Source organism: Bidens hawaiensis, unplaced genomic scaffold (assembly GCF_021521415.1).
Source record: "Bidens hawaiensis isolate Kalapana, Puna unplaced genomic scaffold, B.hawaiensis_p1.1 tig00003653_1, whole genome shotgun sequence".
Classification (NCBI taxonomy): domain Eukaryota; kingdom Viridiplantae; phylum Streptophyta; class Magnoliopsida; order Asterales; family Asteraceae; genus Bidens; species Bidens hawaiensis.
The window spans coordinates 655,644-727,732 of record NW_027491209.1 but is presented as its reverse complement, the minus strand read 5'-3'; the positions used below and the strand labels follow the sequence as shown (position 1 = coordinate 727,732).

General features: G+C 40.6%; 2 protein-coding genes and 1 pseudogene across 4 annotated transcripts; 2 read left to right on the top strand and 1 right to left on the bottom strand.

Moving 5' to 3' along the window:
* Positions 1-18,380: 18,380 nt before the first annotated feature.
* LOC143624065 (homeobox-leucine zipper protein HAT22-like) lies at positions 18,381-20,422 on the top strand. Of its 2 annotated transcripts, none has more exons than XM_077094814.1 (3): positions 18,381-18,891; positions 18,985-19,067; positions 19,899-20,422. In XM_077094814.1, the coding sequence occupies exons 1-3, from the start codon at positions 18,457-18,459 to the stop codon at positions 20,182-20,184; spliced, it is 804 nt and encodes a 267-aa protein (XP_076950929.1). In that variant the 5' UTR covers positions 18,381-18,456; the 3' UTR covers positions 20,185-20,422. The 2 variants fall into 2 exon arrangements, with proteins under 2 accessions (XP_076950929.1, XP_076950930.1); XM_077094815.1 differs by having other exon boundaries at positions 18,988-19,067; positions 19,899-20,420.
* A 4,403-nt stretch (positions 20,423-24,825) lies between these two features.
* On the top strand, positions 24,826-25,473 carry LOC143624001 (uncharacterized). The gene has a single exon (XM_077094765.1). The coding sequence runs from the start codon at positions 24,826-24,828 to the stop codon at positions 25,471-25,473; it is 648 nt and encodes a 215-aa protein (XP_076950880.1).
* A 26,262-nt stretch (positions 25,474-51,735) lies between these two features.
* On the bottom strand, positions 51,736-62,053 carry LOC143624023 (putative xyloglucan endotransglucosylase/hydrolase protein 6; annotated as a pseudogene). The gene is made up of 6 exons (XR_013152018.1): positions 61,817-62,053; positions 61,559-61,659; positions 61,264-61,460; positions 60,753-60,907; positions 54,023-54,026; positions 51,736-52,158 (listed from the first exon to the last, which is right to left on the bottom strand). The product of XR_013152018.1 is annotated as a putative xyloglucan endotransglucosylase/hydrolase protein 6 (transcript).
* Positions 62,054-72,089: the final 10,036 nt, after the last annotated feature.

Here is a 72,089-nt window from a genome sequence, read left to right as displayed (position 1 = left end):
CAAAGCTGGAATCTTCACTTTGACGAGAAAATCAAAGAGTTTGGTTTTATCAAAAACGAAGATGAACCTTGTGTTTACAGAAAGGCTAGTGGGAGCACTATATCATTCCTCATCTTGTATGTGGATGATATACTGATCATTGGAAACGACATTCTTATGCTTAACAAGTTAAGCTATGGTTGGAATCTTATTTTGCAATGAAAGATCTTGGAGAAGCCGCTTATATTCTGGGAATAAAGATCTATAGAGATAGATCTAAGCGGATTCTAGGGCTTAGTCAAAGTAATTACATAGACAAAGTGATGGCACGCTTCTCAATGGAAAACTCCAAGAAAGGAGTTGTTCCAATGACTAAGGGAACCGTGTTGAGCAAATCGCAATCTCCGGCAACGGACATTGAATCTAAACGTATGCAAGCAATTCCATATGCTTTTGCGGTTGGCTCTCTCATGTATGCCATGTTATGTACTAGACCTGACGTCTCGTATGCCTTGAGCATGACCAGTCGTTTTCAACAGAGTCCTGGCATTGCCCATTGGACTGCTGTGAAGAACATTCTAAGGTACTTGAATAGGACCAAAGACATGTTCTTGGTGTTTGGGGGAGTGGAAGAGGAGCTCACTGTAAAGTGTTACACTGATGCTAGCTTCCAGACTGACCGCGATGATTCTCGCTCACAGTCGGGTTTCGTTTTCACTCTCAATGGAGGAGCTATTTATTGGAAGAGCTCCAAGCAGAGTGTAGTAACGGATTCTACCACCGAATCTGAATATATAGCTGCATCAGATGCTGCTAAAGAGGCTGCTTGGATGAAGAAGTTCATCACCGATCTCGATGTGGTTTCGAGTATTCACAAACCAATCGAGATATTCTGTGATAACACAGGTGCTATTGCTCAAGCCAAAGAGCCAAGGTCTCATCACAGAACCAAGCACATTCTAAGAAAGTTCCATCTTATTCGGGAAATATTGGAACGAGGTGACATCGTGATAAGCAAAGTAGACACGGATCAAAATCTAGCTGACTCGTTCACTAAGCTGATGACTCAGGACAAGCATGATCAGCATAGAGATGCTATCGGGCTTAGACTTACTAGTGATTTATTTTGATTTAGTATTTGGATGTTTTGAACGTTTAATCAGTTGTACCTTTATGTTCACTTTTGATTTAATGGTTAAATGCAAACGTTGAATGACACAACTGTGTTCATTTTAATACGCTTAATCCATGAATATTGTATTCTAAATTATCCGTAGTCGGTCATACTCGTGGGAGCGATTCTGAATTAAGACTATTCTGACTTTGGACTCAAGTAGTTGACTTCCAAACTCACAGACCTCATTATGAATGACGTTGGATGTAACTCGCATCAAATCATCTTCATGGATCTTAATCATAAGATGTTTTGATAATAGTATGCTCATTTAGTATCCTTAGACCTGAGATACATATCAGAACTTTCGTTTACCGAGGAATACTCTTTGATCATGTCAACCGCTGTTGCGTAACTGCCAGCCATAAAGGCATTGGTTGGGAATGTTCTGGAGTTCAGTGGGAGTTGTATGTAGTCAAGATGGGATTCTGTACTCTTACATTTAAATGTAACAGTTAGACATATTGGCGCCCTCGTTGATTCAAACTGGTAAAGTGTGAGGCCTCACCCAAACCAACTGTGTGTTTGATTGGACCACTTTGACTCTATATCGAGAATTACAATAATTGAACGCCATATGAGAATGATATGATCCATGTCTCATAGTTCATTTAATGTCTTATACAGAAAGGATAGATGACAACGATTACTATAAAATTCATTGTCTTGCAATATGGTATTCCAAGATACTTTGGTTATGGATTTAAAATGTCATATTCGGTTGGGGACAGCTATGTGTAGCTAGAACGCCTCTGACTGTCAGCGTTGTGATACTTGACCCAAATACGTCCAAGTGGGAGACTGTTGGATTTAATGGACGTTTCGGGTCAAGTCAACGTGACCGACCCGAACGTGACCCGGATAGAGTTACATCGGGGGTAACTAGATAAAAGCTTACTTAAAGGTTAATTAGGCCCGACACATAAAAGAATTATATGGACTGGACTTGTTTGATTGGGCTCAAGCCCAAGATGGTTAATTGTTAAACCCTAAGTTAATTACCTATAAATACATACTATTTATCTATTTATGGAAACCAACTTAAAAACAAGATAAACCCTAGCTGCCATAAGAATCCGGCGCCGAATTCCGGCGAACCGGTTTTCCGGCGAAGTTATTCCGGCCGCCACACATCATATCCAGCCACCACTATTGCTCTCCGGTCACCGCAAGATCCACCGCAGCTCCATATTAGCTCCGGTGTAACCAAAATCTGAAACCTCTGTTCTCCGGCGACCTGCATCTTCTTCTCCGGTGAGCCCCGTTTTTCCGGCGAAGAAGATTTTGGAGCTTCTGCTGCTGTTCACTGTTGTGTAGCTGTCCTAGTATTGTCCTGACTCAGTTTAGCTGCTGTCCGCCACGAGACTTGCCGCCGCCATGTGTCTACCGTCGCCGGATTAAACCCGCCGCCGCCGTGAACCACTGTAGCGCCGAATCTGTTGTCGGATCTTGGATTGTGTCATTCTAGCATCTCTCGTCAACCCTCGGTGTCTTCCCGGTTCTTGTTAACCGAGGTATATCGAAAACACCCTATGGTTGATTATTATTATTCATGTTTATTCGTACTCGTATCGTTTGTAATCGGATCTGTGTCCGGGTTTCGGTTTTTGGTTCGTTATAATTAGTTTAATATCTGCTGTGTTTTATTGTTTCGTTTATAAACTTGATTATTAATATGGATTAATAATTATCGAAACGACATAAATAACTAAAACGGGTATAAAAGATTTGTCCGTTTTCGTTCCGAACCACCGTTGAAACCCAACACAAATTTCATATCGAATTCGTGAGGGTATAGCCTCGTTCAACGGATATAATTCGTCGTATTTATTTTATTTTACAAAATCTAAGATCTAATTTATTTCATTAGGGCATATTAACTGGAATATATGTCACTAATCATGTGTAAGTGTACATGACCGTTCATCTTAAGTTTATAGGTCCCGTGAAATAAATAAAAAAATAAAGAAGAAAAACATTTTAGTCAATTAACCTTGTATTTTTCAAAGATGACTAGTGATCACCAACCAGATGTTTGCCCCTTCAACGAAGTCTTAGACCTACTCCAAATTTAAAAAGAAGACATGGACCAAGTTTAATTGACTTTCAAAAAGATTTTATCAAACATATTATTTTGAATTCGAAAATGATAATGATTTGGCCATGACTTGTTTCCATGTGTTCAATTTATTGGATGTTTATTAAATATATTAGAAAACTTAGCATTTAGTTATAAAAAAAAACATATACATTACAGAAAAAGTTGGTTATAATATTATTGAACTTTCTTATTGAGATGATATTAGTCTATTTGCTTACTCGTATATAATTAGTGGTCGTGCCACGCATTACAGCGGATCGAAGTTAGAAAAAAATTTATATCAAAACGTAAATGTTGGCCGGTGTCAACTCATTTTGGAAATACTTTATTTTGAGTATAACCCAATTTTTAATAAAACATAAAATGTACGTCAAACACAATTATGTACTGAGAATCTTTAGATTAATTTAACGAACAAGTTATTAAAGAAAAATCAAATCCAGTGACAAATGATATACTATGTTATTTAGATGGCATCTGTTCATTATGTAAAATATCTCTCTCTCTCTCACACACACACATATATATATATATACACACACATACCAACTTTTGAAGCTGTGTATTACACAACATTTGTTAAATGATGATAATAAATAGGGTTCGCTGTTTGAAATAAATGAATAAAATTAAAGGTAAAAAGGAAATAATATATCTAGTACAAACAATAAGAATTATGGAATCTTAAATTTATAAATTTGAGAAATCTCTTTATATACAATATTTATTGTTTTATAACATGAATATTGCAACATGTAGTATCAGTGGGAAAAAACTGGACATCGAAAAAACAAACCAAATCCTAGAGAAAAATGGTTCTTGACTATTTTTTACTTGTTTAACTTTCATATTTCTATTTGTTTGTTCTTTAATCGATATTTTATTTATAATTTTCTGACTATTTTATAACCAATTGCCAAAATGGTTTGACATATGACACATGGATAAGTACGATGAATGAGATAAGAACTTAGAAGATTATGATGTAAAATTGACTATTTTATAACCCAATTGCTTAAATGGTTTTAACTCATAACCCATGAATAGCTATAATTGATATGAGAGACTATTAGATTAGGGGAGAAAATTATACTAGAATTGAATGTCGGTTAACATCTAAGCTTGTTATTGAAAATTACATGCATATTTATTTTCATACATCTATGTTTTTTTAAAATAAATTTAATCATATTGTTGAAAAACTCGTTTGGGCTTAATGATAGTGATGAGATGAGAATTCCAAAATTATACATGCTCTAAGTACAAGTAGTATCAATATGATTAACCTACTACCCTCATGGGAAGTTTTCACCAGGGCAAAAGCGAACAATATTAGCGGTGGTGGTCGTGTGTCTGTGTGTATATATATTGTTTTATTACTGTTATTAATAAAAAATTGTTTTCCACGTAAACGTTTACACAAGCAATCACATAATAAAATACTAACGGCGTTTGACCCCGTTAGTAAAAAGCTTGGTTGAGAAAAATAGGTTGAAAGTTAATATTATCGTGGCATATTTCTGAAGTTTGATTTGATGTCGACCAGTGAGTCAAAATTGAGATTATTAAAGCACAATATCCCTAACATTTTGCCCAAGCACCACATAACATACTAAAGTTTTAGTTATTTGTTAAGAGCATTCACATCCCATCCACCCATATTTATCCTTTAATTTAACTAAAAGTGATACTTTTTAAAATTTATCTTTTATTTTATAAAACTTCTCACATCTCATTCCCGTCTATATTTATCTTTATCTTAAACACAAATGATTATTTTATTATTTTTTTGTTTATATATACTCACTTAAATTTGATAATTTGATGGATGATGAAAATTTTATGTAGCAACTTTTTATTATTTAGAGTTAAAGAAGTGAAATAGTATAAGAGATTGTGTATTTTTGAAAAATAAGAAAGAGTTTGATGGATGAGTTGTTAATGCTCTAACAAAGTTTTAGAATATGTGAAGATATAAAAACTATTAATTGCTTAACCAAATACTAATATAACCAATTAGAAAAATAATCAACCATAAAGCATACTGAAGAAACACTAAGTGAACCCTGGACAGATTATAGATAATCTGGGGGTTAAGTAATGTTTCCCACGGATGAGATCTAGCTGAGAAGGTTGTTCTTCAGGAGACCTGCAAAACAGACACCGTAAGCTCGTCACTGAGAAGGGGGGGTTCCTCCTTGTGACCACCCTCCGGCGTGAGAATCAGACTAGATTGCTCTGAATATAAGAGTATATTAAGAGATTGCTAGATAAGATTGAGATATCAGATCATGTCCTTACCATTCCAAGGTGTTGGAGTATTTATAGCCGAAGGTAGGTTTCCAAGCAGGTACAGCCGGCTGAATAGTATTCCTGTTCTACCAACAGTGGACGTATGCACAGGCCATGCTGGTTGGTGGATAGGTTACGGCCAACAGTAACAAGGTCGGCTGTATACTGTTCCTTTACTGCCGGCTACGTACTGTTCCACCAACTGTAGGCTGCGCACGTCCCCTCGTAAGGGTTGGTGAGTAGGCAGCGGCTAATAGTGACAAACAGTACTAGAGGGTGCTCCTCCTCGTATTGTTGTCGGTGAGCTGTCACCCTGTGATTAGTTCATGGGTTGCTCTGGTCAAACTGTCTGTTCCGTCCATACCTTAGTAGGTATAGTACGAAAGACCTTCCAGAAGCATACGGACTGGCTCGTTTAGGCGGGAGTGTTCCCGCCTTGCTCATTCCTTCATGTGACAACTGAACGAATGCCTTGTGCGTGTAGCCTTGCTGTTAGTGCGGGTAGCCTTCCCTGATGGCTTGTATCCGCAGCTGCGGGAACAGGCAGGGTACTTCACCATTGGGAGGCTTTCCCTGCGGGTACAGCTGGCGTACTGCGCGTAAGGTTCTTTGAGCATGGTGGGTCCTGCTGGAGCTGTTGGTCATCGCACAGACGTCCCTGTTCAAGGTGAGTCTTGCGGGTCCAACTGGGCTCTGCTGGGACCTACCTCTTCAAGTCCCCCCAGTCCAATGTTCTTCTCATGAATTATTAATAAGTGAGGTGAGCTTTTGGACTTAGCAAGGGGTTTTGAAAAGGGTTTAGTTTTTCGGTTTTCCGTGGTGATTCATCCCGCGGTTTTCCTGATGTCACGCAGAAATTCCCGACTTTCCTGCTTGACCTTTGGGCGTGAAGCGGGTAAGTTTGTAACCTCCTCGCGCGTCAGGAGTGTTGAGTCCCAATTGTGTGGATTCTCCATGAGGTTTTGGTGGTTTTCGACATAGTGATCATTTATGCTAAAACCACAAATTCCATTTTGGAGTTTCAAACAATGTAGTTCTCGACGTTCCCGTCGTGCGGGAATGTTATTCACGTTTTCGCAAGCATGGCCCAGAAGATCCTTCTTGGTTTGAATTCCCTGCAGAGTGCTGAGTATGTGAAGGGTTTTGCCTTGACACTGTACCCGCACTCGCCTTACGGTTACTTTACTTCCAAGGTATTATTGGCGTCAATTCCCTGCGGGTGCTAAGTATGTGAAGGGTTTTGCCTTGACACTGTACCCGCACCCGTCGGATGGTTACTTGGTTGCCAAGTTATTCTTGGCTTCAATTCCCTGCGGGTGTTAGGTATGTGAAGGGTTTTGCCTTAACACTGTACCCGCACCCGTCTTACGGTTACTTGGTTGCCAAGGTAAGGGGTATTTTCCCGCTCACTTTTGAATCTTTTTGAATTTTGAATTTTTTGAAATTCGAAGAGTTGGTAGAAAGATAGGAACAGTCCAAACATCTGAAACGTCGTGCGACGGTTTCTTCTGACTGTGTCAGGACGTGCAGGAAGTTATGGCGACGTGACAGTACATGGTCATTCCAGACGCTTTTTCAGGCGCGTGGGCGCGATTTTTCGGGCGCGTGGCCGCGAAATTAATGGTGTGCGTCCTGTCAACAGCTGTTGCCAGCTTGCTTTTTGCCACGTGTTATAGTTTCATTGCACCTTCGTTTTCTCTCTCTTCCGCATTAATTTCATCGCATTAATTGCGATTAGTATATAAAGGGGGAGAGGGTTATTTGTAATCCACACTTTCACTCTTCTTCATCTGTTTTGCGATTTCCGGCGAATACTTATCCTTTTCAGGCAAACATTCTCCCGAAATCGTTTTCTTCTTTTACAAGATGTCTCGTGATATCGATTCCACAGTTGACGACAGGAGTACTGCTGGTGAGTGCCAGTGTGCTCTTCCTGGCGATCTGTACCGGTATGTTGTCAGGAAGTTCATGCTCGAGTCTCTCGAGCCTGAGTTTCCTGAACCCCATCAGACCGTGTACGATGCCCCCCGAGGCAAGATCGGGGTTTATGCAGCATTCTTTGTCTATGGGAATCTTAGGTTCCCATTGACAAAGTTTGTTTACCGTGTCCTTGAGAGGCATGGTGTTCACTTGACCGAGTTGCACCCCATGGCGATCGCCAAGATTCGCCATTTTGAGTGGGTGTGCCGGATACTGGGCATTGAGCCCTATGTTGACCGCCTGATGACCTTCTACACTTGGAGGTGCATCCAGGGGTGGTACACGTTGACAACCCGGATTAAGGGTTTGAAGATCTGTGCGACCGAGCGCAGTCTTCGCGCGTGGAAGAGGGAGTTTTTCTTCATATCCGCCCGCGCCATCCCCATTGCTATGAAATTCAAGAATGGGCAGGCACTTCCCAGCCTTCACGCTTCCAGCTACTAGGAGGCGGAATGGTTTGCCCAGATATCTCGGGTCCAATCTCCGGTTTACCAGTTTGCGGAGTCCGGGATGGTAATGCTGGGGATGAGTCGGGTGTGGAAGGAGGCTGATGCGCGCAAGATTCCGATCGTCCTCGAATACGGTTCGAACTCTGTTCCTTACGGTATGCCTTTTTCCCGCGATGCAGGCACTTCTGCAATAAAGTCGGCCAGAACCTGGCCCTTTATGGCTGGTCTTGGCTTATACTTTATCGCGTATTCTCCCAACTCAATTGCCCATTTGGCTAGGCGTCCCGATAACTCGGGTTTGCCTAGAACGTTTGCAAGTTTGAAGTTGGAGAGTATGGTGATTGGGTGACCCTGGAAATATCGTCTTAACCTGCGTGAGGCGTGTAAAAGTGCTAAGACTAATTTTTCGAGGGTAGAGTACCGGGTTTCTACATCTGTTAGGATACAGCTGACATAATAGATTGGCATCTGGATGCCTTTTCGCTCTACTAGCAGGACTGCCCCGGTTGCTCTATCAGTTGCGGAAAGGTATAGGATTAACTCCTCTCCCGCTTCTGGTGCTGTGAGTGTTGGGAGTTCGATCAAGCGTGACCGAATCTCCTGAAAAGCTGCTTCCGCTTCTGGTGTCCAGCGGAAGTGCGTTTTTTTCAAACAGTTTCTCAACGTTGACACGAAGGGGAACGACTTATCCGCGTGGTTTGCCAAAAAGCGATTAAGTGCCACTAGTCGTCCGTTCAGTGTCTGAGCCTGTTTGATGGTAGTAGGTGATTCCATTTTGATAATGGCTTCGACCTTTTCAGGGTTCGCTCTGAAGCCATCTTTAGTGACGATGACCCCCAAGAACTTCCCTTCTTCCGCTCCAAAGGCACACTTGCTCGGGTTGAGCTTCATGTTTATCTTCCTGAGCGTGTTGAAAGTTTCTTCGATGTCTTTCAACATCGCTTCTGGGTCAGGGCTTTTGATGACCAAGTCATCCATGTAGACTTCCAAGTTCCTCCCAATTTGGGAATGAAACTCTTTGTCCATCAGGCGTTGGTATGTGGACCCGGCATTCTTAAGTCCGAATGGCATCATTTGATAACAAAATGTGCCATCGGGCGTCCGAAAAGCGGTTAACATCCACTCCTTTTCCAAGTTCAAATAATGTGATGAGACAAAAACACATAAGAAAAGAAATGAAGTTAACATCCACTAAAAGAAGGTTGATGGAAACATATATACAATTAAATAATTATTAATAGTTATTTTAACAAATCCACAAAATTGACTTGGAGATGGTATTAACAAAAATCCATTAGATTTTTATGTCCAAATTATGTATCATCATAGTTAGCATCTTGTGATTTTCACCAACCAATACCCAATTCCTTTTCTTTTTAATCAAGTTTTGTTTCCTCGGTACACCATTAGGCCTAATAATCATCGATATCTGAGTTCAAACCCTGAAACGTAATTTCAACCGTTCATTGTTGCTTTAACATTTAAGATATTTGAACCCAGAATCATCACAAGAAAAACCTTTTAAGAAAAAAATCGTAACTACCTTACTAGAGTCTCGATGGCAACCAATCCCGAATTTTGATTATAATTCTATTCTTTTTTTCACAAAAGTAAAAGTTAATATTCGTTCAAACAATTAGTATCATTAATATAGTATTATTTGACATTTATGTTTTTTATTTTATTTTATTTATTGGTGACCTAACTATATGATAGATACCGGGCCGACAAAAGGATTGTGGTGATCAAATTTAACGATACTAATTAAATTCGTCCTAATTTTAAAGATCCCAAAAACTGGACTTAAAATTTATATTAATATATATTTTTTGGCTTTACACAATCACTTAAATTTGAATGATCAAATAATCAGCATTCGCAAATTAATAGATGGTTAAATACTTAAATGATGTTACTTTTTCTTTTTTTTTAATCATTTTTTATATAAACTATAATGCACAGCTTTGTCTTTCTAATTTCCCCATACTGAACAATAAATTTTGAAGGGTTTACCAACCATAAACATCATCACTCTATTTAGAAAGTTGGCAAAAGAAGCAAGCAAAGATCAGGGCCGGTCCAACGTTTTTGGAGGCCTAAAGCAAGTCGAAACATTGAGGCCCTTTAACAAATTTTATTATTATCAACACACTTTTTTATCGTGACAGTTACCGACCGTTTTAGACTTTAATTACTAAATTTTAAACCAACTTTGATATTGATTTTTACTCATGGCTTATACACCCCTTAAAGATATTATATAGACATGAAACAAATGAGGCAATAACAAATATCACGCGACATAGTGAAGCTGGAACGCTTTAAAGGCGGGGTTTATTCATTGACAAAGAAAATGCAATTTTTAATGACAATGGTAAATGTGTCTTGTCTTTCCACAAAGCAACACCCTAAGGAAACTGAAACAAATTAAAATAGTGAATAAATGCTCACCAAAATTAACTAACCACAAATGAACTATAAAATTGTAACATGAAAATATACTTGAATAAAAGCATAAAATTGTAACATGAAAATATACTATAAAAGCATGACAAGTAAGACATTCATTCTAAAAACTCAAAGTCAGAAAACATGGTACTCGAAATTTTCTCAAAACAAGAAAGTAGTAGTAGTAACTCAAATGATTAAAAATTTTTTGAAGGTTAAATACTAATAAACATATATGAGCGTAAACGTAGTTAATGAATATCCGTATTGTGAAACAAACAACTACATTAATAAAAATGAGAGAAAACATTTTAAGTAAAAAAAATAAATAGAAAAAGATATGTGGCTCACATTCAATCACTATTACTTCATTGTTATTCTTGACAATAATAATCAGAATTGAGATAAAAAGATTGATTGTATTTTCTGTGTATTTTACAAGGAATAAGACACCATTATTTATAGGTGTTTTACAATTACAAGGAAAGGAAACTGAATAATGGTTGTGCTAATCTACAGCCTGTAAACGAGCTGTAGTCTTGTAAATATGTCAAGTATTAACTAGGATATGATCTTGAAAAACTAATCCCATGATTTGCTCTATTCTGTTTTGACATTCCTTTCTAACACTCCCCCCTCAAGTTGAGTGGTGGGGTCACCAATACTCAACTTGGCTAGACATTCGTTGAACATCCTTCCGTTGACTGCCTTCGTTAGGATATCTGCTAATTGGTCTTTTGATTGCACGTATGGAAGTTCTATTATACCCGCCTCTAGTTTCTCTTTGATGATGTTTCTATCAACCTCAACATGTTTTGTTCTATCGTGTTGCACTGGATTCTCTGAGATTTGAATTGCTGCTTTGTTATCACACATGATCCTGCTATCTTTTGTCGGGGGGAAACCAATTTCTGCAAGGAGTTTTTGAATCCATAATACCTTTGTCACACCTCGAGCTATTCCTCGAAATTCCGCTTCTGCACTAGACAGAGCAACTACCTTTTGCTTCTTGCTCCTCTAAGTGACTAAATTTCCACCAACCATAGTAAAGTAGCCTGATGTTGACCTCCTGTCACCTTTATCTCCAGCCCAGTCAGCATCTGTATACTCTTGGATTTCAAGATGTCCATTTTTCTGAAGAGGACACCATGACCGAATGTGCCTTTGAGGTACCTGATAATTCTTATAGCAGCTTCCATATGAGTGACCTGGGGTTGATGCATAAACTGGCTAACTACCCCAACCGCGTATGCTATGTCTGGACGGGTATGGGATAGATATATAAGTTTCCCTACCATTCTTTGATAACTTTCCTTATCTGCTAGCTTGGATCCCTTTACCATATGAAGACCATGGTTAACGATCATGGGAGTATCAGCTGGTTTGCAGTCTACCATTCCAGTTTCTGCCAGTAGATCAAGAATATATTTCTTCTGACAGATGAAGATGCCTTGCTTAGACCTAAGAACTTCTATTTCAAGGAAGTACTTAAGTCTTCTCAGGTCCTTCATTTCAAATTCTGTAAATAAGTTCTTCTTCAATTTCAGCATCTCCTCCTCGTCGTCTCCTGTAATAATCATATCATCAACATAAATAATCAAGCAGGTCACACGATTGCCTCTTCGTTTTAGGAAGAAATTGTGATCTGATTTACTTTGTTTAAAACCGTATTGTGTCATAGCTAGAGTAAATCTGCCAAACCAAGCTCGAGGAGATTGTTTGAGTCCATAGAGGGACCTTTTTAATCGACAAACTTCTCCGATTTTAAAGTTTTCTTTGAATCCCGGCGGAGCTTCCATATAGACTTCTTCCTTTAGCTCACCATGTAGGAAGGCATTCTTTACATCATACTGGTGAAGAGTCCATCCTTTGTTTGCAGCTACCGATAAAAGAACCCTTATAGTGTTAATTTTGGCAACTGGTGAAAAGGTTTCTGAGTAGTCAACTCCATATGTCTGGTATACCCCTTGGCAACCAAACGGGCTTTATATCTTTCAACAGTCCCATCTGGTTTATGTTTGACAGTAAACACCCATCGACAACCCACAGGTTTCTTTCCTGTTGGAAGAGAGCATTTTTCCCACGTGTTACTTTTACTCAAGGCTTCCATTTCGTCTTGCATTTCTTCTTTCCATTTCTTTGACTCTAAAGCTTGTTCTACAGTGTTTGGAGTTTGCTCAGCATATATGGAAGTAGTGAAAGCTTTAGCTTCCTTGGAAAAATTTATGTTGGCTATGTTTGCTATGGGATACCTTGAACCTTTAGTTTGTTTTTCTGGAGAGTATCGCTTTGGAGGAACTCCTCTAGTTGTTCTTGGTGGAAGAACTTATCTATTAGGTGTCTCTTGGCTTCCTTGTTCATCTACTTGTACTTCCTGTCTTTCCTGTACAACCTCATGATCATTATGATTAGAGTTTTCTGGTTCTCCCGAGGGATCACCATTTTGATTAGTTTGAAGTGGTTCAAGAGGTTGAGATTGACTTACTTCAGACATAGACATCTGGTTAGGGAGACCTTGGTTAGTGACACTGGTTGTCTCGTCATTGGATTGTGAGGACGTAGGTGACTCATTTGGGGAACTGTGATTATCTTCTTGTGATGGTGGCATCCACTTTAACCAACTTAGTGATTCTATGTATTCTTTCTACTCCTGGCCACTTTGTTGGGTATTGTAGTAAAATTCGGTTTCAAGGAAGTCACAGTTCATTGTAGTAAACATGTGACGAGTTTTGGGATTGTAACATCGGTACCCCTTTTGATTGACCCCATACCCAACAAAAACACATTTTTCGGCACAAGGATTGAGTTTGCTTCGATTTGCTTTTGGTATGTGAACAAAAACAGAACATTCAAATATTTTTGGTGGTAGAGTAAGAGGAGGAGGGATTTTAGTAAATTTGGTTAGAGCTTGGTTTGGAGTTTTAAGTTTAAGAGCTTTAGTGGGTAGTCGGTTAAGAAGATAGATAGCTGTAGCAAGAGCTTCGGGCCAAAAAAATTTTGGAACCTTGGACTCGATGAGTAAGGCCCGAGTTATTTCCAAGAGAATACGATTTTTTTGCCCAACCACACCATATTGTTCCGGGGTATGTGAGCATGTCGTTTGATGATTTTTTCCTTTTGATTGACAAAACTGTTTCATAGAGTCATTAACAAATTCTCCTCCATTGTCTGATCTAAGGATTTGAATGGATTTTTGAAATTTATTTTGGATCATGGTATAAAAAATTGTAAATTTTTCAAAGACCTCGGATTTGTGTTTTAGGAAATACATCCAGGTCATCTGAGTACAGTCATTAACAAAGATAACAAAATAACGATAATTTTGCCCCCCGGTAATTTTTGCTGGCCCCAAACATCAGAATGAATCATTGAAAAAGGAAATTTAACTTTAGTGTCATTTGGTTTGAAAGTGTGCCTATGGCTTTTGGCCAAAACGCAAGTTTCACAATTTATCACATTATTTGAAGCGAATAACTTGGGAAATAAAATATGTAAGTAACCAGTAGATGGGTGTCCTAGTCTTCGATGCCATAGCCATGCTTCTCTATTAACACTCCCATGAGCCAACATCACATTTCCTCGTTGAATCACTTCGTCCACGTAATACAATCCTTGGCGTTCAGTGCCACGTCCAATGATCATCCCCGTCCTGATGTCCTGCAAGATACAAAATGTGGGATGCATTAGTACCGTACAATTCAATTCTTTGGTAACATGGTTGATTGATAAAAGTTTATGTGATAGTGACGGTATATAAAGGCAATTCGATAGCTTCATCGTTGGTGAGATTTCAATTGTCCCCCCCCCCCCCCCTCTACAGTAGCAAGCCCCCCATTAGCAGTTTGCACATGGGTTTTTTTAGGTTTGGATTTTGAAATTATATCTGAGAGTTCAAATGTCATTGTATTAGTGGCACCACAATCGAGTATCCATGACTTATCTCTTTTTTCACACTCGCTAACAATATTTACCTTCTCGATTGATTGACCGTTTATTTTTTTAATAATTTGAGTGACCCCACATTCTTGAGGGTCACCTTTTAAACAATCATTAGTTACATGATTGGTATTTAACAAGTCTAGGATTTCATGGGAGAAAAACTTAGGATTTAATATAGAAGAGGGGTTTGAATAACAATTAATTAGATCAGGGTTTGAATTGTAACTTTTTGAAACACAAGGGGAAGGGTTTGAGTTTAATAACCCAAACCCTTTACCTGGTTCGTGACCCTCATATGTTGCAGTAGCTATGCCTCCAAATCCTCCTTCACCACTACTAGCCTTCTGGTGGTCGTCGCCGCTGTCGTTGTTGGTGGCATTCCAAATCCTCCTTCAGGGTTTAAATCGTTGTTGTTGTTGTTGTCGTTGTTGCTTGTCTTTCCCCATCTTTACTTCCTCGTTTATGGCCATCATTCCACTATCCTGGAAATCCAAAAATCTTGAAGCACTGTTCTTTGATGTGTTTGGACATACCACAATGAGTACATTTGAGTCGTGATTTGTCCACCCGGGATGATGACACGGTTTGTTGCCCTCGGTCTGGCCGGCGATACCCTTTTGAAACGAACCCTAATCCGTCAGTATCATTTGGTCCAGTCACAGCCAAACCAGCAGCCACACCTTGATTGGATGAGTCACCGGAATTTGTTCCAAGAATAGTTTGGTGAGCAGTTTCTTTACGAACCGCAGCGTAGGCAGCCTCCGCAGATGGAAGAGGATCCCATCGCAATATTTCTCTTTTAATTGGGTCATACTTGCGGTCAAGAGCATTTAGGAATTGAAACAACTTTTGTTCAGATCTAATCTTGTTGTAAGTTGTAATATCAGTTTCACAAGTCATCGGATTTGGGTCTCTACGTTCAATTTCTCCCCAAATACCTTGTATGACAATCCAGAAATCTTCTAAGGGTACACCATTCTGCTTGAACTCGTTCGCTTTGACATGGAGATCGAATGTTTGGAGCTTGTCCTTACCACTGCTATATGTAATTACCAGAGCATCCCATAATGATTTTGCTGTAGGAAACTCGGTAAGATTACTAGCAATGGCAGGTTCAATGTTTTGTATGAGCCATGAAAAAGCAATAAGATCATCTTGTTCCCATTGCTCATATTTTTCATCAGTTCTTTCTGGCGGATTGGTGGTTAAGTGATTCAAAAAGGCTTTCGATTTCCCCCCTATGGCGACTCGTATCATCCGAGCCCATAGGGCGTAGTTTTGGCTATTGAGGTTAAGGCTGATTTTTAGGCTATCAGACAGATTCTGTTTGGGGTTTTGCGGTTGGGAATTAAGGCCATTTTTTAGGATATTGGCTATTTGGATGGTGAGGTTGTCTAGGGTTAAAGCCGAGCTACCGTCTGTATCAGACATGGCAGTTTACAGGCCGTGTTCGGTTGAGTAAGATGGCTGGTTATTGGGTAGATGATTAGCAGATGATGAGCAATATTAATCCTAGGATTATTAACACTGCTTTGATACCATCTTGACAATAATAATCAGAATTGAGATAAAAAGATTGATTGTATTCTGTGTATTTTACAAGGAATAAGACACCATTATTTATAGGTGTTTTACAATTACAAGGAAAGGAAATTGAATAATGGTTGTGCTAATCTACAGCCTGCAAACGAGCTGTAGTCTTGTAAATATGTCAAGTATTAACTGGGATATGATCTTGAAAAACTAATCCCATGATTTGCTCTATTCTATTTTGACATTCCTTTCTAACAGTTATCAATCTAAAGAGTTCAAAATTCTTTCCCTTTAACAAGTCATTCCAGAAACATAACACCTCTGTCCTCTGCTACTTTCATTCATCACCCTTTTTGTATTGTATTTAAGAAATACTTCACCGGTGAAATTGAAAGCATTGGAACTCTGTGGCATGCTTGTACTCTCTCTTCCTTCTCCTCTCGATCTCTTCCTCTCTTCTCCTCTCGATCTCTTCCTCTCAGTGGCAACCGGCAAACCTTAGATTCTAAAAGATGGGGGCCTTATCAAATTATGGGCCTCAAGCCCTAGCTTGGGTTGGTTGTATGTTAGGGCCGGCACTGGCAAAGATGGTAGGCATCCGACTACGGCAAACATAATAAATCATGGGTGGTTAAGGTTTGCCGCAATATAGAAAAGAAAATTTTAAAATAACTTTTCATCATTAGTTGATGCAAATCCACCTCAAATCCATACTTGTCAAATCCCATGATGCCATAAATTGACATAACTTGTATAATTAGGCTAATCGGGCTACGAGACGTAACTAATCACTTTGTTTAGACAACCATTGATGTAAAACACCAAGACTGCTAATTGTATATTAATTAGATGCTTAAAATTGGCATCATTTTCATAAACAAGAAAAAATGTTTTCGAAAATGCTAAAATGAATATGGCATTATTAAAGTAGCAAATGGCATGGAAATAATGAGTATCATTATTAAAGTTATTCAAGAATATGATTATTATTCATGTCATAACTTTGTATTTAACATTCAATTGATCATTTCACACTTGTTGGGGTATATTATTATTGACTTTGGTTTGTTATACTTTCTTTAAATAATAATTGGAATACGCACAAGTAACAACTTCCTTTATTGTTTTTATTGTTAATTTTATTCTTCTTTTATGACACTTAATATCTTTTTTGTTGCTTTTAATTTTCCTATACAAGGAAAGAAACGTTTTGAAGTGTAAAAACTTTTGATCGAGTGCATGACGTTTCATGAAATGAAAAGGGTTAGAGAATCAGAGTGAGAATATACTGCAAATAGTAGAAAGATATTTGGAAATGGGTGGCAATTGCAAAGTTGCACGAATCATTTTTTTTGGTATGCTTTCTTTTATCTAATGATTTTAAGTCCCCATGCATCATCACTCATCCATTATATATTTGAGTTGTTATCTCATACAAAACTTTTTTTTAAATTAAACACAGTAAGAGCCAATCTTTACATGTCATTAATTATGAAATTTATAGGAAAACACATTTTGGTATTTTTATTTATTGTTTGTTTTTGGTAATACGTAATTTCATGTAAAAATTTGTTTGTTCTAAATGAGATTTACATCTCATATCTAATTTTCTTGAAATTGATTTTTTTTTAAATCAAATCATGACTTTGTTAACTTATCACCATTTTAATCATTCTCCATCACAAATTTCAAAACCGACATCGCTTAGCCGGCCAATTGCATTTGGTCGAGTTTTTTTTTCTTCTTCTTCTTTCATGTTTGTTTGTTATGTTATTAATTAATCTTTTGCTTGGTTATTCATCTTATGTGTTATGAATGTTTGATACAAATTCATGGTTCAAGCCATAATTGAACGTTTGGGCCACTTACCCTAGGAACACGCATATTTGCGGTCACCATGAGTCAATGATGTATCTAGCTCTATTTAGTTTTCTTTATTGTCAAAATTCTATCCATACATATAAAATAAGTCAACAAAAATATTGTTAATTAATTTATGGTAGAAAGTAACGGAAGGTTGAAGTTTCCTAACTAGATTTTTCATTAAGAGATAGGAACAATTATTATTTATTAAAGCTCCATATGCTCAACTTATGAGTAGAGATAAAATAATTAAGACCCTTTTTATTTTTCAACTTTTATTATTATTATTATTATTATTATTATTATTATTATTATTATTATTTATATTCTTGTGATATAGGTAATTTCAAATTCATTAAATAAGATTTATGAGTACATATTTGACAAAAATAAAAGATTCATGAGAATTTGTTCGTTTGTTTTTATATTTGATTATACTTTTAAATGTCCACCAAATACTCAATGAACTTTTCAAACTATATTTTAAAGAAATAAATGAAAAGAATTATTGGTTTATAGTATTCTTTAACTTCATAATTTCATCCCCCCACTTACTATTTTTCTACCCATTTATTGATTTCATTATTAATCATCAAAACCCCACCTCACCCCAACCATTTCAATTCCTCTCTTCCATCATCCTTCACAAAATCTTTATTTTCTTAAAATCCAATTTCTCAATACAACCTTTGAAACAAATGGGAAATGATAGTTTTTATAACAAGGGTATTGTCCTAGAATTAGGTCTTAGTTCATCCATGGTGGACAACAACTCCACCAAAAAGCCTTGCAACACCCTCAATTTTGATCCATCTTTAACGTTGGCTCTTTCGGGCGATCGGGATCATGATCATCGATTAACCAAGAAGAAACATGCGTATGATCATGACGGTTTGTACCGACAAGATAGCGTTAGTGTCGGTTCATCGTTAATCTCGGTTGCTAGTGTGTGTGTTAAGAGGGAGAGAGAGGTGAAGAGTGAAGAATCAAAGAGGGTGGTTAACAAAACAAGTGAAGTTGAAGAAGAAGAAGAAGATGATAATATTGGTAATGATAGGAAGAAACTTAGACTTACTAAAGCTCAATCTGCTCTTCTTGAAGAAGCTTTCAAACATCATAGTACTTTGAACCCTGTATGCATCATCTTATATTCTTGTATTTTTTATGTATATATACTAGGTTTAATTGGTAACTAAAACTTACGATAGTTAGTGTTGAATATTTAGCAGAAACAAAAGCAAGAGCTTGCAAGGGAGCTAAAGTTGAGGCCTAGGCAAGTTGAAGTTTGGTTCCAGAACAGAAGAGCCAGGTAACATACATATATGTTGTGCATATCTATTAACTTATTTTCTTGAAAAATTTACTTGTGTTTTTTTTTATTTCATCTCTTCTTGTGATCTAAAAGAAATTAAGTGGAAAGCTTTGATATTTTAAAAATATACACAGTATTTTGCTGGATCTGTAATTGGATTTTTTTATTAATATATTTTATTGCTAATTAACGAAAATTAATATCATTAGTTAACTTTTCTTTCAGTAAGATCTTTTTGATAGATCATTTTTATACACTGATAAAAAAATATATATGTATTTTTTACGTTAAAGTTGTAATCATATTTTAGGAAAGAGTAAATTCACAATAATTATTAGACTAATTTATCATTTGCTAAATATGTAACGAAATGATTTATTTCAAGTTTAATAACATAAGCTGTAATTTATGATTTACTGATTGCGTGTAGCTCTTTTCTTCAATTGCCTTGAAGAAAATACTCGTTACGTCACGATATATTGCGTCATAAATAAATTTCCTTGAATTTATTTAATCTATCACAATTTATTGTTTATTCAATTATAACATGAGATTCCAATTATTTATATATAGTAGATAGTTAGATGATACAATGATTTCCTAGTTTCAATTAAAAATGAATTATATATCTAAAATTGACGTTACTTAATTAATAAAACAATAATAAAAGAGAGAAAAGTATGCAATGACACATGATGTAGCAACAACAAACAAAAAGTACGCGTGTGGGTTCTTCTGATATCTATAATAATCTGCTTAATTATTGTTGCAATTACTTTTAGTATTATTTCAACTATTAATAGTGTTTACAATTTTAAACAATTAAAGGACAAAGTTGAAGCAAACAGAAGTGGACTGTGAATACTTGAAGAAGTGTTGTGAGGCATTAAAGGAAGAGAACACAAGACTCCACAAAGAGCTTCAAGAACTCAAAGCACTCAAACTCTCATCTCCGCCGCTGTACATGCCGTTACCCGCGGCCATCCTCACCCGATGTCCTTCATGCGAACGCACCGGAGACACCACCTCCACCACCAACACTCGTCCTAATTTTACCATGGCTCAAAAACCACACTTCTTTAACCCCTTCACCAATCCATCTGCAGCCTGTTGATTACTAATTATTTTATTAGTTTTCAGTCTTGATTAATTATAAGCATGCATGTTAATTAATTAATTAATTACTACTCAAATTAATCATCCATGCACACCCCTTTGTCTTTTTTTTAGAGTTAAGGGTTTGTCATGATTAGTGAGCGATTAGTTTATATAAGTATTTATAAGTTAAATATTTGAAGAAAATTAATTAATTAATTATATGGATTTGTACTGATCCACTTTTTTTCTTTTGTTAAGTTTATATGAACGTCTGTTTGTAAAAAGAATTATATGTCAATGAAAAGAATATATATGTATTTGTAGAATGATCTTTAGTTTATGCAAGCTTTTATCATTTATATTTGTTAGACAATTGTCCATGCATGCATATAAATTATTATTTTAATTATTAAATACACTTATTTTAAAATGTATTTAAATGTCCATGGAACAAGTATATGCGTACTCATCACTTAATTGGATTTACTAAGTTAAATAAAAGTAATCCTTAATCGCTAGTCAGAAAATGAAATAAGAATAATGATTAATTGGGATTAATCAACATTTAGTCGAGATTTCCACGTTAAGGAAATTAAGAAGGAGGAATAATAGAATCTTGAACTCGGAAGAGTCAAAGATACGAGTGACAAGAAGCAACGCAGACAATGCACTCAAATAAGGGCGGTGGAAGGATAATGAAAACGATGGATGGTTTTTGGGGTCTTCTGTTTAGTTACGTGTTGGTTTGTGTCCAATTATTAATTCTTTTTTCTTTTCGTTTTCTAACAGATCCCATTGAAATTTATTTATAATAAAACAACTCTATTTGATGTTTTATAAATAGTTTCGTTCAATTTATTTCTAGAAAGTTGACGTATACGATCATATCTAAATAGTACAGCCCTCCTTTAATATATCATAAATCGACCTTGCATGAATAATTGGATAGAACCGGTCAAAAATAAAAAAGAATGTTCAACAAATGAATTATATATAATTAATTTTTAATTCAACAAAAGAATAATACTTGTATTAAAATTATATCAACATACATATAGTCAGTGTTGCAAAAATCTAAACTAGGCGTGGATTAATCCCCTATTAATCGTCAATACCCACTTCACTGATTAATTTTGAGCTAATCGGCCAATTAATCGATCATGTTCAAATCCGTCCAAAATCAACGGTTCTTGCGAGATTCCGGCAAAAATCAGCGGTTACCGGAAAAAATCATCGGATTCCGGTGATCAAGATTCCAACATAAATCAACGGTTTACAGTGAGATTCTAGCCACTTTCGGGCCAAAATGTGTTTGTGTATGTTTAAAACTAAAAGTTACATATAAAAATGTGTGTGTGTATAAAACTTAAAATTATACATTAAATTTCAATCCGATTAATCATGATTAATCGCTAGTCCAAACCTCACCGCCCAACTATCGACTAGCGATTTTTACAACATTGCATACAATGTACATTAAAATTGGTGGTTTGGTGTCACGAGAGGCGGTCCACTTTGTGGCACATGAGTGTTCCACCTTTCTTATCCTTTTGTCTTACAGAATTCGTGATAATTTGGAGTCGTAAAACACTGGTTATTATAACTTTATATGGCCTGTCGTGATTTTTTTTGGTTTGGTATATGTTAATTTGTTGTATTTGGGTTTGAATTCATATTGGCTCGTAACCGCAACATGTAATTTTTTTGATTTTAAGGCCATCACCTAACTAGATGTCGGCCAAATTCACATTGGTTCACGGAATCACGGTTGCAACACATATTTTCTTTTGTTCGTCGTTGGTTTGTTGCAGGATTTGTTTCTTTTTGTTTAGTTTCGGTGTCATAAACCGATATCGATCGACTGAATTCATGTCAATGCGCCACCGTAACGCGCGGATTTTGTTTTTGTTTTTAGTTTAAATTTGTTTGTCTGTTGTTTTTTTTGCATGACGAAGTTTTTTTTTACTGAGAATACCACTAGCATTGCACAACGCCTTAAGTGTGATACCTTATTTTAATGATGAGACATTATGATTACTAGATGTCTCGGCACGTTGCAACGAGGTTGTCAAGAAGCGTAACATTGAGGTAGTCTAATGTATGTTTATAGGCAACCTAAACAAATTCATGTAAATAATTCATGTAAACCCCTACAACACAATAGAATAAAGCTCATGCATACATAGTGTAGCCTATAGGGCGATGATAAAAAATTGATTCGAAATCCATAAACACTAATAGCAATAATAAACCAAAACATCGACGATACGTTGTTTCATACTTTTAGAACACAACCATAATGATACAACTAACCTAAGGAAACACACAAATTCAATTTGTAAAAAAACAAAACTAATAACTAATACACAGTTGCAACACACGTAAATATAAAAGTAAACATACCTAATAAAAACAAAAACAAAATAACAAATACACCCTACATGCAAAGAACATACATAAAAACAACAGCCTTCCCTACATCCTATATGCCCACATTAATCCTTATACACCTAAATACAGCCTTACATACGTGCTACATCTAAAAAAACTATATACGTACAAAACAATTTACAACTTACAATATAATCCACTCGAAAGGTACATGAAAACTTACAATAGATATAGCTCCACGATCCATTTAAAGACCTTAGAAAAGCATGCTAGAGACATCAAGACATATGACAGTAAGTCAAAGTTGGATAAAGAAAAGGTAAAAACATGTTAGTTATGGAATTTCTAGTTTACCAACAATACTTACGTACGATGTATGATGTATTCAAAGGATTCATATGAAATAGGAAGTTGACCTCCAAAATAATATTGTAAGTATATTACGTACGATAAACCCTAATAAAGAACATAATTAAGCGCATGAAATTCATGTGTGTTTCAAGTATAAAATGATATGGTTATAATCGGGCAATTCAATTCAACGGTTGAATTAACATATGATATGAGAGGAATTTTTTTACCTAGACGAAGGGGAGCTTCTCATGGATTTGGAATTGCAATGAGGAGCACATCCATGGCGGTGTGAGACTCAGATCGTTCGGCAAATTAACTGAATTCGACGAAGGGGAGATTCCACTTCACTGCCATTTGATGTATCACTAGAGATTTTCCTTTCATACTTTTGCGAGTAATGGGAGCGGTGGAAACATAAACGTGGCAAAGAAAATGCAAAACATGTTAGGGCGACAGAGAGTATTGTTGCTGCAAAATAAGGGACTAAAAGTGACTTATATAAAATTGTACTGTAGCATTAGTTTTGCAATTATATGTAGTGTGATTGTAGTAACAGGTAAGAGTGCTAGAACAGGAGTTAAAAAGCTCCAAATTCAAATTTGATTTTGTATTCGAATAGAGTTCTTATCCTAACCGAATTGTGAACCGGCTCGAATCTTAAATTTCAAAACGATCCGAATCTGATTATTTAAATTCAATTTTTTTTATAAAATAACATATTATATGTGTGTGTAACTGTGTATTATTATTGCATAATTGATTTATCCGAATAAACCTGAATTCTAATTGTTTTATAATATTTTGAATTCAAATTGGTTCGAGTTATAAATTTATTTCAAAACTTTCAAGTTTGACATACCAGAATAACCAAAAGTCGAAACAATTTAAATTCTAGCCACAACCAGATACTATAGTATTGCTTATATATATATGACATAAGTTATTTTAACAGAGTTTATCTCTTAACACATATTTGGTGTCTAAAATTTTTAATGATTCAAAAAGTAATCAATTTCAATAATAATATTAAGAGCATGTTTGTAACTGAATTTGAAAACAACTCATTGACTTATTGACTTTTTTTAAAATCAATAAGTTATAAGGAGTTTAGCCATTACAAAAATCCCATTTATTTAGCTTTTTGAAAGGTTAACCTAATCCTGGTTTTTTTTAAACAATAAGCCAATAAGTTGTTTTCAAACTCAATCCCAAACATGCTCTAATTATAACAACATATTTATTTTGTTAACATAATTTTGTTTATTAGCGATAAATTTGATTATTCAACCTATGCTAACTCTTAATTTACACAACAATGTATTTCTTGCATGTAAGCCAACCCCAAAACTCCATATAAAAACTTTGTGCCTCTATCATCTGGGCTTGTCCCAAAATTGCGTGTTAAGATAATTTAAATACAAAAACATTAATTAGATATAGTTTGGTACAATTAACCCAAAAAATAAAATAAATAAATAACAACCTTTATTCAAAACCGTTCCTAGTGATGTTATTGATGATTTGGCGAAATTAAACAAAAGGGATAATTTTGATAGAAGGGAGGTCAACTATGTGGACACGAGTAGGCATATGATCTACGACCCACCTCACTCACTTCTTCCATATCATTGCGCTTGCATTACTTCTATCAACTATCAATTATTAAAGATGGCACCAAGTGACGATAATAAAAATCGCTTCAATGTGTGTTTCGCATTTTACTATTAGAATGAAATATTCATAATATATTGTATTCATTTAGGAGATATGTTTTCTTGTAAATAAAATAGGAGTTTGTTTGATCCTATATATGTACGTCAATTATATTGTGAATGGGAGGGGAGAATATTATTTATCATGGTATGTAAACCCTAATTTATTATTTTTTTCATCACCGTTCACACAAAACTCCATGACAGGCCAAAGTTCTTCCTCTTCCTCCTCCTCCTCCGGTGAATCCAAGGTTCTTCATCTGGTTTACTCTGTAACAAACATTCAAACCAAGATCCATCCACTTGATGGTGAATCAGTTACATATTCGTCCTGGAAAAAGCTCTTCCGCCTCCACGCTAAAGGTTACAAGGTCTCTTATCATATTGATGGAACACCATCACCAGCCAAGACAGATCCGACTTACGAGTCGTGGTGTGAAATAGATGCCATAGTACTTCAATGGATTTATGGCACACTATCTCCTAAACTTATGGTCCGAATCTTGAAAAACGAATCCACTGCTCAAGAGGCATGGAATCGACTCGAAAATATTTTTTTGAGTAATAAAGCATTTCGGGCAGCGGCTCTCGAGACCAGGTTCACCAATCTCACACTTGCTAAATGTTCATCCTTAGATGATTATTGTCAGAAGTTAAAGGAAATTGCAGATCAGTTAGAAGACGTTGGACAACCCGTTCTTGAATCTCGGCTTCTCATTCAGTTAGTTAATGGTCTACCCAGCGAGTATAGCGTTACCGGCTCCCTAATTAATCAATCACCCACCACAAACTTGATTTTGAGTGACAACGCATTGAAGCCCAATCTGCTAGCACTCAAACTGCCTTAGTCCACTCATCAGGTCACTCGGCCAAATTAATCAATCACCCACCGAGTTGGGTGCTGCTCTTCAGGCCGTCCAATTAAATCAACCAGACCAATACTACTACATGGACTCTGGAGCTACTTCTCACCTGACCGCCAATCCAGGTAAAATTCAAGTCCCATCTAACATTAATTTTCATGGTAATATTTTAGTCGGAAATGGCCAATCGCTACCGATATCTGGATCGGGTAATTCCACCCACCAACTACCAAATAAAACCATTCACCTAAACAACATTCTGTTAGCCCCCAATGTCCTAAAAGATTTAATCTCGGTACGTAAGTTTTCTCATGACAATCTTGTTTCCATTGAATTTGACCCCTTTGGTTTTTATTTGAAGGATTACAAAACTGGAAGGATCCTTTCGCGACATGATAGTACGGGGGACCTCTACCCATTCACCGGACCCACAAACTTGTCTACCGCTTGTCTCATCTCCACCAACAATAATCATTGGCATAATCGTCTCGGTCACCCAGGACATCAGATTTTAAATTTACTTTCTAGTCGTTCTCTTATATCATGTAATAAAGATGTTTCAAGCTTTTGTCATTCGTGTCAGATTTCAAACAGTAAACGATTACCATTTGTTGATTCTATGTCCATTACTTTATCTCCTTTGATATTGTTCATTGTGATTTGTGGACCTCACCTATTCTTAGTAATTCTGGTTATAAATACTACATGGTACTTATTGACAACTTTACAAATTATGTGTGGGTTTACCCCTTAAAATTTAAATAAGAAACCTTCATCACGTTTACTAAATTTTATAAACTCATTGAAACTCAATTCAACAAACGCATTAAAACATTCCAATGCGACTTAGGGGTGAATTTGACAATCATGCATTCCAAAATTTTGCCACCCAAAATGGCTTAATTTTCCGCTTTGCTTGTCCACAAACTTCGTCTCAGAACGGTCGTTCCGAACGCATGATCCGTCGCCTAAACGACATCGTTCGACCTATACTTATGCATTCTCATTTACCACCACCTTATTGGGTTGAGGCTCTTCATACCGCCACCTACCTTCATAACATCCTTCCCACAAAACGTTTAAATTATCTCACTCCAACGTTTGCGCTTTTCGGTCGACACCCTACCTACGACCACCTACGCATTTTTGGGTGTGCATGTTACCCAAACATATCCGCCACTATGCCTCACAAACTTCATCCTCGATACACTCGATGCATTTTTCTCGGTTACCCATCAGATTTTCGGGGGTATCGATGTCTTGACCCACAAACAGGCCGTGTACACATCTCGCGTCATGTCGTTTTTGATGAAACATCTTTTCCATATGTTAACCCCATCCCAGAAACTCAATATACTTTCCTTGATGATGTCAACATACACAATACATGTCTTTTTCTCAAGATCCTCCACCCACGACTCTCTCACCACCACCCCAAATCACAACTGAGCCCACCACATCCCAAACCCAACCCACCACAGACCAAAACCAAACCAACACCACTGACCCTCAACCTATTAGCCCAATACCCATAGTAAATCCACTAGCCACCACTTCCACCTCTAATTTAAATGTTCCTTCGCCTGTTTCTCACACCCCACATCCGATGCAAACAAGAGCAAAGTCCGGAATATCCAAACCCAATATTAAATATAACCTTAACACCATCACACCCAACTCAGCCATCTCACCTGTTCCAACAACTTACAGCCAAGCCTTATCCGATCCGAATTGGCGATTGGCAATGAATGACGAAATTAAAGCCATGAAAGATAATGATACATGGGATTTGGTACCATATTCGGCACAACAACCAGTTATTCGTAGCTTATGGTTGTTTAGACATAAATTTAAATCAGATGGATCTCTTGATCGGTATAAAGCCCGACTAGTGGTTAATGGAAAGGCTCAAACACCGGGTGTGGATTGCGATGAGACTTTTAGCCCAGTTGTTAAACCGGCTACTATTCGGACAGTGTTGTCCCTCGGTTTGTCTCGTTCCTGGCCGATACATCAACTTGACGTTAAAAATGCTTTTCTACATGGACATCTTCGAGAGATCGTGTATATGCACCAACCCGCCGGATTTGTAGACCCAACCAAACCGAACCATGTCTGCAAATTAAAACGGTCATTATATGGTCTTAAGCAAGCTCTGCGGGCATGGTTTGAAAGGTTCTCATCGTTTATTATTTCAAAAGGATTTAAAGAAAGTGTGTGTGACAATTCGCTATTTGTCTATCGAGATGGTACTAATATGGCATATTTACTTCTTTATGTGGACGACATCGTATTGACGGCATCATCTTCAACCTTCTTACAACGCATAATCAGATCTCTATCATCTGAATTTGCCATGAAGGATTTAGGACCCCTGCATCATTTTCTAGGTATTACAGTCACTCGTGATAGCTCGGGCATGTTCTTGTCTCAATCCCAATATGCCTCAGACATTCTGGCTCGGGCAGAGATGTCCTCATGCAAACCATGCAATACACCAGTCGAGACGGGGGCTAAATTAATGGCTGATTCCGGGCCGCTAATATCCGATGCCACATCATATCGGAGTATAGCTGGTGCATTACAATACCTGAATTTACTCGTCCGGATATTTCATACGCGGTTCAACAGGTTTGTCTGTTCATGCATGCTCCTCACGAACCGCATCTTGCATTTTTGCGGCGCATCCTACGCTACATTAAGGGAACCCTCGATTATGGTCTCCGCCTTCATGCATCCTCCCCGTTTTCGTTAACGGCTTATTCCGATGCCGACTGGGGTGGGTGTCTAGATTCTCGTCGATCCACATCTGGTAACTTTGTTTATTTGGGAAACAATCTGATTTCTTGGTCGTCGAAACGCCAACCAACAATTGCACGATCTAGTGCTGAGGCTGAATACCGGGGGGTAGCAAATGCGGTGGCCGAAACCTCCTGGTTACGAAATCTGCTGTTGGAACTTCACATGCCTCTTTAACAGGCAACCATTGTGTATTGTGATAATATTTCGGCTGTATACTTATCGGGGAACCCAGTACAACACCAACGCACCAAGCACATCGAGATTGATATTCATTTTTTCCGGGATAAGGTTCGTCTTGGTCACGTTCGTGTGTTGCATGTGCCTGCTCCATATCAGTACGCTGATATTTTCACGAAGGGCTTGCCTCGTGAGCTGTTTCAGTCTTTTCGATCCAGTTTGAGCGTTCGGCCAAACCACGCTCCAACTGCGGGGGTGTATTAGAATGAAATATTCATAATATATTGTATTCATTCAGGAGATATGTTTCCTTGTAAATAGGAGTTTGTTTGATCCTATATATGTACGTCAATTATATTGTGAATGGGAGGGGAGAATATTATTTATCATTTACATCATTTCCTGTCTTATTAATTATGATATAACTTCGTTGAAGAAAACTTTTTGCTATTAAGACTTAGATCCGAGCTTAATTTATCATGTATCGTTACCATGCTGGATTTTCTCTGGACATAACTTATTCACCATAACTTTTTTTTTGTTTTTACTTTTTCAAAAAGCTAAAATAAAAATAATTGTTGTGATTACAAAACATTTTTTTATTTACTGAATTTATTAAAAATCCAATAAATCAATAAGTTATTTTAAAACTCAATCTCAAACATTACCTAAAAATATAACCAAACAATTATAAATATTAATTTATTAAATAATAAAATTACGCATGTGTGTAAGTTAAATGATTGTATTATTGATTATAGATACCAATATCAACCAAACAAAATTAGATAGTCAATTTAAGATAAGCTCTTATTATTAAAACGCACCAACCAACTACATAGGTTATTATTTTTATATAATATCTTATGGCCCGACATGTTTTCGATGGACCTAATTGAGTAATTGTTTACGTTGACAAGTTAATTTCTTCGAAGGTACCTTCCACCATCTTTCTTATCGTCAATGTTCTTTTTCTTTGTCAAAGGTTATCCATGTCATCCATCCATCATCTATGTATATGTACGTATTAATGTATGTATGCGTACGTGTGCTTGAAACTTATTGCATGTTAAGTTTCCAGGCATAAGTCAAAAGTCAATATTTGTGGAACGCACCTATCTCAATATTAATGTGATGCTAGAATTGCACTTAGCTGAAATAAATGTGTTCAATACTGTTTGTTGTACGTTGGATAACCAAATGTGTCTATTTTTCTTAGGGTCAAAATGAACATAATAAAGGCAAAGTCAACTGTCATGATTTTTATTGGTAACTTGAAGACCGGTTCAAATTTACGTTAAAATTAGTATTCACATTTCATTCTTTATCTTTATATATATAGTTTAACTAAAAACATTATTTTTCTTTAAATTTTGTTTATAGCTTAAAAACATCTCACATCTCATTCTCTATTTTCATATATATATTATTTACAAACATTTATTTGTTATTCTTTTTCTCTTTCTTACAAACTCGTCTAATTATATAGAATAATGGGATATGGAAGCTAAATAAGTGAAAACCCATATCTTTCTTCATATTTTAGAGATGAAAGGTAATGTGGACTAGTGTGGATGTGAATGCTAGACATCCTCCATGAAGAGGAGGGGGGAATGTTGAGAGATGGTGTTGCAGAGAGAATCAGTTACACGTGGAAATAGACAGTCTGTGAACTAGAAGATCATGTTTATAAAATGTTAAGGGGACAAAAATGATTTGCCATCAGCAGGGAAGAGAAAATTTTAGGTGGTCCGTATGGTACCTTATGGGTTACATTCAATGTGGTGAAGAGAGTGGGATTCGTGATCCTAGATCCATTACATATGATCTAATAGTTATACTCAAAGCCGTTCATTTTAATGTGTTTTCAAATACAGTACTAATGTTTATCATGTTACTAGTTTAAGGCCCGTGTACTACACGGATAGTTCTTGAAAATACAATATTTAATAAATAATCAGTATACGAGAAACAATAAACACGTTAAACACTATTAATACAGTCGTTGTACAATAGTTTTTAATTCAATTTTTTAGTAAAAGATAATTATAACTATCAAATGTTTGAAAAAAAATATGAAGTAAATATTAAATTAACAAATTTTAAAGCATAAATTTTAAAAATGGCAACTGTTATTTTATTATTATAAATTTGTTAAAAATGTGAGGTTTAATGTATGGATGACAAGTAGCAAAACATGTAGTTTTTATTAGCGAGCATAGATATAAATTTTATACCTAGCTTGTTTTAACATTGTTCACATTTTAAGTTTTTTATTTTAATCTTCTTCAATATTATTTCCTTATTTTATATTCTTTGTCATATATTGCAAATTTAAGTAACTATTATTAAGAAGTTTGGCGACGCAATCACGTGACTGGTCGCTAAATTTCTTATTTGCTTTTAATTTGTTTTATATTATCAAATTCGTGTTGGTGCGCTGCTGTAAAATACGGGTTTTTTTATCGTTGATATCGTCAAATGATTCCGGCCAAATTCGCGTCAGCTCGTAGTCGCAACCCAATGTTTTTCCCTGTAAGTTATTTTAGTCCATTGATTCTGGACGAATCCGCGTCAGGTTAAGGCCACAACGCACATACATTTTTTGTTTTCGCCATGGTCTTTTTATGCAAATAGGTTAATTTATTAATGCGGGACGCACCTATCTCAATATTAATGTGATGCTAGAATGGCACTTAACTGAAATAAATGTGTTAAATACTGTTTGTTGTACGTTGGATAACCAAATGTATATATTTTTCATAGGGTCGAAATGAACATAATTAAGTCAAAGTCAACAGTCATGATTTTTATTGGTAGTTTGAAGACCAGTTCAAATTTAAGTTAAAGTTAACTCACATTCCATTCTATATATCTATCTATATATTTTAAGTAAAACATTACTTTTATCTAAGTTTTGTTTATAATTTTAAAAACAAGTCACATCTCATTCTATGTTTCTGTCTATGTATTACTAACATTTATTTATTATTTTTTTCTCTTTCTTACACACTCACGTAATTATATTGAACAATGGGATGTGAAAGCCAAATAGATGAAAAACCATATTTTCCGATCGATAGAAAAGATTTGCCATTAGCATGGAGGAGAAAATTTTAGATGGTCCGTAAGGTACCTTATGGGCTACATTCAATGTGGTGAAGAGAGTTGGATTCATGATCCTAGATCCATTACATATGATCTAATAGTTATACTCAAAGCCATTCATTTTAATGCGTTTTCAAATACAATACTAATGTTTATCATGTTATTTTATACCTAGCTTGTTTTAACATTGTTAATCACATTTAAGTTTTTTATTTTAATCTTCTTCAATATTATTTTCTTATTTTATATTCTTTGTCATATATTGCAAATTTAAGTAACTATTTAATATAAAATGAAAACATTAACTTATATATAAAAATTATTAAAAGTATCGGAGTTGATATTTAAGAGAGTCTAATATTATGTATTCTATTTGATTTCTTAACAAAATTTATAAAAATAGTTCTTACTAATACCAGATGTTATAAACAAAATTTAAGAAAAATTTTGTCAATGATTGCGATCTTTTAACAAATAAAGGGTGCATATAAAGGGTGCAACATGCTGATTTCCCATAGGGATACTCATTCTAATACCACTCTCACCGAGGCATCCTTAGATGACGCCATTTGATCAAAGAAAACCCTAAAAGGAAAAGAAAAACTATTTTTTTTATTTAAACTTAGTATATTATTAGCCGGTGATCAAATAACAAATAGACAATTTGTACGTTAAACATCTTTAAATGATCCAACGTGAAATAAAAAGTTGAACTATTAAAAACATCCATGGATGATTTCTCAGAAAACGTAGTAACGTATTTACGTCTAATCATTTCACTTTTTTACTCTTCCAAGTAAAATAAAACATAGGAGATAAAAGACAATGTGTTTTCAAGTAAACCAGCCCAACCCAATTGTTTGTAAGTAAACAGGCCCAACCCAACTTCTTTGCAAGTAAACGACTTCTTGCTGAGAGTCTTTGATTTAAATTTTAAAGGAGACAATTTCCACATACTTATTCTTGATTAATTCCATTACGCAGAAGATTACCAATTCCATGTCATAAAAGTAAATAAATATTGTCAACTGATCGAAAGTCGTGTTACGAAGGCAAAAGTCTTAGACCGGCCCGAGATGATCATGTGGGTTGAAAAGAATGAGCCTTGTGGCTAATGCCCCTCAAAAGGGACTAAATTACCACCCATATTCTTACTACTGAGCACACCTAGTGGTCCATGTAGCATCCAGACAGATGGTTCTATCCACATCAAAGCATACAACAGTATCAATTTCTTCCCATAAAACAAGATCGAACAACTAAACATCTTCGATATGTATCACGAGCTTACAATGGAGACAAAGTTCAAACTTTCACCAAGTCAAATGTAAACCATTAACTTCCAACGATGAAGACAGAATTTGAAAATTCCAACAATGAGGACAACACTTCTTGACCCAAAAAAACATGATGATGTTCCTGGACATAAATATTATGATTTATGGTTTGTGTCATCCTTAAAAAAAATAATTACGCAGCAAGCTAAAAAGTGATCAAAATATAGCTAAAGATAAATGAGGTATATATAGTCGTATATATACTTAAAACTAAATTATTGCATAAAAATTGAGAAATTAGCAATAAAGAATATTAACTAATAGAGAAAATGAGGAGTCTAATGTTTCCGGTTAACAAAGTCACACTTAAAAACTAGGTTTGAGCTTGGTCTTATGAAGCAATATGTCAAGTCTCAACTCTAAAATGTAACACCTGGCTTGAAGTTTCCTTGTAACTATGGGCCTTTGATTTGGTTAGCGTATCAAAATACAAGAAGCTTAGCCGAACACTGCTTTCTAATTAACAATGACTTATGGGCTTATTCGTGGCATAAATACATATTTTGGGAAAAACATTTTGGATGTGGTTTTTTGAACACTTAGAAGACGTTTTTAATGTGAAAAAAAACTTACATAATTATACATTAGTAGTTGTTGGACCAAATTAGACATCTATAGTCACCAGATACATCAAATCAATTCATGCATTTACTTTATATCTATGTATTAGCATATGTTGTTTATAACCGACAAAATCCATAAAACACGTAAAACTATTTTGTGTTTTAACATTTTTTTCATGTGTCATCAACGTTCACAAAAAAGTCATGGAATACGTGAACTTATTATGTAAGGGATTTTATCATGTTAGACCTTTTATATTCGTGTGTTAGGTCGATATTACACATAAAAGATTAGAGTTGGTTAAGGTTAACTCAGGAATTCATAATACTATGCTACAGACACGAATTAACATTACGATTTCAAGAAGCAAGTCTATTACTCTACAATCCATTGTGATTTAGGGTTTCTTAACAATGTTCTCACTGGTCAACGACTTACATATAATAACCCCTACTGATTAGTTAAAGGAAAATCCTAACTAGTATCTAGATCCGTTTATTTAGATCCTTCCCATAGGCAGCCCATACATACATTTTTACCGATCAAATGGTAACCCAAGTAAAAGATTGACATATAACGTGAAGATAGAATGAACTGAATCTAACTAGCTTAACTTCAGTGAAAGAACGATTCAACTACACAAATAAATCAAAAGATTAATAAATAACATGCGATTATGCACAATTCAAGATCAAGATAAAGAACTGAATTTAATCACACAATTAGCATAGTAAAACATCAAACACGTACTATTCAACAAAATTCATCTTGTTTAACAAGCTATAAATCGGTTAGCTTACCTCTGAATATTCAAAGCAAGTTATAAACAATCTGGAAACATGTAAATCGGTTCAGATCTACTTGGAAAACACAAGACTCAAACGATTGGATTGTTGGTAAAGCTCTCAAGTCACCCGTATGATGGTTCTTCGATTCCCGAGCTTTCTCATCTTGTTTGACATTGTTCAAGTCGATTACAACCGTCAAAAGTCGTCCACAATTGCCTCTTTTTCTATACTCAGCTGTCTAGTTCTATTTATACACGTTTTTTAAGGTTTTCAATCGATGCACGGGCCTTGTAAGAATGACATGACCCGTGCATGTGTCAATTGTTAGGGAGCTAGGATTTTGTTAAATATTGTTAGTTGATGATGCACGAGCAATGCCCAGTGATTGTGACACGGGATGTACTTATGGGTTAAAGACTCAAAGGGGAGTGCCCCACTTACTCACCCCAACAAGTAACAACGTCAACATTGAAATACTGAATGTAACATATTCTAGTATGTTTCAAGAGATCAGATATCTGAAATATCTATTCCTTAATCTTATAGAAAGTTAATAAAGTTACAATGATTTTACAAAAAATAAAAGAGACCACTATGATACGTAATTACGTATAATTACTTGAATCATTAAACTTCTTTTGATGAGGGTTGAAGCTTCAAGTTTAAACTTGAAAGACAATAATTAATTGGGTAAAATGTTTTGGCACGATTGTAAAATTACAAATTTTGTCCTTTTAAATTACATAGATTATGGAATGGCTCATTTATCAAAAATAGTTTCATTCTTTTTCCTTTATTTGGATGTTTGTCATGGCTTTTGTCGTTTACACTAACGAATGTTAAGTTTCTCAGTTAAGTCATCTCATGTGCCCTGCACATGAGGGCATTTTAGTCCTTTAACAATTTAAAGGACTATTTGTATAATATGTAAAAAGATTTGTCTAACTAAAACACCTCACTATCTTATTTCATCTCCTTCACTAACAAACCTTAAAATCCACCCACCTCCGTTACCACACCACCACCTCCTTTAACAAATTTCCGGCCGAACAGTAACCGGAAGCCGCTCGTAGTTAGCCTTCAAGCACATTGAGGCGTTGGATTCCGGCGTCGGAGACGGCGTACAGCTCGCCGCGGACGCGGTGGCGAGCGGCGCTTGGGAGGTTGAGGAGGAATGGTACGCCGTACGGACGAGTGGCAGACGGAGGTCCGTGATGTAATTGCCTACGAATACGGCGTCGTTTTTGGAGATTAGGTCTTGCATTAGTTTGTGATTAGCGAAGCCGTGCTTCAGAGTGCCGTAGGAGAATATTAGCGTTTGGTTTGGTGCGTCCACGTGGCAGCCGGAGACTGTCATCACTTCCGGTGTGTTTATAAATCTCCGATTGGCTAATTACATAACAGAAACAACTTTCTGCTTATTTATTGGTTACTTATAACATTATTTTCTTTGTTCTACTCTGTTTTCTATTTCAATTCTGAAAGTTGGATAAGGGAAAGGGGGAAGTGAGGTTTTCTAATTATGTTTGTTATTGTAGGGGCAAACTTGGAAAAAGAACCTCAGATAACCGAATTGAGGAACCGACGAAGGAGGGGTGGTGGTGTGGTAACGGAGTTGGGTGGATTTTAGGGTTTGTTAGTGAAGGAGATGAAATAAGACAGTGAGGTGTTTTAGTTAAATAAATCTTTTTACATGTTACGCAAATAGTCCTTTAAATTGTTAAAGGACTTAAATGCCCTCATGTGCAGGGCACATGAGATGACTTATCTGAGAAACTTAACATTCGTTAGTGTAAACGACAAAAGCCATGACAAACATCCAAATAAAGGAAAAAAAATGAAACTATTTTTGATAAATGAGCCATTCCATAATCTATGTAATTTAAAAGGATAAAATTTGTAATTTTTTCGTTTATAAAATAACAAATTTTTTGGCACAATTATAAAATTATCAGGTTCGAGTTGACGTGCTTAATTAAACATGTTGTGCTCAGTTGACATGGTTAGTTAAACAAGACTGTTTGCCAACATATTTTATTACACAGGTCAACCTGATAACTGCTAATGATCCGTTAATCCATTTCCTTACAACCTATGAACCTGATTAATATATTTACAACTTTATAATTACACGTCAATTTGTTTGACACGTTTAGATGAATTGGTTAAATGACTCATGTTAAGGTTACATCATTTTAAGTATGTGCTGGTCAAGGTTGACATTTTTGGCAAAAATAAAAATATTGGTTGTATTCGGGTTGAACAATTCTACCCGCCAGCCAATTGACACCCTACGTAAATATAGATGTGTTGATAACCATTAAAGTGTGGTTGGAACATAATACAATAATTGAAATAACGGGTCCTGCGAGAATGGCATGACCAGTGCATGTGTCAGTTGGGCCTGAGCCAGGATTTTGTTAAATATTGTTAGTTAATGATGCACAAGCAATGCCCAGTGATTGCGGCACGGACCGTACTTATGGGTCAAAGACTCAAAGGGGAGTGTCCCACTTACTCACCCCAACAAGTAACAACGTCAACACTAAAAATACTAAATGTAACATATTCTAGTGTGTTTCCAGAGAACATATATCTGAAATATCTATTCCTAAATCTTATAGAAAGGTAATAAAGTTAAAATGATTTCACAAAAATAAAAGAGACCACTATGATACGTAATTACATATAGTTACTCGATTCACTTAACTTCTTTTGATGAAGGTTGAAACTTCAAGTTTGAACTTGAAAAACGGTAATTAATAGGGTAACCATTTTTGGCATGATTATGAAATAATCAGCTTTTGGTTGTCATGTCTCACATATATGTTTACGAAACAAGTTTTGTTCAAGCTGACGTGCTTAATTAAACATGTTGTGCTCAGTTGACATGGTTAGTTAAACAAGACAGTTTGCCAACATATTTTACTAAACATGTCAACTTGATAACTGCTTATGATCCGTTAATCCATTTTCTTACAACCCATGAACCTGATTAATATGTTTACATCTTTATAATTACACATCAATCTATTTGACACATTTACATGAGTTGGTTAAATGACTCGTGTTAAGGTTACACCATTTTAAGTATGGGTTGGTCAAGGTTGACATTTTTGACAAAAATAAAAATACTGGTTGTATTCGGGTTGAACAATTCTACCCGCCAGCCTATTGACACTCTACGTGAACATAGATCAGTTGATAACCATTAACATGTGATAGGAACATAATACAATAATCGGAATAACGGGTCCTGCAATAGATGTAAAGATGTTTAAGTGAGTGGCAAGTATATAAAAGAGAAAGTGGTCACAAGTCTACGTACATGCACTTCAAAGTACTTATGAATTTATGTCGGACAGGTTAATAATGATAAATTTGCTACCAAATTGCGGTTATTAATTTGAGTCGGTTATTTCGGTTATGTTTTATTAAGTAGTTTGGTTTTGGTTTCGGTTAAGATTTTATTCTCATAAAGAAAAAATGTAAGGAACTTTTGAAAAACTTTGCATGTTTTAAGTATAGATTAATACGGAGTAATTAGTATATCAATATATGATTATAGTAATTAAAATACAAATATAATTATATTATATAAAACAATTTAAAAAATTGAAGACATTTAAATGTACCTTGTTTCAACTAAGAGTTCAACCGATGTGTTTCATTTATTGTTGGTTTTAAAAGTTACCCTTTTAAATGGGTATATATAAATTCTCAGTTTTAAACAAATGAACTGAAGTATGGGTCCATTACGCCGTAATGGAGACGGGTCAAAAATGAAAAAAATGTCCTCACATGACTATCACGTAGGCAGGAAGTTTTCCTCTCTGTCTATCCGTAATGGTTTTAGTCACCACTTAAATTCAATTCTACCGTAAAAAATCTACAAGTAAAACATTAAATTCAAAAATAATTAAGAAGAATTTAATAAAACTAATTATTGTGGTACTTAGTTTCAAGGGCTAAGGCTGGGGGGGGGGGGGTTTGGACGGGGGGCGCGGTCCATGTGGCAGCTTAGGTGGCTCGCGCACACCACTACACCACCCAAGTGAACAGGGGCGCGGACGGCCCCTGTGGTCCGGACCACGGGGCTTGGTCAAGCTTTTGAGCAAGGGTTGAATCAATAAATTGGGGGTGGGCAATCAAGCCCCACTACACCCTATGGGGCTTGGTTGAGAGACTTGATCCAGTGCCATGTCATCGCCTACATGTCGGGTTTTGATTGGATCACTTGGGGCTCAACCAAGCCCCATTACCCTTAGCCTAAATGGGTCGGTTTTGAAGAGGTATGTACCCGCCTCAACACCGAACGGGGCAGGTCAACCCACAAGATATATACAAGACATTAGAAGTCAAAGATATTATCAAGGTACAAAGCCAAAACTTATGCTCAAGCATCACATGCTTGCACATATCACATATGCTCAAGCATCACATATGCTCACGCATCACATGTGCTCATGCATCACATATGCTCGCGCGTATCACATGCTCACGCATCATATATGCTTATGCATATCACATCGTGCGTGGCGCATCCGCGCGCGGCGCATATCACATGCTCGCGCATCATACATGCCCACCCATGCGCGTGGGGCATCCGCGCGTGACGCGTATTACATGCTTGTGCGTATCACATCTGCGCATGAAATATCTGCGCGTGAGAATAAAGAGAAGACCTCGCGCATCCTCAGGATGGGCGCATATCACACGTGCACATAATCAACCTCGTCCTTATCCAAATCAGGATTGGGGCAACCTTGATTGTGCACGTCAGACAACCTTCCAGAAGGCATCTTTTTAAGGAATAAGGATATGCTGATGTTGACAGCTGCTAAATGAAAGGTGGACAGCTCAGCATGACTCATGGGTTACCACGTGATCATAACCAATGAAAAAGCACCAGGTGTCTCCAGGGACACGTGGCGCAAATCGATTGGAGGAGGCCAACAAAACCCTAATTTGGTCTCAGCTCAATCAGTGGAAACCCTAGCACTATAAATACATCATAACGTACACAGTTACAAACACATTGATTCACATTGAAGCATATTCAATCACACAATCATACAGAGTAACATACAGTATTCAGCATTTTAAGCAATACTTCCCAAAATTCCCTTACTCTCACATTATCATCTTCTCCTACATATACTTATTCTCACGCCGGAGGGTTACCCCAAAGAGGACCCCTCTGTCCCTTTCTGAGGGGTAAGTAACGGCGCTGTTCATTTTGTAGGTGGAAGAACACAGATCCAGAAGAACCATCGGTGAAATAGTATAATCACACCCGAGGAAAGTAGATCTGCTACCAGTGAGTAGATCCACGTTTCTTCATTGGCGCCATCCACTGTTACATCGGCAATCAGATCTCATCAGATCTACATAAAAAAAATCAATCACCATGGTTTCTGGCGTTCGTAACGTTGATCAAGCTCTGGAGGATATTGAACGTGAGGGTGTTAACGACGGACAGCAGGTTCTGAGGGTTCCGCGTGATTCTACGCGTACCACCAGCAACCGTCCCTTCGTCACAACCCCTCACGGCCAGACTGAAACTCCTTCAGACGATCTCACGTTACAAAATATGGCCGGCGCGAAACTGAAAGGACCAATGGGTCCAGAAGAAGAAACAAATGATCCGAATGAATGGCTCATAAACGAGCAGCGGCGTCTGATGGAAAAGTACAATGAAATGGTCAAACAGAAGAAGCTAGCCGACCAAACACAAAGGCAAGCGTTTGATAAGCAGACTACAAAAAGGCCGCGCGCGCCGGAAGAAGGACATTCTGTTCACACTGCACACACTGAGTTCAGTGATGAAGAAGTGCATAGCATGAGGAAGACGCGGGATACTCATGCAGGAGGCTCACAGCTCCGCGCGCCTGTGAACATGGCGCCTGGAGCCAGAGCCGATCTGGATCTGCACATGCCGTACAGCCCACCAGTCAGAGGGCAAGTGGACGTAACCACACCCTACAGACCAGCCATCTTGGTGAAACACTCAAAGTTCACTGCGCGCATCGCGCAGGCTCCCATCCAGCACAAGACCAAGATGCCAAGTGGTTTGGGTAAATATGACGGCACGACAGATCCAGACGATTTCTTGCAAGGTTTTTACAACATGGGAAACCTAGAGAGCTGGACGATGCCAACATGGTGTCATATGTTTGCTCGCTGCCTAACGGGCGCGGCGCGGGTATGGTTCGAGAGCTTGCCGACTGGGCAAATTGATGGGTTCGAGGAACTATTAGAAAAGTTCCAAGCCCACTTCGTACAGCAGCGCAGGCACACGCGCGATCCTGATGACATCATGCACTGCGTACGCAGGAATGATGAAACGATTGAAGATTACATCACTCGGTTCAATCAGGAGTCTCTGGCAATCGGAGGTATAACCGAGCAACTCCTGCGCGTGGCCTTTATACAAGGCGCGCGCAGTGATCAATTACGACGAGCTCTCGTAAGCAAAGATGGCATGCCCACCACGTGGGCCAAGTTAATGGAGGCATCGCGAGTTTTCGCGAGAAATGAAAAACAGATTGCCCAAGATAGGGCAAGAGAAAGAGCGCATCAGGCTGAATCACCGCGCAGCAAAGAGAAGAGGGCCAAACAGAACTCTGTATGGTCCAGGTTGCAGCCAACAAGTTTTTCTTCCGCAGAAAAGCAAGCGCAACCAAGCTCACCCCAGCCCCAAAAAGATGTTCGTAATCGCGGGGAGGGTGACAAGAGGGAGGGCGGCAGAGATCCCAGCAGACCTCTGCCAAGAATATGGACTCCCCTCACTAAAACACCTTCACAGGTGTTAAGTACTGAGAATGTTCAATTCAAGCCCCCCAAGCAACTACACTACAAGGGACCGCAAAACAGTGGCAAATATTGTGAATTTCACAGGTCCCCGGGCCACAACACCGACGCATGCCATCATTTAAAGGATGCGATCGAGAAGGATGTAAAATCAGGCAGGCTGGCTCACTTGGTGAAAAACCAAAGAATAGAAGATGAGCAACCGGAAGGAGCCTCTGCCAGCAAGAAATACAAAAGAATCTGTGTGGCTGAGGGGGGACGACAAGGGCAGACGTCAAAAAAGAGAAGCGCGCAAATCCACGGAGATTGGCGCGAGCAACAAGTCATCTTCCCAAGAATCAGGGGAGGCCCTTCAATAAGCAGTCCTCTCGTCATCACCACACACATTGCTCATTACGAAGTGTCAAAGGTCCTGGTGGACACTGGAAGCGAATCTGACATTATGTATGAGCAATGTTTCAGAAAGTTAGACCCGGCAGACCAAGCGCGGCTCGAAATTGTTAACGCACCAATCTGTGGTGTTTCAAATGAAATCATCCATCCCCTAGGCCAGATTTAGTTTGAACTAACTATGGGGGATGATGAGCACAAGCGAGCCGAAGTTGTCAACTTCTTGGTCTTGCCCACCACGTCATGCCACAATATGATCCTGGGTAGGGGAACGATTGCCCAATTTAATGCTGTACCGTCGCCAGCGCACGGCGCATTGGGGTTCCCTACACCAACAGGCGTAACATTTGTTTACCGCGATCATTTGTGCGCAGTGACAAGTACGCCGCGGGAAGGGAGAATGAAACTTCCAATGGCGGACAATGCGCCAGAGAAGTGGATTTTAAACCCAAAATTCCCAGAGCAAACGGTCACAATTGGCGCTACCATTTCAGACGAAACGAGATTGAGAATGAAAAGGTTGCTCACAAAATACACGTCGGTTTTCGCGTGGCAACACTCCGATATGACGGGGGTCCCGCGAGACTTGGCGCAACATTCTCTTAACACGTTCAAGTCGGTGGAGCCAATTGCTCAGAAAAAGAGAATCATGGGGGATGAAAAGGCGAAGGCCATGAATGAGCAAGTGGAGGACCTGTTGCGCGCAAACATCATCCGCCCGATCCGATACCAGACGTGGGTAGCCAATCCTGTGATGGTAAAGAAAAGCAACGGGTCATGGAGGATGTGTATTGACTTCAAGGACCTCAACTAAGCATGTCCGAAAGACTGTTACCCCCTCCCAAACATCGACGCAAAGGTGGACTCCGTGGCGCCATTCAAGCTCAAATGTTTCCTGGATGCCTACAAAGGCTATCACCAGATTCAAATGGCACCACAGGACGAAGACAAGATTGCCTTCAGAACCGACAAGGGTGTTTTTTGTTACACAAAAATGCCCTTTGGTTTAAAGAATGCGGGCGCCACCTATCAGAGACTTATGGATTCGGTTTTCAGTGAACAAATCGGAAGAAATCTAGAAGTCTACGTTGATGATTTGGTGATCAAGAGCAGGGAGGAGAGACAAATGCTCAAAGACATCGAGGAAACTCTTCAGCGCCTAACGGAAGTTAACATGAAGCTCAACCCGAGCAAATGTACTTTCGGCGCGGAAGAGGGGAAATTTCTTGGTGTAATGGTCACTAAGGATGGTTTCAAGGTGAACCCTGAAAAGGTGGAAGCCATCCTTGACATGCCTTCACCATCCACCATGAAAGAGGTTCAGAAGCTGAATGGTAGATTGGTGTCAATCAACAGGTTCCTAGCGAACCACGCCAGCAAATCTACTCCATTCGTTAACACTTTGAGGAACTGCTTGAAGAAGAGCCAATTCAAGTGGACGCCTGAGGCTGAGCAAGCTTTCAGTGAGATAAAAGAATGTCTCATAAAGCTGCCCGCGCTAACAGCTCCACTTCCTGGCGAAACCCTTACATTGTACCTGTCAGCTGGAGACCGCGCCATCGGCGCAGTATTATTGGTGGATCGCAAGGGGATCCAAACGCCAATATACTATGTGAGTCGGGTGCTGACAGACCCTGAGACGCGCTATTCCATCATGGAAAAGTTAGTTTTGTCACTAACACACGCGTCGCGCAAGCTCCATAGATACTTCAATGGTCATCCTATTGAAGTTCTGACTGGTTACAACATCCAGCAAGTCTTGCGACGCCCCGCGCTCTCCGGAAGGCTGACAAAGTGGGCGCTGGAATTAGGTGAACACACGATCACCTATAAGCCCCGTCCAGCAATAAAGGGTCAAGTTTTAGCGGATTTCATCACGGAAATCCCAGAGGGAAAGATTGAAGAAGCTCAGCGCGAGGTAGACCCTCCGCGAGCAAATGATGAAGAAGATGTTTGGAGGCTATTCACTGATGGAGCCTCCAACAGCGAAGGGTCCGGCGCAGGCCTCAAACTGGTGGACCCTGATAATCATGAATATACTTATGCTATTAGATTGGACTTCAAGAGTACCAACAATGAGGCTGAGTATGAAGCCCTGCTGGCTGGTCTGCGCATTGCGCGCAAGTTTGGAGTTAAAAGGCTAGAGGTCCATGTTGATTCTTACTTGGTAGCTGCTCAAGTCAACGGCCTTTATGACGCCAAGGAGAACACAATGCCTCTATATCTAGAGCAGGCAAAAAAGCTCGTTGAACAGTTTGACTTCTTCAGAATCATACACATCTCGCGCAGCGAAAATAAGTCTGCTGACGCGTTGAGTAAGATGGCTTCAACTAATTTTGATCACTTTGGCAAAGATGTCAGGGTGGAAGTGATGAGCAACCCGTTAGTGCAAACGCAATCTGTCCTTGTAATTCATACAACCCCTTCATCCTGGATAACTCCAATAATGGAATTCCTGAAGGAGGGGAAGTTACCGGACGATCGCGCACGGGCGAGAAAGATAAGACACAAGGCGCAGAACTATGAACTACTTGATGGTACATTATATCGACGCTCTTACCTTGGACCGCTCATGAAATGCCTGGATGCTGAAGAAGCAAGCTATGTGATTAGGGAGATTCACGAAGGAATCTGCGGAATACACGCTGGCCCGCGCATGGTGGTTGCCAAGGCAATGAGCTCAGGCTACTATTGGCCAGGCATGTACTTGGATGCGCTAAAAGAAATCCAAAAATGCAAGGCATGTCAGAGCTACGCGCCAAACACCATGCGGCCAAATAACAACTTGATTCTGGTGACCTCTGCATGGCCTTTCCACAAATGGGCCATTGATATTGTGGGGCCCCTGCCGCAAGCGCAAGGGCGAGTGAAATTTTTGGTAGTGGCGATAGACTATTTCACAAAATGGGTTGAGGCCAAGCCACTAGCAAAAATCACAGCTGAGGCGATGAAGCAATTTATCTGGAGCCACATCATTTGCCGTTTTGGCCTTCCTATGGAAATTGTGAGCGACAATGGCAAACAATTCACTGACAGGAAGATATCCAGCTGGCTCAAAGAATTGCACATCAACCAAATCTTCACTTCGGTCTACCACCCTCAAGGGAATGGCCAAGTGGAGCGCGCGAATCAAAGTTTGTTAAATGGGCTGAAGAAAAGGTTGGAGGGAGAATCCCATTCTTGGGTCGAAGAGTTACCTAATGTCCTGTGGGCGCACAGGACATTAAGCAAAACTAGCAATGGCGAATCCCCGTTCAGCCTAACCTATGGGACAGAGGCTATGATCCCAGCAGAAATTGGATGCCCATCCCATAGGGTACTCATGATGAGCAAGACTGATAACGAGCGCGAAAGAAGATTGGACCTCAACTTGCTTGAAGGACGCAGAGAAGCGGCTATCATCAATGAAGCCAAATACAAGAAAAAGCTAGAAAAATATTATAATCAGCGCGTTAAAGAATGCCACTTCAAGAAAAATGATTTTGTCCTTCGAAACAATGAAGCTAGCCGCGCGATACCCCCAGGAAAAATGTCCCCCAATTGGGAGGGACCTTATCAAATTTCAGAAGATTTGGGGAAAGGCGCGTACACTTTAAAAGATTTGAATGGAAAAAAGATACCGCGCGCGTGGAACGCGGCACAGCTTAGAAAATGCTTCATCTAAAAGTTCAAATATGTAATCAAGGCTTTTAAGCCATCATGAATGATGATTCGCGCTATCTTTCAATATTTGTTCTATTACCTTTGCATACATGTTTCACACTTCCTTTATTAATTTGGAGCAATATGACAACACTATATTGACTTCAAAACAAAATAAAACGAAGTAAAACATACATGCGCGAGCCTTAGCTCAAACGCGTTAACGAGTCTTAACTCTAAAACGTCAGGGCCTTAGCCCAAACCTACGAGCCTTAGCTCAAACACGTTAATGAGTCTTAACTCTAAAAACGTCAGGGCCTTAGCCCAAAACAAAGAGCCTTAGCTCAAAACACTCACAAACATCCATCTTACATCCCGCGCAGCCTGATCATAAAAATCCTTAAACACAACTAAGGCAAAGTACATGCCATATCATAGTTGTTAAGGTCTCAGGTCGAGGTCGCGCGCGGAATCATAGTGGATATCTGAGTAACACATGCTGACATGTAATGGCTAAAACTCATACTTCCATGTAAAAACCGCGAGACAACGACGCGCAAAAAAGGAATTGAGAAAAGATATCGCGCATGTCAGCATAAACAAGATACTGCGAAACCACTTACAAAATAGGACTATGGTTAAGTGAATAATTTCCTTACAACCTTGTTCTTATTTTAACGTGCAAGCATATCTTATATCTATACAAGCAAACATGAAGAGATGAATGGAAATGCGCAAGATGTGAAAAAGAGAAAACAAGTTTCATTCCATACAATTGAAATTTACAAGTATGATGAGTTACAAATTACAAGTATAAAAAAAATATATATAAAATTTGATGAAGGGCTTCTCAAGTCTCCACGTCGACGTCAGCCGCTTCATCACCCTCATCATCTCCCTCAGCATCTGGCGCGGCCCGCTCCTCATCTCCGAACTGACCATAGTCAAGTTCTTCCTCCTCAATGGAGTCTTCTATCACGACGGTGTCAGGAGCAGATTCTTTCGCCGCGCCAGAGCCGCTGGCAGGGGCAACATCCCCCGCGCCACCATCATCGCCACCAGCCCTCTCGCATTCATCGAGCAACTTCTTTAGCGCGCCGAGGTCGGGCTGGTCAGCAAGCGCGGCTATCTGCAAATCATTAGAAAAGTATTGAGTACAAAACACTTGGAAAATTAATCAAGAAAAACTCATTAAGGTCGAGGTACCTGCATAAGGATGGGGATGGGAGTATTCATATACTTCTCCCCCACCGCGGCCATGTCCGCGCAGGCCGCGTCGCTCTTGTAAGGGTACTCGGATGGGTTCTTCTTCAACATGCCATATTCATACCCATCCGTAAACCCTTCAGCTCGACCCACCAAGCGCGCGGCAGCATTGCAGTCCATCACAAGGGCCTGAAACTCGGCGGAATATTTCATCGCCAAAGCGCAACGAGTCATGCCCTGTGACACCAGCCATTGGCGATCCTGCGCGAGGCCAGCAACAGACGTCTCGAGGGCAGGAACCTGGGAGTTTAATAACTCAACAGTTTTCTTGGTCTTTTTTAGCTCCTCTTTATCAGACGCTGCTGCCGCCAAAATTTTTTCTTTCTCCGCCTGCGCAGCATCAAGTGCTTCCTGGCTGGACGCTGCCGTCGCCAAGGCCTCATCTCTATCGGCCTGCGCGGCCGCCAACTCCTTCTTCAGGCGCGCAACCTCGCTCTCTAGTGATGATTTCTCAGTGATACTCTGGACGATAGCTTGGTCACGCGCCTCCGCCTGCTGTTCCAAGACACGCACTCTCCGCGCGTACTTGGCAACTTTGGCCTCCGCCACCTGCTGCTTCTCCCGCGCAGCTTGGAGCTCATGCCCGCGCTTAATAAAGGCGGTGTTGGCACTTGCTCGGTTTTCGCTGAGCTCCGCCTGGAGTTTCTCAGCTCGTGCGCGAGCATCAGAAAGGTTCCAGGCGGCCACCTTAGCCTCTCGCTGGGCTTCCACAAGAGCATCGCGTACTTTAATATAATCACGACGAAGCTCCTGGGAGGCAGCAAAGAAAGCCGACCCAGCGAAAATATGGTCATTCAGCAAGTCCGCGCGGGTGCGCTCCTCCTGATACCTCCTTTCAGTAGGAGGCACGGCATGAGCCCAGAAGTCCTCGCATACGCCCATGGATTGGAAGGAACTGTCTTCATTAATATTCCATCTCGGGCGGTAAACGTGGTCACCTCCCTGCAAAACACAAGAAATGTTCTAAGTCATAAAACATACTTATATGGAGGTACGCGCAGCGGAGCAACAAATTAAAACATACCTGCGGGGATGAAGCAGAAAAGTCAGCGCCAGCCCCACCTGAAGTCTGCACTGCGAAGTCTTGTGGCATCGCAGGGCTGGCGCGGTCTCCCAAGGAGTCCTCAGCTTGAGCCCCCTCATCCTCCTCATCTTCTTCAATAGGCCTCTTCTCCTGCGACCTGGAGGGCTCCAAACCAGTTTCGCGGGGAGGGCTGCGTGTAGGAGGAGGCGAGGGAGGTCTCGGCGTCGCCATTTCGGCGCGCAATACGGCTTCCTGCTCCTTTGTAATCCCAATAAGGGGAGACTCAGCACTAGCAGGAGCAGGAGCAGAACCAGCGGCGCCGGCAACGGCGCCAGGAGTGTCACCAGCAACTTGTACGCCAGCTACAACTCCTATGAACAAATCAACAAGGAAAATTGGTTTATGACTGGATCCAAAAAAAAAAATTCAGAAGACAAATGTGCAAAACATACCTTGGCGCAATTCTGTTCGCGCGGCGAACATCGCCATAAAGTTCATTCTACCCTTTTCAGAGGGTAGAACAGGGGACTTCGAAGCAGCCCCCGGCGCAGCCTCAGCACCTTGTGGCGCCTGCGGCTGATCTGCAACCGTCGCCGGTCCTGCAAACATTCAAAGGAGCAAAGGTTTAATAATAATTCAATCAGATGAAGATAAGCAAAGTATACCTGTCGCAGGCGCGGCACTGCTTCTCTCTTCAGCCGCGCGAACGGAGGAGGTGACGCCACCATACCTCAAGTGGACAGGAGGTCTGCCCACTTTCACAGGCAGGGAAGCTAAAGAAACCTTGGTGGTAAACACCTGGGTTTCCTTAGGTCCCTTCGTTTGAGCATGGGGATGAGCGACAGGGGTGTCATCTTTCTTCTGTTTCTTACTGCCCCCTGCGCCAGATTTCCCCTTAGCTTTGCGCTTTAGTAGGGGCGCCTCCTCTTCCTCCTCCTCCTCTTCCGCGAGCTCCAGCTCGTAGTTTTCGAGCGCATCTGCAAATACAAGCAACAGAACTGTTAATAAACTTTGGTATTCTAAAGGAATAAGCATAAGTGCGAAGGCTTACCAGGCGCGTCACTATCAAAGTCAAATTCCAGATCCACTGGGATGAACATGTCATCGAAGCGATCTGGGAAACCAACCTCCCCAGCGCCAAGCGCGACGGAGCCACCCTCCACTTGATCATCATAAGCGGCGTGGATATAATCCTTGGTGACTGCGCAAAAACAAGTCAAGTGATATCAGCAAAAGAATTATGTTCGCGCAGAAAAAGAAATAAAGCAATGAAATAAACTTACACAACCCGTCGACTTGGATAACGGGCTCAAGCGCGCTGTCGGCCCACAGCCTACTCATGCCGACCCCCACCAGCGCCTCCTCGCGAATTTTCTTGGCGGGAGATGGTTCGGCGGACAGTTTCTTAACCCAGGCGCCGGTTGGGTTCTTAATAACATCCGCATCCGCGGGCGCAGAATCGATCGCGCGCATCGTCATGCGGATGGGGATTACACCAGCCCTGATGTAGAAGAACCTCTCAGACCAGTCATGAAGGCTCTTGAATGATACGGTGCTGCACTTAACCTTCTGACTGCGAGGAATAAAGGAGATCCAAGAATCTTGGATCTTGGGCTTGTAAAAAAATTGAAAGCGCCGAGGGGTGGGCTCCTCGCGCTGTGATTTGCACATGAACTCGAAATGAGTCATGCGCACAAGTCCAAACGGATGGACTTGGGATATATGAATCCCGAAAAAACGTAACACCGCGCCTACAAACCTTGTCATCGGAAGACGAAGGTTGCAGTGGGTGAAAAAATGGGTGTACAGTGAAATATAGCCGGCAGGCGGGTCCGCCGCCGTTTGCCCGGCCCCAGGCAACATGCAGCCAAACAGGGCGGGAAAACCCTGTGACGAGATGAGGCTGTCGAGATCGGCCTGCCTCAATTTGCAGGGGATTTCATTCCACCTTTTCGGGGCCTTGGTCTTCCCTACTTCCTCCGATGTGGTCTCAACAACCCTCTTCCCCTTGCCCTTCTGCTTCAATGTCGACATCACCACAGATTTCACACGGCGTCTTCGGGAGGCAATAGAGGTGATGGAGGGGTTAGAGGAGTCTGAACTATCAGACATACAACTGCAGCAGCAGATAATCGAGGATTCGAAACGATGAATACACTCAAATCAGAATATTAAAGGCAGAAATTCGAAAATTTGCAACAATGAAGATGAAGACAGAAAATTTCTTAAGGGCCTGCTTTTATAGGCCCAGGAGAGAGAAATTTGGCAACTGATCGGATTTCACGCGCCCCCACTCGCAGCTGTAAGCCAACGTGGTCGCGGCACGTGTCCTTGACACTGTTTGAGGTGACATGAAAACGTAACGGACCTGCCACGGAGCAGAGACGCGCCCCCACTCGCAGGTGCAAACCAATGCAAGCGCGACACTTGTTCAAGACAGCTGTGCGAGGGGACATGAAAGGCAACTGTAGCACCTCGAGCACACGAAACGTCTGACACGTTTACGGCGCACGTCACCACCAACTAACCACGTGTTTGGACCCTTCGTTTCAACCAAATGGATAGAACTTCGCGCAACGATGGAAACAACCAAGAAAACGACAAAACCCCATTAAAAGACCAAATCAGTAAATCTAATATCTATCTTACCGCGCTCGCGCGAGATAAGACACACATTAGACTGGGGGGGCTTGAAGAGGTATGTACCCGCCTCAACACCGAACGGGGCAGGTCAACCCACAAGATATATACAAGACATTAGAAGTCAAAGATATTATCAAGGTACAAAGCCAAAACTTATGCTCAAGCATCACATGCTTGCACATATCACATATGCTCAAGCATCACATATGCTCACGCATCACATGTGCTCATGCATCACATATGCTCGCGCGTATCACATGCTCACGCATCATATATGCTTATGCATATCACATCGTGCGTGGCGCATCCGCGCGCGGCGCATATCACATGCTCGCGCATCATACATGCCCACCCATGCGCTTGGGGCATCCGCGCGTGACGCGTATTACATGCTTGTGCGTATCACATCTGCGCATGAAATATCTGCGCGTGAGAATAAAGAGAAGACCTCGCGCATCCTCAGGATGGGCGCATATCACACGTGCACATAATCAACCTCGTCCTTATCCAAATCAGGATTGGGGCAACCTTGATTGTGCACGTCAGACAACCTTCCAGAAGGCATCTTTTTAAGGAATAAGGATATGCTGATGTTGACAGCTGCTAAATGAAAGGTGGACAGCTCAGCATGACTCATGGGTTACCACGTGATCATAACCAATGAAAAAGCACCAGGTGTCTCCAGAGACGCGTAGCGCAAATCGATTGGAGGAGGCCAACAAAACCCTAATTTGGTCTCAGCTCAATCAGTGGAAACCCTAGCACTATAAATACATCATAACGTACACAGTTACAGACACATTGATTCACATTGAAGCATATTCAATCACACAATCATACAGAGTAACATACAGTATTCAGCATTTTAAGCAATACTTCCCAAAATTCCCTTACTCTCACATTATCATCTTCTCCTACATATACTTATTCTCACGCCGGAGGGTTACCCCAAAGAGGACCCCTCTGTCCCTTTCTGAGGGGTAAGTAACGGCGCTGTTCATTTTGTAGGTGGAAGAACACAGATCCAGAAGAACCATCGGTGAAATAGTATAATCACACCCGAGGAAAGTAGATCTGCTACCAGTGAGTAGATCCACGTTTCTTCAGGTTTCAATACGGGGACGCTAAATATAAGTGGAAAATATTTGGGTTGAATAGCTTGTTTGGGTTTTTTTTGTTCGTTTTCAAAGAACAAGTTGTTTGGGTTATTTAAATTCATGATTGTAACGATGTAAAGAAATTTGGATGAAGATTCTGAGAAAGATGGAAAATTATGGTAGAATGTTTGCATAAAAGTTTGATTTAGTTATGGAGTTAATTTTGTAATTAAATTTGCTTCTTTTTTTTTAAGTTTACAACGGCTATCACCCACCTCAATGGTAATATATTAAAATTTTTACTCATCAAGCATCGATTTTCATCCAACTAGAGAGCCCAAAACGCTAGAATGTGAAATATTCAATCCAGCTGTTTATTTATGTCTCACTCGTAGAAATAAGTTATTCAAAACGTTAAAAAAATAAAAAATAAAAAAAGAACCGTAAGAATCACATTTTAAAGTAAATTTTTTTTTTGTTAATTTACACAGTTAAATAGTCACTTCATATGTTACATTAAAACAATATATACAAATATTTATTTAAAATTATCATGTTTTGAAATCTTATTAATTATCCTTTTTAACAATATTCATAGTACCAACTACCAATAAAATCGAAAGAAAACACAATCCCATATATATAACACTAAAAAAAACATATATAACATTTAACTCCCCCGACCCCTACACATACAGACACAAATCCTTTACATTGGTATAACATCTTGACACATAAATTACTGAACAAAGTGTGTATGGTGAAAAATAGAAATTGTCTAGATACCACCCAAACATTCCGGTGGGGTAACCGGGTACCTTTGTTTATCGGTGCAGTAATCATAGACCATATGATTCATTCGGACCCATCGGTACCTGCGAGCTGCAGCCGAATCAAGTTGTTGGTACCCGGTTCCCTCCCACCAAATGGTTGGGTTGGATGCACAAGCACTTGGCCCTGGTGAAGGACACCCTTCAATATCAAAGTCTTTATAATATACATAAAACGGTGCTTTACTCCTGAAGAAACACTAAGTGACCCCGGCAGATTACGGATAATCTTAGGGTCAAGTAGATGTTTCCCACGAGGGTTAGGTCCGGCAAAGATGGTTATTCTTCTGATGACCTACAAAACAGACACCGTGAGCTCGTCACTGAGAAGGGGGGGTACCTCCTTGTGACCACCCTCCGGCGTGAGAATCAGACTAGATTGCTCTGAATATAAATGTATATTAAGAGAAATAGCTAGAGCAGATAAGATATGTGATGGTATTAGATAGTATATGATAAGATGATGATACTGTTCCAAGGTGTTGGAGTATTTATAGCCGAAGGTAGGTTTCCAAGCAGGTACAGCCAGCTGTATAATATTCCTTTTCTACCAACTGTGGGCTACGCACGTGCCATGCTGGTGGTTGGTGGGTAGGCAGCGGCTGATAGTGACATGGGCGGCTGTGTACTATTCCTTTTCCACCAACTGCAGGCTATGTACGTGCCACGATGAGGGTTGGTGAGTAGGCAGCGGCTGATAGTGACATTAAGTACTAGAGCGTGCTGCTCGTCGTACTGTTGTCAGTGAGCTGTCACCCTGTGATTGGTTCATGGGCTGCTTTGGTCAGATCTTGTGTATTTTATCCATACCTTGGCAGGTATAGTACAAAAGATCCTCCAGAAGCGTACGGACTGGCTCATTTGGGCGGGAGTATTCCCGCCTTGCTCATTCCTTCTTCAGGTGACATTACTGAATTATTGAGAGTTAGTGCCTTGTGCGTGTAGCCTTGCTATTAGTGCGGGTAGCCTTCCCTGATGGCTTGTATCCGCAGCTGCGGGAACAGACGGGGTACTTCACCATTGGGAGGCTTTTCCTGCGGGAACAGCTTGCGTACTGCGCGTAAGGTCTTCATCTTTCTGAGCATGGTGGGTCCTGCGGAACCAGTTGGTCTTTGCGCAGACGTCCCTCTTCAAGGTGAGTCTTGCGGGTCCAACTGGGCTCTGCTGGGACCTACCTCTTCAAGTCCCCCAGTCCAATGTTCTTCTCATGAATTGTTAATAAGTGAGGTGAACTTTTGGACTTAAGCAAAGGGTTTTGAAAAGGGTTTTTTAGTTTTAAGGTTTTCCGTGGGGATTCTTCCCGCGGTTTTCCTAATGTCACGTGCAGAAATTCCCGACTTTTCTGCTTGATCTTTGGGTATGATGCGGGTAGGTGTGTAATCTCCTCGCAAGTCAAGAGCGTTGAGTTTCACTTGTGTAGATTCTCCACGAGGTTTTGGTAGTTTTAGACATAGTGATCAATTATGTTAAACAACCAATTCCATCTTGTAGCTTCAAACAATCTAGTTCTCAACGTTCCCGCTATGCGGGGATGTTATTTCCCTTTCCACAAGCATGGCTCAGAAGATCCTTCTTGGTTTTAATTCCCTGCAAGTGCTAAGTATGTGAAGGGTTTCGCCTTGACACTGTATCCGCACTCGTCTTATAGTTACTTGATTTCCAAGGTATTCTTGGCTTCAATTCCCTGCAGGTGCTAAGTATGTGAAGGGTTTCGCCTTGACACTGTACCCGCACTTGTCTTACGGTTTCTTGGTTACCAAGGTAAGGGGGTATATTCCCTCTTATTTTTGAATCTTTGTATCTTTTTGAATCTTTTTAACTTGCTTTATAAACGTTATATGACTTGCTCATGCATATTATAGTTTAATTTGGCACTTGTTTTGCCTCATAAACAATATATGATTCGCTCGTGCATACTTTAGTTTAACTTAGCAATTTTCCAAGTGTTTTGGATAAGTTAACCTTTCGACGCGTGGTTGTCAATAGGTTAGTGTTTAGTTTCCTCTATCATGATTGTGCGGGTAGGACCGTCACTTTCATTTAGTGGGACGACCAATCTTCACCTATAACTGACCTGCGTGAAGGTTTTCCTCATCTTTTCCTTAGAAATTTTTGCCGTTTTGTGTTTACGCGGGTTTTGCCGCCTTCCACACGCAACGACTTACTTCCCCACTTATTTATGCGGTGAATACCGGCATATCAGTGTTTTGAATAAGTTAACCTTTCGACGCGCGTTTGTCAATAGGTTAATGTTCAGTTTCTTCTATCATGGTTGTGCGGGTAGGACCGTCACTTTCATTTAGTGGGATGACCAAACTTCACCTATAACTGACCTGCGTGAAGGTTTTCCTCATCTTTTCCTTAGAAATTTTTACCGTTTTTTGTGTTTATGCGGGTTTTGCCGCCTTCCACACGCAACGACTTACTTCCCCACTTATTTATGCGGTGAATACCGGCATATCAGTGTTTTGAATAAGTATAAAGGTAAGGCTATCAACACAATTTGATAAAGGAGAATCATTTCCATTAGAAGTGGCTCTAGGCCTTTTCTTTATAAGTTTGGAATTGATCTACATGTAACATTTGCGTAATTGAGCTCCATTCCATGTTCTTGGGATGGGGGTGCCATCGAGCCTTTCGAGCCGGTATGCGCCCTTTCCCAAAACTTCTTTGATAATGTATGGCCCTTCCCAGACCGGGACCAGCTTCCCTGGGCGTTCTTGGTTCGAAGCCTCGTTGTTACGCAGTATGTAGTCTCCTACATTGAAGTTGCAGAGTTTTACCCGCGTGTTGTAGTACTTTTGCATTTGTCGCTTGTAGTTCTCTTCACGCGCTGCGGCTAAGTCTCTGCGTTCCTCGGTTAGCATAAGGTCTAACCGTCTTTCCGCATCATTGTCTTCTGGCTGAATCAAGACCCTTGGTGAGGGTAAACCAATTTCGACCGGGACCATGGCTTCAGTGCCATAAGTGAGGCTGAACGGGGTTTCTCCCGTATTGGCCTTTTTCAGCGTTCTGTTTGCCCAAAGGACGTGTGGAACTTCGTCCACCCAGCCGGATCTATGTTCCAAGAGTCTTTTCTTTATGCCGTCGACGATGCTCTTATTTGCTCTTTCCACCTCACCATTACCCTGCGGGTGCGCCACTGAGGTGAAGGTGTGGGTGATTTGAAGTTCTTCCAGCCACTTTTGTAGCTTCTTGTCAGCAAAGTTGGTGCCGTTATCGCTCACCAAATTCTGGGGATGTCCAAAACGACAAATAATAAATTCCCAAATAAATTTTTTGATATGTTTTGCGGTTGTTTGGGCTAAGGGTTTTGCTTCTATCCACTTGGTGAAGTAGTCGATGGCGACCACTAGAAACTGAACGTTCCCTGCTGCTGTGGGAAATGGGCCTGTCACATCGATGGCCCACATCAGAAATGGCCATGAAGAGGTGACTGGAACAAGTTCATTCTTCGGGCGATGCGTGTTGGGTGCGTAGAGTTGGCAAGACCTACACTTTCTGATGTATGCCAGCGCATCTGTATGCATCCCCGGCCAAAAGTATCCCGCGTTATTTAGCTTAGCTACAACAGCGCGTGGACCTGCGTGTACTCCACAGATGCCCTCGTGCACTTCCCTTAGGAGGTAGCCAGCATCTTGGTTGTCCACGCATCTTAGGAGTGGGCCAAGAAAATTACGCCTGTAAAGGATGTCATCGATGAGTTGATAGTTCAGTGCTTTACAGCGTATTTTTCTTGCCTGTGTTTTTTACTCTGGTAGTATACCCTCCGCAAGTTAATTTATTATTGGTGTCATCCACGTTTCTGTGCCGGTTTGGATGATACAGATTTCCTTGTGCGGGACTGATGGTGCTCCAAGGAGTTCAATGCGGATGTCCTTTCCCAAGTGGGTGAAGGCTAATGATGCAAGCTTGCTTAACGCATCCGCAGATTTGTTTTCGCTACGCTTGACGTGTATGACCTTACAATCGTTAAAGTCACGCATAAGGGTTTTTGCTTGTGCGAGGTACAGGGCCATTGTGTCGTTCACGGCCGTGTACGTCCCGTTTATTTGGTTGGCTACTAACATGGAATCCACGTGGGCTTCCAAGTTTTTCACTCCCATCTTACGCGCAATTCTCAGCCCGGCCAAGAATGCTTCATACTCCGCTTCGTTATTTGTACTTGGAAAATCCAGTCGAATAGCGTAAGTGTATTCTTGGCCTGCTGGGTTGGTTAGTTTCAACCCTGCGCCTGAGCCCTCGTTGCTGGCTGCTCCATCAGTGTAGAGTCGCCAGACATCATCGATGTCCTGTGCTGGAGAGGGTTGAGCCTCCTCCTGGCACTCTTTCTCCCGCGAAGCGGGGACTTCTGCAATAAAGTCGGCCAAGACCTGGCCTTTTATGGCTGGCCTCGGCTTGTACTTTATCGCGTATTCTCCCAATTCTATTGCCCATTTGGCTAGGCGTCCTGACAATTCGGGTTTGCCTAGAACGTTTGCGAGTTTGAAGTTGGTGAGAATGGTGATTGGGTGACCTTGGAAATATCGTCTTAGCCTGCGTGAAGCCTGTACAAGTGCTAAGACTAATTTTTCCAGGGTAGAGTACCGGGTTTCTACGTCTGTTAGGACACGGCTAACATAGTAGATTGGCATCTGGATGCCTTTTCGCTCTATTAGCAGGACGGCTCCGGTTGCTCTATCTGTGGCGGAAAGGTATAGGATTAATTCCTCCCCCGCTTCTGGTGCTGTGAGCGTTGGGAGTTCGATCAAGCGTGACCGAATTTCCTGAAAAGCTGCTTCCGCTTCTGGTTTCCAGCGGAAGTGCGTTTTCTTTAAACAGTTTCTCAATGTTGACACGAATGGGAACGACCTATCCGCATGGTTTGCCAAAAAGCGGTTAAGTGTGACTAGGCATCAATTCAGTGTCTGAGCTTGCTTGATGGTAGTAGGTGATTCCATTTTGATAATGGCTTCGACCTTTTCAGGGTTCGCTCTGAAGCCATCTTTAGTAACAATGACTCCTAAGAACTTCCCTTCTTCCATCCCAAAGGAACACTTGCTCGGGTTGAGCTTCATGTTTATCTTTCTGAGCGTGTTGAAAGTTTCTTCGATGTCTTTCAACATCGATTCTGGGTCAGGGCTTTTGATGACCAAGTCATCCATGTAGACTTCCAAGTTCCTCCCAATTTGGGCATGAAACTCTTTGTCCATCAGGCATTGGTATGTGGACCCGGCATTCTTAATTTCGAATGGCATCATTTGATAACAAAATGTGCCATCGGGCGTCCGAAATGCGGTTTTGTCCTGATCGTCAACGACCATGTGGATTTGATGGTACCCATTATACGCATCAAGGAAGCATTTAAGGCGAAACGGTGCTAACGAATCTACCTTAAGATCAATTTCGGGTAACAGGTAACAATCTTTGGGGCATGCTTTGTTTAAGTCTTTGAAATCTATGCACATGCGCCATTGTTTTTTAGACTTCGGTACCATGACGGGATTTGCAACCCATGTTTGATATCTGCTAACGCGTACTATGCCCGCGTCAAGAAGTTCCTTGACTTGGGTTCTACATGCGTTAGCTTGTTCCGCCCCCATTACTCTGCGCTTTTGTATGACTGGCGTAAAAGCCGGGTCACACTTGAGCTTATGCTCTGCCTTACTTCGAGGTACACCAGTCATGTTAGCTGGTGTCCACGCGAAGATGTCAGCGTTTTTCTGTAGTAAGCGTTTGAGTAAGATGCGCGTAGGATCAGTGACTGTTGGGCCAATGGTAACACCAGTCATGTTAGCTGGTGTCCACGCGAAGAGAATGTCGTATGTGTGGTGTGGCTTCCTCATTACGACAAAGTCCACGTCTTCTGTGCGGGAGTGTTTCCCGTCTGTGAGAATGACGGGGAAAGATAGGATACCCAGGGGGGTGTTTGTGCTGCCGTCGAACCCTTCCATCGAGGCGTAGACCGTTTCCAGGCGTTCCTTGTCTTCGTCGTCTAGCTTGTCGAAGAACTGCCTATACATAACCGTTGACGAGGCGCCGTTTTCAGCAAGAGTGCGGGACGTGATGTAGTGCCCCAGCTGGCTTTTGATGACGATAGGGCCTTCTTTGCTGGGTCTTCCTGGCACTCGCGGGAAGCGCACCTCAGCTTCCTTCCACGCGCATGGTTCTGTTGTTCGTCTTTTTCTTCCTCTGACGTTACTATGAACCATGTGGATGCTGATGTCAACGGGCTTTCGTCCGTTGCTTTTGTATCGGTTATCATTCTTCCCTCCATTCTTGATTGATGCCACAAGGTGTGTAAGTTTTCCATCCTTGACGAATGTTTCAACAATATCCCTCAAGGATATACACTCCTCAGTGGTGTGACCCTTTGTCCCGTGGAAGTCACAGGATTTGTTCTGATCCGCGTTATGTCGCTGCCGGACCATTGGAGCTTTTGGCCATGGGAGTTTTTCGGTGGCAAATATCTCCGTGACGCTTTTGGTGAGTGGCGTCCACCGGGGGTTTCGGCTTGATGGGTGCGTGTTATCCCTTCCGCCTACTAGAGGGCGAGAGCTGGATGAGGTGTCAAAGTTTACCCTTGACTGCCAAATACCTAGCTTCCTCTTTTTGTTTTACCGGGCGATCCGGACGTTGTTTTCTCTAGTCCTCTGCGTGTAGAGGTTTGTACTCTGGGGAAGATCCCTACCCAGTTGCTTCTCCGTTTCGGCAAAGCGCTTGGCCGCCGTCATGATGGCATCCCATGTGGATGGCATGCCATCTTTACCTGTCAACGTGCGGATAAGCTCTGGGTATTCGGCGCCCTGGATGAAAGCGGCGCGAACAAGATCTTCGCTTATGGTGCCCAGACTCAGCTTTTTCGAGTTGAAGCGAGTGATGAAGTCTAGTAAAGATTCATCCTCTTCTCTAACGCAGTTGAGGATCGTCCACTGCTCTTCAGTATATTTCCTCTGTTGGCTGAAGTGTTGGAAGTCCGCCCAATCATAGATGTGGTGGACCGGTAAACGATCAAACCACGCCCTGGCTGCTCCAACCAGCGTCATCTGGAACATATAACACCACGTGGGTTCCGTCCAGCTGCTGACGGTTGCCCCCGCTATGAATCTGTTCAAGTGATCATCTAGGTCGGATATACCATCATAAGTGCCGATGTTGGACATCTGTTTGGCACTCTTCGGGGCGATTGCTTCCGCAATGTCCCTTGCAAACTTGGACGTTCCCGCATTTGCAACAGTTGGTCTAAAGGTTTTGGAGAAGTCACGTGGGTTTCCCCCCGCGTTCCTTGGTTTGAAGGTTTCTCCAAAATCCCTTCTTGGTTGGAAGTCCGTTTCCTTGCGCTTCCCTTTCGCCCTATGACGAGGGTTTGCGTCACTGTCGGACTCCTCCCAATCATTATCCAAGTACTCGCACTCATTGCTCATGTTGAGCTGTTGTCGAGTGTTTCCGAACTCGTCAGCCTGTTGGAGTGAACGTAAGCGTTCATCCAACTCAGCTTGGAATTCCTTCTGACGTGCTTCCGCCCACGCTTTAACTTGATCAAGTGTTTGGCAGGGGAGCCTCGTCTGTTGTCTCTCCAACTGGGTATCGGTGAATCCCAGTGAAGGATTGTTTACTGCACTTGCCCCGGCTTGGGTAACCGGGGTAGTGTTCGTAAAAATTGTGTACTCGCCGGTGTTCCCCCCAGTAGCTGGGGTTGTGGTTACCGGGGTTTCTTGGTCACTCGCTGGCCTTGGCACCAGAGTAACCTTAACCATCTTTCCAGAGGTTTTGAAAAAACTGAGAAAATTAGTTCTAGCTTTTATGCACGGATGGCGCCAATGAAGAAACACTAAGTGACCCCGGCAGATTACGGATAATCTTAGGGTCAAGTAGATGTTTCCCACGAGGGTTAGGTCCGGCAAAGATGGTTATTCTTCTGATAACCTGCAAAACAGACACCGTGAGCTCGTCACTGAGAGGGGGGGGGGTACCTCCTTGTGACCACCCTCCGGCGTGAGAATCAGACTAGATTGCTCTGAATATAAATGTATATTAAGAGAAATAGCTAGAGCAGATAAGATATGTGATGGTATCAGATAGTATATGATAAGATGATGATACCGTTCCAAGGTGTTGGAGTATTTATAGCCGAAGGTAGGTTTCCAAGCTGGTACAGCCAGCTGTATAATATTCTTTTTCTACCAACTGTGGGCTACGCACGTGCCATGCTGGTGGTTGGTGGGTAGGCAGCGGCTGATAGTGACATGGCCGGCTGTGTACTATTCCTTTTCCACCAACTGCGGGCTATGTACGTGCCACGATGAGGGTTGGTGAGTAGACAGCGGCTGATAGTGACATTAAGTACTATAGCGTGCTGCTCGTCGTACTGTTGTCAGTGAGCTGTCACCCTGTGATTGGTTCATGGGCTGCTTTGGTCAGATCTTGTCTATTTTGTCCATACCTTGGCAGGTATAGTACAAAAGATCCTCCAGAAGCGTACGGACTGGCTCATTTGGGCGGGAGTATTCCCGCCTTGCTCATTCCTTCTTCAGGTGACATTACTGAATTATTGAGAATTAGTGCCTTGTGCGTGTAGCCTTGCTATTAGTGCGGGTAGCCTTCCCTGATGGCTTGTATCCGCAGCTGCGGGAACAGGCGGGGTACTTCACCATTGGGAGGCTTTTCCCGCGGGAACAACTTGCGTACTGCGCGTAAGGTCTTCATCTCTCTGAGCATGGTGGGTCCTGCGGAACCAGTTGGTCTTTGCGTAGACGTCCCTCTTCAAGATGAGTCTTGCGGGTCCAACTGGGCTCTGCTAGGACCTACCTCTTCAATTTTTTCGAGCCCACCTCTTGTGGCCCAGTCATCTGCTTCCCATAATGTCGAGTAAATTCCCATTGGTTGTAGTTTTGGAAATGGGACTCCTTTAGCTTCATTGTTTTTGTACACTCTTATAGGCACCTCATCCACTGAAAACCTACACAAATAATATTTGTTATGTTAGGATGCTATAGCTTGAGCTACTTTTTTTTTAGGTTTGATTACGTTTGTCTCGCATTTGTTTTTTTTATCTGATGACAACTCCTTTGGCTATTAGTCTCGTGTGATTTTTTGTCTTAAGAAATCGTATACAAAAAGCGTGTCATCACATTCCCATGTGTTAATATTATCTATCCTAAGCAAAAGTAATAACTTTATTTATAAAATAGGTCATGAGTTTATAATCCGCTTTAGACAATTCAAAAGCTTGAGTCGGTAGTGAGTGCTATTCAAATTAACTAGCTAGTATATATGTGGTTTGAATATCAGAATATGTAGTTGAGTTGTACTTACACAACGTGGTGGTGGTTCCATAGGATGGAGTAAACATGGAAGTCAGCAGCAGGGTCGAACCAAAGGTTAACCCTTTGTTCTCTATCACCTTTTCCATGAGCATACACGTTGGTTTGGACTGAGTAAGGTTGTCCGGTCCGGTTCCCCAAGAACTCGAAATCTAGCTCATCACGTACTTGATCGGTATCTGAATTCATCTATCCACAAGAACCATGAAAGAACAATAATTGAGCTCCAAGCATGTTAAAAAAAAACTCAAAAGCATGATTATAATGTAACAAATAAAAAGTCATACATAAAAGGCAGTGACGGTGCCAGCAGAGTCCCCTGGAATGAGCTTGATCTTCATGCTCACACGTCCAAACAAATACTTGCTTTTTGAAGCGAACCCACATCCTATGACATAAAAAAGAAAATATTTACATTAAGTTTTATAGCTAGTGCGTACATAATGATCACATGTACTAGTGCATGGTTCGTCTTGGTGTATCAGAACCATGCACCAGCACACATGACATCTGACCATACACACAGAAAAAAGTAGGTGACATACCCTAGTTTTGGTCAAGGAGTAACTGGATACCCTTCCCGCCATCGAGTTGTTTAATATGAGAATCAGACCATGTTATGTGAAAGTCTTGAAGGAATGTTGCCGGTTTTGCATTATTTATGGGCAACAATGTTACGAACCCGATAAGGAAAAGAAAGACAACAACGTTGTTATGAAACATGGTGAAAGAATATGTCATTTTGAATATACAAGGATGAGAAATCATGGGAAGGGTTTATATAGGAAAAGTTTAAATGGGGTGCTGAGGGACTATAGTTGTATATTTTAAAAGTACGAGGGGTTATAAACTGTGATCGCTTTCTACACAGCTAATGAGGAGTCATCAACTGGTCCCATCCGCTCTCCAACCAAACATATCGTCTTATTCATTTTGTTGTGTTACTGGCTAGTGGTTTATTAGATTGACCATAATATCTGATAGTTGACTACTTTAGCAAAGCTAGCTAGCTAGCTTTAAGTTAAGTTGAATATAATTAAAAAGCTGCTTGCTTTATGGAATATATTAAGCAATCCAAATATTTTTAAGAAGATCAACTTATTCATACATAACTAAGATATCTTTTAAAAATGTTTATGTAGATCCATAACATGTAATATGGTAATGAACCTAGTCAGATTATGTCCCCTAAAGCTATGTGTAGTAGATGGGCTACATTCATGGATAATTTTTGACATGTGACGAAACTTCAGTAAGAGGGCAATGTTCATGGCAACATTTGGGCGATAACGGGGCCTTACTATGGTAAAAATATTGCAATAAACCTTAACTAGTTATATATTGTATTTAATACTCTCCCATAGAGGCAATGACAAGTGGCAACTGGCAAAATAACAGGCTACATGAATCCACATGTATATACACTTGTCATCTAAGTAAATCTTCATATGCTTATAAGAAAATTGAACTTTTTGTGCAACCGACCGAAAATTATAATAAATGATATAAATTAACTGAAAATATTAATTGAAGTAGAAAATAACGTCCAAAAAGGACATGGCTAAATGAGTGGTACTGGTATGTCTGGCTCGAGCCTGTTAATTACAAGTGGACCACGGTCTTAATTATCCCTCTAAACATATATCAATTATTACCTGTACTGATCGCCGGGCAGAGCACACTGGCACTCGTCAGTAGTACTCTTATCATCGACTACAGCTTCAGTATCATGTGAAGACATATTGCAAAGGAAGAAGAAACGATTTCGGAGGAATGCTCAACTGAATAAGAGAGTATTCACCAGAAATCGCCTTAAGAGATGAAAGAGAAGAAGTGAAGATGTGAATTACAAATGACCCTCTTCCCCTTTATATAGTGATCGCAATTAATGCGGTGAATTTAATGCGAATGAGAGAGAAATCGAAGGTGCAATGAAACTATGACACGTGGCAAAGAGCAGGCTGGCAACAGCTGTTGACAGGATGCGTACCATTAATTTCGCGGCCACGCGCCCGAAAATCACGCCCACGCGCCTGAAAAAGCGTCTGGAATGACCATGTACTGTCACGTCACCATAACTTCCTGCACGTCCTGACACAGTCAGAAGAAACCGTCGCACGACGTTTCAGATGTTTGGACTGTTCTTATCCTCACCAACCTTTCGAATTTCAAAATTCAAAATTCAAAAAGATTCAAAAGTAAGCGGGAAAATACCCCTTACCTTGGCAACCAAGTAACTATAAGACGGGTGCGGGTACAGTGTTAAGGCAAAACCCTTCACATACCTAGCACCCGCAGGGAATTGAAGCCAAGAATACCCCGGCAACAAAGTAACTATAAGACGGGTGCGGATACAGTGTTAAGGCAAAACCCTTCACATACCTAGCACCCGCAGGGAATTGACGCCAGGGGTACCTTGAAAGTAAAGTAACCGTAAGACGAGCGCGGGTACAGTGTTCAGGCAAAACCCTTCACATACCTAGCGCTCCGCAGGGAATTGAAACCAAGAAGGATCTTCTGGGCAATGCTTGCGGAAACGGAAATAACACCCCCGCAAAGCGGGAACGTCGAGAACTACATTGTTTGAGGCTCCAGGATGGAATTGGTGGTTTAAACATAATTGATCACTATGTTCAAAAACTACCAAAACCTCAGGGAGAATCCACACAAGTGAGACTCAACGCTCCTGACTTGCGAGAAGGTTACATACCTACCCGCATCATACCCAAAGATCAAGCAAAAAAATCGGGAACTTTTGCAGGTGACATTAGGAAACCCGCGGGAAGAATCCCCACGGAGAACCTTAAAACTAAAAACCCTTTTCAAAACCCCTTGCTTAAAGTCCAAAAGTTCACCTCACTTTATTAAACATTCATGAGAAGAATATTGGACTGGGGGGACTTGAAGAGGTAGGTCCCAGCAGAGACCAGTTGGTCCCGCAAGACTCACCTTGAACAGGGACGTCTGCGCAAAGGTCATCTGCTCCCGCAGGACCCACCATGCTCATAGAATCTTACGCGCAGTACGCAAGCTGTACACGCAGGGAAAGCCTCCCAATGGTGAAGTACCCCACCTGTTTCCGCAGTTGCGGATACAAGCCATCAGGGAAGGCTACCCGCAGACAGCAGGGCTACACGCACAAGACACTAGATACTTCAGTAGTCACATGAAGGAATGAGCAAGGCGGGAACAATCCCGCCTAAATGAGCCAGTCTGTATGATTCTGAAAGATCTTTTGTACTATACCTACCAAGGTATGGATAGGACAGACGATCTGACCAGAACAGCCCATGAGCCAATCACAGGGTGACAGCTCACCGACAACAGTGCGAGGAGGAGCACCCTCTAGTACTGTTTGTCACTATTAGCCGCTGCCTACTCACCAACCCTTACTGTGGGACATGCGCAGCCTACAGCTGGTGGAATAGTGTTACTGTTGGCCGTAACCTATTCACCAACCAGCATGGCCTGCGTACAATCCACAGTAGGTGGGACGTGCATAATCTACAGTTGGTGGAATAGTGCAGCCGACTTTGTCACTGTTGGCCGTAACCTACCCACCAACCAGTATGGCCTGTGCATAGTCCACTGTTGGTAGAACAGGAATACTATTCAGCCGGCTGTACCTTCTAGGAAACCTACCTTCGGCTATAAATACTCCAACATCTTGGAATGGTAAGATCATCTGCTATCCAGTTATCTAGCAATCTCTTAATATACACTTATATTCAGAGCAATCTAGTCTGATTCTCACGCCGGAGGGTGGTCACAAGGAGGAACCCCCCCCCCTTCGCAGTGACGAGCTTACGGTGTTTGTTTTGCAGGTCCCCTGAAGAACAACCGTCTCTGTTGGACCTCATTCTCGTGGGAAACATTACTTAACCCCCAGATTATCTATAATCTGTACCGGGTCACTTTGTGTTTCTTCAGACATGGCTAAATGAGTGGTACTGGTATGTCTGGCTCGAGCCTGTTAATTACAAGTGGACCACGGTCTTAATTATCCCTCTAAACATATATCAATTATTACGCCATCGTGTCCTGTTCTACACTTCTACCTTGTCTTTCCCCTCTTTTCTCGTAACCAAAAATCAATGTTTAAAATTTAAATGTTGTCCACAAATCTTTAGCTCGTCACATTTAGATTAATATATTGACCATACTAATCTACATTTTGTTGGAAATCAGACCCCAAATACAAACACAAAATACATGATGTTTGAACAACTTGTTCGACTCTTTTTAATATTATTACAAGTAACAAAAACAACATCATACAAAATGACCCTACAACTCTATTTATGCTAACCTAAACCCATTTTTTACTCTAAATCTAATTCCTATTAATATTCAAATACGTAATAAAATTCCTATTATAAGACGTATGTATATCAGTATATGTAACTTATCTGTCGGTTCATATAAATTTGAAAAAAAGGTTGAGTTTCGTATATTTGTAGGGGACCAAGCCACATAGTGACTTGTGCTTGCATTTTGGGGTTGGTGCCTAGTCACCAAAAAGATTTGACGTGGGTACCAGTGGCAGCCAGCCATTGTATACAACTTAAAAGTTTGAGAGGCTGCCATAAATCCAAGTGGGGCCTCAGGCTAGATCAACTATTGATTTCATTCACGACCAACCATTCCCTCAACTCTTTCTACTCATCACAACTCTCAAGTATCTTCATTTTTACCTTATAAAAACGTTACTATGATCCAAAACTGATTAAATATTAGAGTAAATTACGTGGTAGTTGATTAGGTAAACTTAAAAGAATGACTATCAACGTTTAAAAAAAAAGTTAACATGTTAATTTAAAATTTTAAAGTTTTCTTTTGTTTTTTAAGAGAAAATGATTCAATTTTTTATTTGTCTACCACGTTTTCGCCCCTTAAAACAGAAGATGGTGGGGAACCCTTAGAGTGGGTCAGACTCAATAAGAAAGAAGATAAGAAGTGGGACAATTTTTCTCTGATATTCATTTCGAAATGCAGTACAAGAATATAAATATGCAACACACTATGACTTACTTAGTATACCCACTACGATAACTAGCCACTTATTTAGGAACATTCATGCACTAACCCACTACTTTTGCAACAACCAATTAAAACACACATGCAGAAAATAAGAACATGCACTACTAACAAACATGCAATTTGACGCAACCAACTCCACGTCAACAAGTCATCCTAATCCATCAGCTTAGCAGGTTTCTGGGTCTTCCTTTTGGGCCTGCTAATCGGCCCAGTTGAGCTTGATAACTGGGCTGTATCAACTGCCCCCCTCTTCACAATCAGATCGTCCTCGAGCTGGGTTCTAGGGGCTGCCATAACTGTTGGAAATTCTGCCTGAAAGTTTGAGTAGCGTTCCCAGGTAGCTTCCTCCATTGGTTTATTCTTCCAGTATACTTTTTTCTCCTTCTCCGCGCTCGTCAATTATGGCTTCTAGCAACCGAGAGTAATTCCCGAGATCATTGATTTCTGGTAACGGAACGGGAGTAGGATTCCCGTGAGCTTGGCGTAGTAAGGATACATGGAACACGGGATGAATCCGAGAACCCTGCGGTAGCTCAAGTTTGTATGCGACCTGACCAATACGTTCCAATATTTTAAATGGACCATAAAAACGTTTTGCTAATTTCTTGGATCGCCTGAAGGAGACTGTATGCTGACGATATTCCTTGAGACGTAGGTACACCATATCACCAACCGAGAATGTTTTGTCTATTCTGTGATCATTAGCCAAACTTGTCATCCTTTGTTGCGCCCTCTTCAAATTATTTTTAAGCAACACACGTAGCTTGCCAAGTTCTTGTAAAGAGAAATCGATGGATGGGGTGTCGGAGGATCCCGGAATGTAAGGATTGAAGTCAGGTACCGAACGACCATAAAGAGCCTGAAAGGGGGTCATACTGATAGCTGAATGATGTGACGTATTATACCAGTATTCGGCTAGATATAGATAACGACTCCACAAGTGTGGTTCATCACTTGCAAATGACCGGAGGTAGTTTTGAAGGCAACGATTGACTACTTCCGTCTGTCCATCCGATTGTGGATGGTAAGCCGTTGAAAACTTCAACTTTGTTCCCACCTGCTTGAAAAGCTCCTGCCAAAACTTACTTAAAAATATTGAATCCCGGTCCGATACAATACTTTTAGGCATACTATGTAGTCGGTAAATTTGCTGTAAAAATAATGTAGCGAGGGACACCGCACCGAACTTGGGAGGTAAGGCGATGAAGTGAGCGAACTTAGAGAAACGGTCCACTAAAACCCATATGGCTGCTTTACCGTGAGACATCGGTAACCCGGTAATAAAATCCATTGTTATGTCTTGCCACACGCTAACAGGAGCGGGTAAGGGATGTAGAAGTCCGTATGGCTTGTGGTTAGGATATTTCACCTGTTCGCAGATTTCGCATTTTCGGATAAAGGCGCTGACATCGGCTTTCAGCTTTGGCCAGGTAAATGAAGACGAAAGCCGTTTTACCGTAGCTTTGATACCGGAGTGGCCTCCGATCACTGATGAATGGTATTCTGAAAGAAGTAAGTCACGGACCTTGTTATATTCTGGAACGAATACGCGGTTGCCCTCGATGATCAGACCATTAATTTGTTTGAACCTTCCGGTCTTCAACAATTTAGTAGTTAACAACTTGCCTTCTACTGAGTTGTAGAACCCTTTTAGAGCTTCCACCCAGTCGGGTTGAACCGTTGAGATGGCAAACACAGTTGTTTCTGGTATCCGACTAAGCGCGTCGGCAACCCGATTTTCTTTTCCCGGCTTGTAAAATATTTCGAAATCATAGCCAAGGAGTTTGGTTGCCCATTTGTATTGTTCGGGAGTTTGCACAACCTGATAGAGAAGATGCTTAAGGCTGTGTTGGTCAGTAAAAATGTTGAATTTTCAGCCGATCAGATATTGACGCCATTTTTTAACGGATTCTGTAATGGCGTATAATTCCCGAACATACGCCGAGGCTACTTGCATTCGCGGGCACAGTTTTTTACTAAAGAAAGCAATGGGATGATCGTCTTGAGACAATACCGCTCCAATGGCTACATTTGACGCATCGGTGGTGACTTCAAAAGGTTTTCTAAAATTGGGTAAGGTTAATGATATTAAGGATACCATTGCTGTTTTGAGTTGTGAGAATGCTGTAGTGGCCTCATCAGTCCACTTAAAGGTTGGTGATTTTAGTAGGTCGGTAAGAGGAGTAGCTAAACGAGCGTAGTCTCGTACAAATCGGCGGTAATAACCGATTAGAACGAGAAATCCACGCAATGTGGTCATGGATGATGGTTGTGGCCATTCTTGTATTGCTTTTAATTTATTGGGTTCAGCCTCTACTCCTTTCGCCGATATGACATGACCCAGATATGATATCGAGTCAACCCCAAAAATGCATTTTGAAGGTTTGGAAAAAAAATTGTTGACTGCCAATGTTTCTAGTACCAACTGCAAGTGGTGGTAATGCTCACTACGGGATGCACTATATACTAGGATGTCATCAGAAAACACTAGTATATACCAACGAAGCGCGTCCCTAAACCTGTCGTTCATGGTAGCTTGAAATGTAGACGGTGCGTTTGAAAGACCAAAGGGCATGACTAAAAATTCGTAGTGACCGTCAATTGTTCGAAAAGCTGTTTTGTAGGTATCGGATTGTGCGACCCGTATCTGATGGTAGCCGGAAGTGAGGTCTATTTTGGAAAATATGGTTGCACCATGAAGCTCGTCTAGCAATTCATCAACCGTAGGGATGGGGAAACGATCTTTTATTGTGATTGAATTTAAGGCTTGATAGTCAACGCAGAATCGCCATGACCCGTCTTTTTTTTTAACGAGTAAAACAGGTGAGGAGTATGGGCTGGTACTTGGTTTGATCACCCCAGCGTTGAGCATTTCCTTAATGAGTGTGGTCATTATCTCCTTTTAATAATGTGGATACCGATACGGTTGTACATTCACCGGTTTAGACGTTGGAAGTGTAGGGATGTGGTGGTTTTTGGGTCGGTTTGGTGGTAGTGTAGTAGGGTTGGAAAAAATGTGAGCATAAGTATGTAGGAGTTGTTGTATGTGAGCATCAGAATGTATAGGAGTTTGGTAGGATGATTGGTGGTCAGTGGGGTTTGTAGGCTGGACATGTAAAGTGTGAAGGGATGCAATACTATGTTTAGCAAATAAGGTGTGGAGCATGGATGTAGATACTTGGCCAGATAGGTTTTCACCTTTTAAGGTAATGGCCTTAGGTCCTAAGGTTCTCAACCAAGCAAGGCCCAAAATAAGGTCTGCTCCTTCAACTGGGAGAATGAAAACAGGAATAGAAAATTGGGAATCTGCCAAATTTAACCCTTAGCTTGGGCACATACCGTCACAACAAAGGTTTTCGCCGTTCCCCACCATGACAGAAAACGGATGGATTGATTGTGAAGGAAGCTTCAAATGCGACACAATTCTTAGTTGTATGATATTATGGGAGCTACCGGTATCTATGAGCACCTGAATCAGTTGGCCTTTCACAAAGCCAGTCACCCATAATGCTTGAGGTGATGAAAGCCCAAAGTAGGCTGCCGATGAGAGGGCAAATAATTGAGGTTCCGAGTCCGCGGGTGGTGACTCTGTAGCCGGTGTTTCATCGTGCTCGACATCTTCGTAGTCGACCACTAATAGGAATTGTGGGGGGTTGCATTTATGGCCGGGGAAATACTTCTCCGGGCAGCGGAAGCATAAACCCTCGCTACGACGTTTTCGTAATACGTCCGGTGAGAGTTTGGTAAAGGGGAGTGGGTTCTTTTGTGTTGTTGGTGTGGGTAATAAAGGAGCACTGGTTATTTTATGAGAGGCAGAGGAGATTGGGTTGGTTGAAGGAGTGGTGTAAGATCTAGATTGAAATGGTTTTGGGTTGGCTAGGTTCAGTTTGTCTTCCACCAATTTTGAGAGACCATAGGCTTGAGGTAGGGAAGTTGGTTTGAGGATGGCTAGTTCGGATTGGATTTCAGATTTAAGGCCTGATAAGTAGCAATTTAGGAGTACGTCTTTGGGTAAGCCGACTATGCAGTTGCAAAGTTTCTCGAATTCTTTTTGATAAGCGGTTACGGTTGAGGTTTACTTTAGTTTGAATAAGGCCGCTTGATGGTTCGCGTATGTGGATGGACCAAACCGCAACTCTACGTCGCGAGAGAATTCGGGCCAAGTTCCTAACAAGTTGTTATTGTCTAAGTATTTGTACCAACTTAGTGCCTCCCCGGTGAAGTAGAATTGTGTCAAGGAGATTCGTTCGGTTTCAGGGATGCGATAGTATTTGAAGAAATTGTTGGCTTGGAAAATCCAATCCAACGGGTTCGAACCATCAAACAAGGCAGGTTAAGTTTTGGTTGTCGGGGGTTGTTTGTGTCAGCAAGTGGAGGGCCGAATGAACCGAAGGAAAGGGTTTTTGGTATTTCTTTTTCTTTGTCTTTCACGATGGTAGCAATCAGTTTGTTGGAAAGTTCTATTTGCTGTTGGAAAACAGTTTGTAGAGACTGAAATTGGTCATCATAACGAGCTTGGGTTTGGGCAGCGGTTTCGGAATTATGCGAGAGAAGCTGATCAAGTTTCTCACATAAGGAATGAAAGGATTCATTGGAAGGCTCTTTGCGTGGAGGCATTGGATTGAAGCAATGAAAGCACCAATTGGTGGGGAACCCTTAGAGTGGGTCAGACTCAATAAGAAAGAAGATAAGAAGTGGGACAATTTTTCTCTGATATTCATTTCGAAATGCAGTACAAGAATATAAATATGCAACACACTATGACTTAGTATACCCACTACGATAACTAGCCACTTAGGCTAAGGGGTGTGGGGGGGCTCCAGTGGGGGCTCCAGCCAATAATATTATGACGTGTGGCAGAGAGAGAAACTGGATAAGGAGGGTGTTGGAGCCCCCGTTGGAGCCCCTGGCCCTGGTGTGGAGGGGCTCCAGCAGGGGCTCCAGCGAATTTTTTTTTATTTTTTTTTAAATATATTCAAACAACGTATTATTAAAAAAACTCATAAATTATTAAAAAAACACACATTAATTAAAAAAACACATTAATATCTAAAAATAAAATAAAAATTAAAGTACTAAAAAAAAACATTATTCTTATTCTTCGGCTTGGTCTTCTTCGATCAACCTCTTTCGGATACGTTCATTTTGCTTTTCCATCAGCATTTGATCGACCGGATTTAGGTTACTGAAGTCTCTTGTAAGGAAGTCCAAATCTCTCATTCGACTTTTTTCCTTTTTGTCATTAGAGACCACCTCCATGGTTTTGTTGAATTTATTGAGGGATTCAACAAGATCGGCGATGTTTACGGCTCCCCCCTCAGCCGGTTTTTTCCCCTTGGCGTCCCTTCCCAATGGCCGCCTCCTCGGCGGTGAAGACGTTTCCTCCCCCGCAATGTTTAGGTCGAATCCAACGCGGAAATCCGACCCGGCGGAAGTGCTATACGCTCCAGACGAACTAGTTTTAGTCCGTTTCGGCCCTACTTCCGCATCAAGGTCCGGCGCCACCAGCTCAACCCACTTGGAACACCTTTTCAACCTCTCCCACAACTTTAAATCGTCCCACGTCTTCACCATCCCATACCTCCGCAAACACTCCTGCCTCCACTCTTCGACCGTGAAATTGTAAACCGCCAAATCATCACTGCCACTTGGTCTCATACGACCGCCGTTTCTGTTGAAAAGATTAGTAAACAAGCCGACAAATTTTCTGATTTCGGACCACCGACCCGAAATCATATCGGCGTTTCGCTCTGTACTCCCAACGAACGTATAGAACGT

Excerpts from the sequence above, each read along its gene's own strand:
- LOC143624065 (XM_077094814.1), top strand. The coding sequence starts at position 18,457 with ATGGGAAATGATAGTTTTTATAACAAGGGTATTGTCCTAGAATTAGGT. Across the intron at positions 18,892-18,984 it reads ATCATAGTACTTTGAACCCT|CAGAAACAAAAGCAAGAGCT; the intron begins GTATGCATCATC and ends TTGAATATTTAG. Across the intron at positions 19,068-19,898 it reads TTCCAGAACAGAAGAGCCAG|GACAAAGTTGAAGCAAACAG; the intron begins GTAACATACATA and ends AAACAATTAAAG.
- LOC143624001 (XM_077094765.1), top strand. The coding sequence starts at position 24,826 with ATGACAGGCCAAAGTTCTTCCTCTTCCTCCTCCTCCTCCGGTGAATCC.